This window comes from Capra hircus, chromosome 9, assembly GCF_001704415.2.
Source record: "Capra hircus breed San Clemente chromosome 9, ASM170441v1, whole genome shotgun sequence".
NCBI classification, from domain to species: Eukaryota; Metazoa; Chordata; class Mammalia; order Artiodactyla; family Bovidae; genus Capra; species Capra hircus.
In genome coordinates this window covers 33,338,241-33,410,329 of record NC_030816.1, presented here as the reverse complement: position 1 = coordinate 33,410,329, position 72,089 = coordinate 33,338,241, and the positions used below count along the sequence as shown (strand labels likewise).

The following is a 72,089-nucleotide window of genomic DNA, read 5'->3' as shown; positions in this document are numbered from 1 at the left end:
GAAAAGTTATGACCAACCTAGACAGCTTATTAAAAAGTAGAGACATTATTTTACACACAACGTTCCATCTAGTCAAAGCTATGGTTTTTCCAGTAGTCATGTGTGGGTGTCAGATTTGGACTATAAAGAAATCTGAGTACCGAAGAACTGATGCTTCTGAACAGTGGTGTTGGAGAAGACACTTGAGAGTCCCTTGGACAGCAAGCAGATCCAGCCAGTCCATCCTAAAGGAAATCAGTCCTGAATATTCATTGGAAGGACTGATGCTGAAGATGAAACTTCAATACTTTGGCCATCTGATGCAAACTGACTCATTTGAAAAGACCCTGAAGCTGGGAAAGATTGAAGGCAGTTGGGGAAGGAGACACCAGAGGATGAGATGGTTGGATGGGATCACCAACTCAATGAACATGAGTTTGAGTAAACTCAGGGTGTTGGTGATGGAGAGGGAAGCCTGGCATGCTGCAGTCTATGTGGTGGCAAAGAGTTGGACATGACTGAGCGACTGAACTGAACTGAACTAAGCAACTAAACTGAACTGAAGGGTGACAGGGTAGAGATGCCAAATTGACAGAAAACTGAAAGGATCAGGTTTGGGACTAAGTAGAAACAATGGAGGCTCTAGAAAGCAGAAAAAAAAAAAAAAAGGCGGTAAGACTCACAGAAAAATATCACTGCCTAAAAGTCTTGTCAAGGGGCAGCAGGGAGGGAATAATTTCCATTCATGCTCAGACTTGCATCAATTGCTAGAGATTCAAATTCCTGAGAGAGCACTTCTGATTAATCTTCCATGATAGAAGACTGTCTGTGGAATTGCCAACCTAGAGAGTCTACATATAGTCAGGAAGAATTATTTTCCCGCTAGGAAATGAGATATAGTCAGGAAGGGATAATGGATTCTGTGCAACTAAAAAATGTCAAATTACCTTCACAGTGCTTAATAAATATCTATTCCCTGTATCTCTTTTTGTAAACTCTTAAGAAATCATTTATTTAATAATTTAATAATGTTGAATTTTAACGTAAATGACATTCAAGAAAATTTTTAAAAGTAAATAACCCCTAGGTTCTGCTGACCTGAAACTAATAGACTACCAGATATTTCTCCAGCAAAAAACAGGCTTACTCAGGATCATCCAAGAACTGCAGTCTGGGGTCTGCCACCATGATGAGTTACTTGCAAGTCCTGGCACAGCAACAGAAGGTCAGCACTTGCATTGGAAGGCACGGGAAGGTGGGAGGGCTACAGGCAACAAGGAGTCTGGCTTCTCATGGGCTGAGTCCTTGCTAGAGAAGAGTCTTTGTCCTCCCTAGCTCTGCAATTATCCCAGAGTGTAGGAGTGCCCCCTTCTGGAAGTTGTTGTTTATTTCTTAAGATACAATATATACCTACAATTTCATGAAACTCAAAGTCTAAAGATGTAAAGACTGATTTTATCTCATATAAGGAACTAGCTCAAAAAGTTTCTCCATTCTTGGCTACCTTATTTCTACTTTCTTGGTAAGTTATCCTCTACATGCTTCTGTTACCAGCTGCTTACTATTCATTAACCCTCTTATCAGTGTTGAGCCTTTCCTTTCTGTATTTCATTTGGAGTTGTTTCCACCCCCCCCGCCCCCGCCCCCGCCCCCGCCCCCGCCCCCAGTAAGGGCCGTATATCACTGATTGTTTCTGAGCTTTCAGTCTGTGTCTCCTAATATTCAAGACAAAAAAATTACCTGAATAAAAATAGTAATAACAACAAAAACTGGCTTAGAAAATAACTGAAGAATATCTTTGACAAGTTTCCAAAACAAATAAGAATCCTACTTTTTTTTAAAAAAAAAAGTTTTATTGTAAAATTTTTTTAAAAAGCTCTATTGTACAATTTCAGTACCCCTGGGTTATGACTCATTTTCTCTCTAAAGCCTTTACTCTCATTGCTTTTCTGAAAGACGGAACCTGCCATAGAAAAGTCCCCTGCCCATCAAAATGTTTATTCCAAATAAGTTCTTCGCTCCAAAAAAAAAAAAAAGAAAGAAAGAAATGTACTTTCCCTTTGTTTCACAAAATGCCTATATTTTTTCCAAAGCATTTGTTTCCTTGAGCTTTCAGGCACATATTATACCAGTGCTCAGCAAATACTCTATACAAAAATCTTATCACTATTCTTTGGATTTTCATCTACTTTAGATTCTCCAAAATTGTGCCATCAGCACAGCCTGGGGATTCACAACTTAGTGGCTTCACATCCTTCCTCTTGCAAATTCTTTCAGAATTTCTCGTTAGAATCTTTCACTCCATAAAGGAATTGCAAAATGTTGTCAAATGTTTATTTCTTCTTTCTGAGACAGATATTGACCACATTACGTCTGGCCTCATAAGCAGCTAGCAAAAATCTTAGCTCATGTGGCAGTACCTTTACAGGAAAAGTAAACCATTTATTGGGAAGAGATGATACGGTAGATGTTTAATATTAGTGCTACTATCAGTAGAGAATAGGGATTTGGAAATGAGTCCCAGACAGTATTATTACATCTGTTAAACCTCCTAAGGTTTAAACCAACACAGATACACAAACACACACACACACATTGTCAACTCTATTAGGAATAGACTGAGTCAAACATATGGAGATCAAAATAACACTTGTATTATTTATAAATTTGAGTTGGAGAACAGTGTTTTAAACTAGCCCCCAAATAGACTTAACATGCTGTCTATAACAGAGAAGGCAATGGCAACCCAGTGAAGTACTCTTGCCTGGAAAATCCCATGGACGGAGGAACCTGGTCGGCTGCAGTCCATGGGGTCACGAAGAGTCAGACACAACTGAGTGACTTCACTTTCAATTTTCACTTTCATGACTGGAGAAGGAAATAGCAGCCCACTCCAGTGTTCATGCCTGGAGAATCCCAGGGACTGGAAAGCCTGGTGGGCTGCTGTCTATGGGGTCTCATAGACACGACTGAAGCAACTTAGCAGCAGCAGCAGCTCTCTATAAAGCTAGACCTTAGGACACTATATCCAAGAGTGTTCAATAGACAGACAGATGAGACACATTTCAAAGCTACTCACTGCTTCATACACATGAGCCCTGATTTTCTGACCTTACTGAGCACTGCCTGTGGTTCAGCAGCTTGAGATTGCTGCAGAACTCAGGCCCCAACCGAAGCCTACTAAATCTGAGCCTGCAAGTTAGCAAGATTTCTGGGGAATATGAATACACATTAAAGCTTAAGAACTGCTGCTCTAGACTGTGAGCAAAGGGCTTCTAGTGTTTCTCATATTTCTCTAGTGTTCTCCTTTCAAGATTCTGAATCCATAGGATGGATCTTGGGAATCTATATTTTTAAAACTCACCCTGTATAATTTTATTATCTTGGAAGTTTGGGAAAATATAAATCAGTGCTTCTGAAATGGTAATGGAATATTTACCACCTCAAGGTTTGGTTAAAAAATAGGTTCTGATTCTGTGGGTTTAGGGTGAGGCTCAAGATTCTGGTTTTTGAGAAGATCCCAGGTGATGCTGCTGCTTCTGGTAGTCCACAAACCACAAGTTACATGGGAAGGCTCTAGAATTTCCTCCCTAATAGCAGGAGCCCAGCAAACCTTTTTTGCCCTCAAAAATTGCCTATGGGAAGGCAGAGCTCATGTGAGCTGGGAGGAGGTGGAGTCACACAAACTGAGCAAAATAGCACCTATTATATAAGTGCCTAAGCCTCCTTTGTGGATATGTAGATTAGGAGGACTTGGGAGATGGCAGAAGGTGCCTTCCTGACACTGTTACCTTGAAGGGGTAGAAGAGTCATTTCATTTTGGAAATATCAAGTCTAGGACAACAAGCTTCTCTCAATCCAGGGCCAACACACTGTGGACCAGTCCCCTGATCTCTCAGGGGAGGAGGACGTCAGGGAGAAGGAAATTCCCCCTTACCCTCTTCTAAGTTCCTATGGCTGGAATAACCGACCTAACACAAATTAACAGGAAAAAAAATAAACAAATTTTAATTCATACACATGGAAATCCCACAGAAATTAGACTTAAAAAACTGGCCAAAGATGCAACTTTTATGCTTTTTAAATAAAAAAACAATAAATTTGTGAGGAACTGATATGACAAAAGAAGCTTTTATTTTGGGTGCCTAGTGAGTAAAGGAAACAGAGTTTGGCCATCGGGTAGGCAACTAAGGAAGTAGCAAGGTTTGTTTAGATAGACTTCTAGCTCCAAATTCCCTGTCTTTAGGGATAAGGGTGTCCTTCTACCATTAGGTGCATAAGAAATTTATTTCCTGCTTGCAGGGAAATGGAGAGTCAGCATGTCACTCTTGCACCGGCTGTTTCTTGAGTAACTTTAATTCAGAATAGTTCTATTGAGCCACATTTGGAGGCGGCCTACCCAGGGCACCGACAAGGCCACCAGTGAGCCATGTAATCCCGCTGCCATCTTGCAACTGCCCCTCCACTACCAGTGCCTGCTCTCCTATGGTTCGGGCTCTGCTGTTGAGCACTGGGTTTTACCGCAACACGGCACTGGAATGGACCAGAAAAGTACATAGGTTAAATCAATTCAACTGTGCCTGAGGGTAAGCACCTACTCCCCAATCTATTTCACATCTTAAATTATACTCAGTGAATTTTCAAACACAACTTCGGCCAAGGGAATTTATCAAGTCCATATGTTACCATCATGTCATCATGTGTGCTTGTTCAATTGTGTCCAACTCTCTGTGACTCCAGAGGAGGCTGCTGGGCTTCCCTGTGCATGGAATTTTCCAGGCAAGAATACTGGAGCGGGTTGCCATTTCCTCCTCCAGGGGAATCTTCCTGACTCAGGGATTGAACCAGCATCTCCTGTGTCTCCTGCATTGGCAAGCAGATTATTTACACTGAGCTATCTGTGAAACCCATATATTATCATAAAGATACACGAAGGTACTTGCTTGGTGGTACAGTTTTTAAGAATCAGCCTTGCAATTCAGGGGACTCTGGTTTGATCCCTGGTGGGGAACTAATATCCCACCTGTCTTGTAGCACTAAGCACAACACATATGCTGCAACTACTGAGCCTGAGCACCACAGCTAGAGAGTCTGTGTGCCACAAGGAAGACCTAATGCAGTCAAATAAATAAACAAATATATTTTTAAAGATACAATGATAAGGGTTTTTGAGAAGTAAAATAACAACAGTGAAATTCCCAGATCTCAATGCCACTACACTTTAATTTTCAGGAAGAAACTGAAATTTGAACATTATCTTGCCTTGCCCTCATAAACTAGAGATCAAGGTTATATCAAGATCAGAATTATAAAGTTAACGTTCAAACCAAAATCACATCCCCCCAAATCCTTGAGCTCCTCTCTACACCCACTAAATCAGAATGTCTGGGGACAAAGCTAGAAAATTAGCATCTCAAACAATTCCTGGGTGATACTGATACTCTTGGTCTAGGAATCCCATTCAAAGAAACATTGCATTAGAGGAAGCCAACATGGTTTTTACTGCTCAAAAACACTAAGAACATTTTTCTTTTTTTTTTTTTTAAATGGAAGCTGGGCCTTTATAGATGCAAGTCTTCTCTAGTACTAACAGCCTTTCTTTTCTTGGTGATTTGATTTCTTTCTCAGCTGTACCGCTTAGGTCAAAATCAGCAGCAAAGCCTTGTTTCTGGCACACAGGCCTGTGCCAATTGAAAAATAAATCTGTCACCAGTGAACAATGGATGGCTTCCACCTCTGAAACTGGAAAAACCTGACATAAATCTAATAAGTTAAGCTTGTTAGTTTGTTTCCGAAATGGATGTTTGGGTCCATTTCAAAAGGTTTTCTAGCTCATGTACCTTGTTTGGGGGTCTATTAAGGCTAACAAATCAAACCCTCTCTTCAGATATGATTTAAGATCAAAGTGGAAAATAGATTTAATATTGACAAAGTTGAAATCGAAAATGCAACTGGGACCTATAGGAAAATAGGACTTCTAACATACAAGTCTTCCCAAATCTACTGAAAGGAGAATCTGCTTGTTTCTGTTTAGCTCAAAGAGCAGGGCAAAATATCACATTCCTACCTTGTCTCCTAGATGTCCCTGGACAACTGCCCTAGGCTCACGCTTATGAGATGGGAGCAGGATGAGAAAGCCACTGGCCAGTGCATACCTAAGACCCAGGAGAGAACTGTCCTTCCTCACAGGATCATCGATCAATTCAGCAAGAAGAATGAGAAAGAAAACTGAACAGAAGACTGAGAGAAGTGGTCAAATTATCTTCCCAATAGTCCCTCTCCTATAGCACCATGATTACTTCTCCATGAAAATGGGAGAACAAAGTAGAAGAATCCTAACACTTTTTATGTGCAAAGAGGAAGTTGGAAGAATGTGGGCATTTAAACAAGAGCAACATTTAGTGCCATTGGTTGGAGTCAATTTTTGTGACATATTTTGCTTATTGTTTTAACACTGAAGAAAGACATAAGATTTATTTACCCAGATTTTTTAAAAAAAATAGTCATTCATACCATAATGATAAACAGTATTTTATCTGTATCTCCCAAACACTCAGTTTGTAGTAGGAGTCTCCCTCTCTCTTAGTAGTCCCACATGGTAAGGTGGATGCAGCCATCCTTGAACCAAATGTGACTCACCCATTCTTCACTTCTGGATATAACTGGCCAATAACTGGGTTGTCATCTTGTTCAAGCTGGTCCAAGCTTGATCTCTGAATTTATTTTGAAATTAAAACTTAACAATGCCAGCCTTAATCTGATTTCTTCTTGAATGAGAGGTGCTAGTTGTATATCACAACCAAGAAAACTGATCTGCAGTGTAAAAGAGAACAAACTAGAAATACAAAGATGAACAGAGGTGACAGAAGCAGAAGACATTCCATATCCTTCCTAATTTTTTTGAGACCAGGGCAGATCCTTACTCTTATGTTTCGTGAGACACCTCTAAGTTCTATCTTAAACAAGCAGGGTACAATTAATTGAAATAATAAGATGCCCAATTAATGCACCTACTTTCTCATATTTCCTCCTTTACTCCACCTTAAGTTTCCCCAGCCATGTACACATGGCCCACTTGATACCGGATGTGATTATGACTCTCTCAGTCAATGCCCTTTACTTTCTCTTGGTCTGTGATTTGTTCTCTTTTCAAAGCAATGATAATGTACTTATTTATCAAAGGATTTATTTTTCCCATCATTATCCTTCTTGACATAAGGAATAATGCAGATTAGACAAAAACATGCAACATTTTATTCTGTTTAACTCAGACAGCTCCTAATGATCACATACCACATGACACATCGACTTTGTGCTAGAAAACAGAGAGACAAAGAGGAACTACATAAAATTCATGCTCTCAAGGAAATTGTAAGGATGAGTGGAATAGAGTGGGCAAGCTAACATGCTTTCCACAGTAAAAGTTCACCAACTTCCAACAAGGTTCTATCATAAAGGAGAAGAGAGAATGCTAAGTCTTATTTTGAGAATTTGAGGAAGTTAAATTTCCAGAAGAAGTTAAATCTAAACTGGGGCTTGAAGAAGAGGTAACTGCATAAATACAGGTAGACATTACAGAAAGTGTATACTCATTAAAGAAATGCTGGCCGCACTTAAGGCTAAAGAGTCACACTTAAGCCAACTTGTCAAGGTCCCAGCTAAGGGAAGTGTTCAGAATCCCTGAGACAAGGGGGAGGCATAAAGACTGTAAAGCAAAATAACCTATGTTTTAGAAAAACAACTCTCAGAAGAGTGTGAAGGGTGATAATGTAGGTGTGATACTCAAAGCAGGGAATTGATTTAAAAGGCTACTGCAGTTGTCTTAGTGAGAGTGTATGCATTTCACCAAAGTTTAGAGAAATGAACATAGAGGAGATGGAATCCAGAGATATTTTGGAAGTAGAATGTGATATTTAACTATAAGACTCACCAACCAGAAAGAGACTGGTCTTTAGAATGTGAGGACTCAAAAATACACTGTGGTAGAATCAGAACAAGCAAGAACATATTCCTCCCTATGAAGGCAAAACACTACTAAGTCTTCCATTCGTAGCAAAAAAAAAAAAAAGTTGGTCAGACATAGATGTAGACAGAGATATAGAGACAGAGAATGATATACCTACAAATGTGGATATAAGTATAGACATAGAGAAAGACAAGATATGCCTGATAATGCACAGCTGTTCTTATAAAGCACCAAATTTTTCTGAAAATGGCTTAGGAACCAACATTTTTCACCAGCTACAGAAATTTCTGTCTAAACCTTAGCAATTCACTCCCACAACCAGAATTATATGTACCTGCTTGGAAACTTAGCTATAAAATAAGGTGGCAAATCAAGTACAAAAAAAGTATGCATATATATATGACAAATATCTTGTCAGCAATCTAACAGAAGTACAAGCTTGAATGCTTGGCTGTCAAGAAATAACCCTACCTAAATAAAAAGAAAGGACCTTTGCCTTCTTTTGTGGGCAGTTTAATAGGCATACGTTGGTTCTAGCCGTCTGTGATCACAAAAATGCAATTTCTGAAATTTCCATGAAAATAAGTTATATCTTTGCTCAATACAAAGTGAAAAGTATAGACAAATACATGGAAAATATGTTGTAAAATAAATACAATGTTCATCAGAGCAAATTTACAGACCACTGTTAATCTGCGGAATTTATGCTGATATACCCTTCATTAAAATTAATGGAGCAAACTCTTCTGCATGAGAAACAAATACAAAATAAGTCTTGTTTTCTGACCTTGAATGTGCCAGACAAGTTTGCTAAGTCTCTTAGGAGTATAAGAAGAGATCACATATTTTTCTGCTGCTCAAGATTAATTGTGTTAGGTGATTACCTCAAAGTAACATTATAAAAAGAGAAAATTGTATTTTCACCTTTCTATCTCATACAGAGATGCTGCTGTTTCTGTTTAGTCACACAGTCATGTTCGACTCTTTGCAACCTTATGAACTATAGCCTGCCAGGCTCCTCTGTCCATGGCAAGAATACTGGAGTAGGTTGCCATTTCCTTCTCCAGGGGATCTTACCGACAAAGGGATTGAACCCAGGTCTCCTGCTTGGCAGGCAGATTCTTACCTGCTGAGCCATCAGCAAAGCCCTATACAGGGACAGAAAGGCGAAAAACTATAATATATCCAATACTAAATAACATGTATCTTCTTGAGGGTATTTCTAAGATATAAAAATAATTTGTAACTCAGTTCAGTTCAGTCGCTTAGTCGTGTCCGAGTCTTTGCGACCCCATGAATCGCAGCACGCCAGGACTCCCTGTCCATCACCAACTCTTGGAGTTCACTCAGACTCATGTCCATCGAGTTGGTGATGCCATCCAGCCATCTCATCCTCGGTCGTCCCCTTCTCCTCCTGCCCCCAATCCCTCCCAGCATCAAAGTCTTTTCCAATGAGTCAACTCTTCACATGATGTGGTCAAAGTACTGGAGTTTCAGCTTTAGCATCAGTCCTTCCAAAGAAATCCCAGGGCTGATCTCCTTCAGAATGGACTGGTGGGATCTCCTTGCAGTCCAAGGGACTCTCAAGAGTCTTCTCCAACACCACAGTTCAAAAGCATCAATACTTTGGCACTCAGCCTTCTTCACAGTCCAACTCTCACATCCATACATGACCACAGAAAAAACCATAGCCTTGACTAGACGGAACTTAGTCAGCAAAGTAATGTCTCTGCTTTTGAATATGCTATCTAGGTTGGTCAGAACTTTTCTTCCAAGGAGTAAGCGTCTTTTAATTTCGTGGCTGCAATCACCATCTACAGTGATTTTGGAGCCCCAAAAAATAAAGTCTGACACTGTTTCCACTGCTTCCCCATCTATTTCGCATGAAGTGATGGGACTGGATGCCATGACCTTCATTTTCTGAATGTTGAGCTTTAAGCCAACTTTTCACTCTCCTCTTTTACTTTCATCTAGAGGCTTTTTAGTTTCTCTTCACTTTCTGCCATAAGGGTGGTGTCATCTGTGTATCTGAAATTATTGATATTTCTCCAGGCAATCTTGATTCCAGCTTGTGCTTCTTCCAGCCCAGTGTTTCTCATGATTTACACTGCATAGAAGTTCAATAAGCAGGGTGACAATATACAGCCTTGACGTACTCCTTTTCCTATTTGGAACCAGTCTGTTGTTCCATGTCCAGTTCTAACTGTTGCTTCCTGACCTGGATATAGGTTTCTCAAGAGGCAGGTCAGGTGGTCAGGTACTCCCTTCTCTTTCAGAATTTTCCACAGTTTATTGTGATCCACACAGTCAAAGGCTTTGGCATAGTCAATAAAGCAGAAATAGATGTTTTTTTGGAACTCTCTTGCTTTTTCAATGATCCAGCGGATGTTGGCAATTTGATCTCTGGTTCCTCTGCCTTTTCTCAAACCAGCTTAAACATCAGGAAGTTTATGGTTCACATATTGCTGAGGCCTGGCTTGGAGAATTTTGAGCATTACTTTACTAGCCTGTGAGATGAGTGCAATTGTGTGGTAGTTTGAGCTTTCTTTGGCATTGCCTTTTGTTGGAATTGCAATGAAAACTGACCTTTTCCAGTCCTGTGGCCACTGCTGAGTTTTCCAAATTTGCTGGCATATTGAGTGCAGCACTGTCACAGCATCATCTTTCAGGATTTGAAAGAGTTCAACTGGAATTCCATCACCTCCACTAGCTTTGTTCATAGTGATGCTTTCTAAGGCCCACTTGACTTCACATTTCAGGATGTCTGGCTCTAGGTGAGTGATCATACCATCATGATTATCTGGGTTGTGAAGCTCTGTTTTGTACAATTATTCTGTGTATTCTTGCCACCTCTTCTTAATATCTTCTGCTTCTGTTAGGTCCATACCATTTCTGTCCTTTATTGAGCCCATCTTTGCATAAATTGTTCCCTTGGTATCTCTAGTTTTTTGAAGATATCTCTAGTCTTTCCCATTTGGTTGTTTTCCTCTATTTCTTTGCAATGACCACTGAGGAAGGCTTTCTTATCTCTTCTTGCTATTCTTTGGAACTCTGCATTCAGATGCTTGTATCTTTCCTTTTCTCCTTTGCTTTTCACTTCTCTTCTTTTCACAACTATTTGTTAAGCCTCCTCAGACAGCTGTTTTGTCTTTTTCCATTTTTTTTTCCAAGGGAATGGACTTGATCCCTGTCTCCTGTACAATATCACGAACCTCCATCCATAGTTCATCAGGCACTCTATCTATCACATCTAGTCCCGTAAATCTATTTCTCACTTCCACATAATGATAAGGGATTTGATTTAGGCCATACCTGAATGGTCTAGTGGTTTTCCCTACTTTCTTCAATTAAATCTGAATTTGGCAATAAGGAGTTCATGATCTGAGCCACAGTCAGCTCTGATCTTGTTTTTGCTGACTGTATAGAGCTTCTCCATCTTTGGCTGCATAGAATATAATCAGTCTGATTTCAGTGTTGACCATCTGGTGGTGTCCATGTGTAGAGTCTTCTCTTGTGTTGTTGGAAGAGGGTGTTTGCCATGACCAGTGTGTTCTCTTGGCAAAACTCTATTAGTCTTTGCCCTGCTTCATTCTGCATTCCAAGTCCAAATCTGCCTGTTACTCCATGTGTTTCTTGACTTCCTACTTTTGCATTCCAGTCCCCTATAATGAAAAGGACATCTTTTTTGGGTGTTAGTTCTAAGAGGTCTTGTAGGTCTTCATAGAACCGTTCAACTTCAGCTTCTTCAGCGTTACTGGTTGGGGCATAGACTTGGATTACTGTGACATTGAATTTTTTGCCTTGGAAATGAACAGAGATCATTCTGTAGTTTTTAAGATTGCATCCAAGTACTGCAATTTGGACTCTTTTGTTGACCATGATCGCTACTCTATTTCTTCTAAGGGATTCCTGTCCACAGTGGTAGAAGTAATGGTTATCTGAATTAAATTCACCCATTCCAGTCCACTTTGGTTCACTGATTCCTAGAATATTGACTTTCACTCTTGCCATCTTTTGTTTGACCACTTCCAATTTGCATTGATTCATGGACCTGACATTCCAGGTTCCTATGCAATATTGCTCTTTACAGCATTGGACCTTGCTTCTATCACAAGTCACATCCACAGCTGGGTATTGTTTTTGTTTTGGCTCCATCCCTTCATTCTTTCTGGAGTTATTTCTCTACTGATCTCCAGTAGCATATTGGGCACTTACTGACCTGGGGAGTTCCTCTTTCAGTATCCTATCATTTTGCCTTTTCATACTGTTCATGGGGTTCTCAAGGCAAGAATACTGAGGTGGTTTGCCATTCCCTTCTCCAGTGGACCACATTCTGTCTGACCTCTCCACCATGACCTGCCCATCTTAGGTGGCACCACAGGGCATGGCTTAGTTTCATTGAGTTAGACAAGGCTGTGGTCCTAGTGTGAATAGATTGACTAGTTTTCTGTGATTATGGTTTCAGTGTGTCTGCCCTCTGATGCCCTCTTGCAACACTTACCATCTTACTTGGGTTTCTCTTACCTTGGACATGGGGTAGCTCTTCACGGGGCTCCTCCAGCAAGGTGCAGCTGCTGCTCCTTACCTTGGATGAGGGGTATCTCCTCACCGCCACCCCTCCTGCCCTTGTAACTAGTAAGGGTATAATATATAAGTATTATGAATAGTTACATTGTATTTTGTTAATCAAAAGAACTGAAGATATAATACTGTACTTTAGTTGTTAAAAATGTGTATTGGCATCAGCTATAATTCAGGAATAATGATCCTTTCTAAGGGTTGCTGTGAATATTAGCATGCAAAAGTCCTACTGAAACCATAAAACACTTTGTAGTGTAATTCAGAGACTACCTGTCTCATAGAAAAGTAAATGCATGATGCATAGACCACCCAAGACTATTAGGCCCAGTGATAATTGCATATTCAAACTTCAAGTTTGGGAAATACTTGATGTGAAGTATGAGCATATAGAAAAATATTTTCTCATGTGTATAATACTAAAGAACGTTTAGGAAATTATGAAGAGAGGAATACATATAGGACAAAGATAATCATGATTCTTGTTTCATGTATAATTTTTTAAAATAATGAATATAGGAAAGTTAGAGTTTTATAAATGAAAATGTTCACCTAATACTGAGATAACACCAAAACCAAGCAATAATGAAACACTATAGTTTGCCAATTAAATGCAAAGTCACTGAAGCTGGTCAATCTCAGTCCAGATTTTTGGTTCCATAGCTTCATGAAGTCGATGATGTTGGATCAATAACATAATCTTGTTGATATATTTAACCCTATTTATTGAATGCCAGTTGTGTGCTAGCCATTGTGCTGGGCTAGAAGACACAGTAAGATATCACAGAGCTTCCTGCTGCTGAGGTAGAGTCAATTGAATAGTCAATTCCACTAAAGCTCAATAAGTAACAGAATAAAATAAATAGTGGGTGCTATACAAGGACACCTAACCATTGCTGACAGAGTGAAAGTCAGGAAATGTTTCATAGAGCTGAACACATGTGATGTAGAAGTTAATTTATTGGAGGAGTGACAGAAAGAACTGATACTAGCAGATGAAACAGCTCTTACAAAAGCCAGGAGGTAAGAGAGGGAAGACATGACAGAGGATGGGAGCAGGAGGAAGCATTATTTCGGGAGTGACATCATTATCATTGTAACATACATGCTCCCTTTGTCTTTCCCTTCAATCTACAACTAGTAAAACAAAGCTTCCTCTGTCCAAAACAGGAGGTTGCCAGAGAGCTCCACATAGCAATCCATCTGAAGGTAGGTGGATTGCACCACACCGAGAAGCAAGAACCTGGTGAACAGCAGAGGTGGTGCCCACAATTCCCGACCCACTGCCTACAGCCCCAGAGAACCCCGGAGCAGCAGTAGAGACAACATCCATGACTGACACACCTCCGTGGCTGCAGCGCTCACAAACCTGACAACCATAGGTATGACAGAGGTATCCATTTTCCTGGGGTGCTCAGAGGCAATGCCGGACACAGCATGACACCAGCAGCACCAGAGGCACAAGCATCAGTGATGAGAACACCAGCAACACCTCTGGCAGAGACGGTGGAAGGCAGAAAGTGTCAATTCTCAAATATAGTCAGTGGCAGCACAGATGAGAAAAGCAAGCACAGAATGTGCTCTAGTGTCACCTACTGAAAAACACAAGTCCTCTAAATACCAACCTATTGAATTGTTAGAATGAAAGTAAATGAGTTTTACCAAAATAAGAACAAGGTCCTACTATTAGAAACAGAAAAAGAAAGAAAGAATTAAAAGTAAAAAGAAAAAGTGTTCACTACTTCAAACGTGCTGGCAGAGGAATAGCTCACTCATTAACCACCATGAGAAATCAAGGTAGTATGGTATCACATGACACAAAAATACCAGTTGTCCAGAAACCAAACTTAAAGTCATGGGAGGCTGTGCTCTAACAGACAATTTGAAATAGCTGTCCTGAAGAAACTCAACAAACTATGAGAAAACTTAGAAAGACATTTCAGTAAGCTCAGGAATAAAAATGAACAGAAAGAATACATTACCAAAGAGATTGAGACTGTAAAAAAGAATCAAATAGAAATTCTGAAGCTAAAGACTTCAATAAACGAAATGATGAATTGCAAAGACTTGGATATGAGCAAACCATATGGAAGATGGAATTAGCCACCTCACGTGTAGAAATCTAGATAGGACTCAGGTAGAAGAGGGGAGAGAAATAAATTTATTTTTAAGTTAAGATACTGTGCAAGAACTGTCTGACTCCATTAGAAAAGGCAGTATAAGAATAATGAAGAAGAAGAAAGGAAAAAGGGAACAGAGAGATGACTTAAAGAAATAATCACTGAGAAATATCTGGGATGTAAAGCCAGAAGCTGTATAGGCAAATGAATATAATATGCTTTCAGTAGGAAAAAAACACTATTTTACCTATGAAACACTTATATATACCTCATGGGTTTCCCTGGTAGCTCAGCTGGTCAAGAATCTGCCTTCAATGCAGGTGACCCTGGTTCGATCCTGGGTCAGGAAGATTCCCTGGAGAAGGGATAGGCTACCCACTTCAGTATTCATGGGCTTCCCTGGTGACTCAGATGGTAAAGAATCCACCTGCAATGCAGGAGACTTGGGTTCAATTCCTGGGTTGGGAACATCCCCTGTAGGATGGCATGACAACCCACTGCAGTATTCTTGCCTAGAAAATCCCCATGATCAGAGGAGCCTGGAAGGCTATATCCATGGAATTGCAAAGAGTCAGATACAACTGAGTGACTAAGCACAGCATGGCATGGTAACCACAAAATAAAAATCTAAAGCAGAGACACAAAACATAAAAAAGAGAGAGAACTGACAAAAACATCACAGAAAGTCAACAGACTAAAATGGCAGACAGAAACACAAAGAAAAGAAATAATGAAGCTATAGACCAACCAGGAAAGAGGAAATAGGTTAAATGGCAATAGTAAGTTCTCGCCTATCGATGACCACCCTAAATGTAAATGGATTGAATTCACCAGTCAAAAAACACAAGTGGATTAAAAAGCAAAACTCATCTACATGCTACCCACAGGAGACTCAACCAGCTCTAAACACAAAGACTCAGAATGAATGGATAGAAAAAAGTATTAATACCGATTTCAAATTATAAGATAAATAAGCTATAGGGATGTAAAATGTACATGATAAATATAATATTACTGTATGTTATAAGGCTTCCCTGGTGGCTCAGAGGTAAAGCCTCTGCCTGCTATGTGGGAGACCTAGGTTTGATCCTTGGGTCAGGAAGATCCTCTGGAGAAGGAAATGGCAACCCACTCTAGTACTCTTGCCTGAAAAATTCCATGGCTACAATCCATGGGGTCGCAAAGAGTTGAACACAAATGAGCGACTTCACTTTCACTTTTCCCTGTATGTTATATGTGGAAATTATTAACAGTAATCCAAAGAATTCTGATCACCAGGAAAAAAAAAATCTATTTCTTTAAATTTGTATCTACAGGAGATGATGGATGTTCACTAAACTTATTATGGTAATCATTTCATGATGTATGTATCAGTGGAAATAATCAATAAACAATTTGTAATATAAATATAAAACAATATAAATTGAAGACAAACTGAGTACTACAGCTCTGGAGAAACAGATGGAAGAAGCACTTGAATTTTGTTCTGATGAATTACAAAATGAGTGGGGATTTATAAAGGCAAAAACTGAAAAATTATGTAGTTTGTCAAAAATTATAACTGGGCCTGGCAAGAAGTAAGGGTGCTTATTAAGCAAAGATTGGTTAGGGTCAAAATGATTGCATAGTTACAAGAGGAGACCATAAAGTTGCAGCTAGAAGCTCCTAGCAGACATTGTTTTGAGAATAGATAGTGGTGTCCTTGAGTCTGATACAGTTCAGAAAATTCAAGTTCTCAGCAGTACAGGATGTTTCTGAAACCACATTCACAGTGGTTACCCAGCTCCATTTTGGATGCCTGAACCACAGTTACTCCATTTTGATTTTTAAATGTATTTTTTTTCGTTAACAGGTAAAGCAGATGTAAAAATCATGTTTAATAAGCCACAAGCAGACTATTCTGATTAGCATCAAATTCAAGTTAAATCATGTATAAGCCAGAGTGACTTTCCCATAACTCGATTTGTGAAAACTGCTTCCATTATACATGTCAAATTACATTGTACATGTTTAACTTATACAGTGTTGTTTCATATTTTAATGTATATAATATAATGATTATATCTTAATAAAACTAGAAAAAAAGAGATTATTTGATCTTCCCACAGAAATCTTTTCTCCCCCTTTCATCTCCTCTCTTATTACTAAACTGACTTCAATTGTGGACTGCCATATGCATATGAATAAATTGTTTCTTCTCCTGTTTAAAAGTGAAGGAATAAAGATAATACTCCAAGCAAATAGCAGTCAGAAAAAAAAAGTGAGTAGCCACACTCATATCAGACAAAATAGACTTCAAGCCAAAAAAATGGTGACAAGAGTTAAAGACAGACATTATATAATGAAAAAGTAGATAATCTATCAAAAGGCATAACATTTATTAAAATGCTAGTGCATAACAAAGGAACACCAAAATATATAAAGCAATTATTAATGAGCCAACAGAATGGAGAAATTTATAGCAACACATTAATAGTAGGGGACTTTACCAACTCACTATATCAGTGAATATAATAAGCAGATAGAAAGTCAACAAGGAAACAGCTGTAAGTAAAACATTATACTAGATAGATTTAACAGGTATGCACTGAACACTCCACCTCAAAGCAGTAAAATACGGAGTTTTCTCATATGTTCATGGATGGAACATTCTCAACCATATATTGGGACTGAAAACCAGACTTGATACATTTAAGAAGACAGAAATCATAACAAGCACCTTTTCTGACCACAATAGTATGAAACTAGAAATCAATTAAAAGAAGAAGCTGAAATAAGCACAAATATATGGAGACCAATCACGCTACTAAACAATTATTGAGTCAATGAAAAAATCAAAGGAGTAATAAACAAATATCTGAAGACAAGTGAAAAATAAAATATGACAAAAATATATGAGATGCAACAAAAACAATATTAAGAAAGAAGTTCATAGCAACATAGACCCAGCTCAAGAAACATGAAAAGTCTCAAATACACAATCTAATCTTACACATAAGAAAATAAGAAAAAATGCAAAAAAGGACAAAATCAGTAAAAGAAAGGAAATAATAATGATGAGAGTGGACATTAGTAAAGTAGAAACTAAAAGGACAATAGAAAAGAGCGATGAAACTAAGATTAAAAAAATAGATGAACAAAATTGACAGACTAAGCTAGACTCAGAAAAAAAGAGTGCAGGCTCAAATAAATAAAAAGAGAAAGAAAGAAATAAAAGAAAACAAGTTACCATGGATATCACAGAAATATAAAGGATTATGAGAGACTATTATGATCAGTTATACACCAACAAATTGGACAAACCAACAAATTGGAAGAAATGGATACATTCTTAGAATACAGTCTTTCAAAACAGAATCATGAAGAAATAGAAAATCCAAATAGATGGATCACTAGTAAAAAGATTGAAACAGTAATCAAATACTTCTCAGAAAACAAAAATCTACCACCGGACACTACATTGCTACAATGGTGAATTCCACCAAAATTTCGAAAAGATTTAATGTCTATCCTTTTCAAACTCCTTCAAAATTTGAAAAGGAGGAAATGCTTCATTTCATGAGGCCAACATTTCCCTGATAACAGGCTTGTTGAAATGATAGGCTATGCTGGATCTGAATGAAACACATGAAGACAGAATGCAAACACTGAGATAAAAAGAAAGATTTAAGGATGGATGATTTGATGGGGTAAAAGACTGACCCAGACTTGCCCATGAGGTCCAAGAGTGTCTGGCAGAGGCTTGGGTCAGTGGTGGCCTGCTGCAGGGTTGGGGGCACTGAGAGTAGTAGTGTGTGCATGGGACCTTTTGAAGGAGGTTGGCATTATCTTCATTATCTCCACCATAGGCTCAGACGGTAAAGGGTCAGCCTACAATGTGGGAGACCCGGGTTCAATCCCTGGGTCGGGATGATCTCCTGGAGAAGGAAATGGAAACCCACTCCAGTATTCTTGCCTGGAAAATCCCATGGATGGAAGAACCTGGTAGGCTATAGTCCACGGGGTCGCAAAGAGTTGGACAGGACACTTCACTCACTCAAATAACCAGGAGGGAACACAGCCCCGCCCTTCGACAGAAAATTGGATTAAAGATTTACTGAGCATGGCCCCTTACATCAGAACAAGAACCAGTTTCCCCCTCAGTCAGTCTGTCACATCAGGAAACTTCCATAAGCCTCTCATCCTTCTCCATCGGAAGTCAGACAGACTGAAACCCATAATCACAGAAAACAAACCAATCTAATCACATGGACCAGAGCCTTGCCAATTCAATGAAACTATGAGACATACCATGTAGGGCCACCCAAGACGGACTGATCATGGTGGAGAGTTCTGACAAAATGTGGTCCACTGGAGAAGGGAATGGCAAACCACTTCAGTATTCTTGCCTTGAGAGCTGTATGAATAGTACGAAAAGGCAAAAAGAAAGGAAACTGAAAAATGAAATCCGCATGTCAGTAGGTGCCCAATATGCTACTGGAGATCAGTGGAGAAATAACTCCAGAAAGATTGAAGAGACAGAGCCAATGCAAAAACAACTCCCAGTTGTGGATGAGACTGGTGATGGAAGCAAGATCTGATGCTGTATTGCAATACATCATAGGAAAGAGCAATATTGCATAGGAACCTGGAATGTTAGGTCCATGAATCAAGGCAAATTGGAATTGGTCAAATAGGAGATGGCAAGAGTAAATGTCGACAATGTAGGAATCAGTGAAATAAAATGAACTGGAATGGGTGAATTTAACTCAAGTGAACGTTATATCTACTACTGTGGGAAAGAATCCCTTAGAAGAAATGGAATACCTGTCATAGTCAACAAAAAAGTCAAAAATGAGTATTTGGATGCAATCTTAAAAGCAACAGAATGATCTCTGTTTGTTTCCAAGGCAAACCATTCAATATCACAGTAATCCAAGTCTATGCCCTGACCAGGAATGCTGAAGAAGCTGAAGTGGAATGGCTTTATGAAGACCTACAAGACCTTCTAGAAAAAACACCACAAAAGAGATGTCCTTTTCATTATACGGGACTGAAATGCAAACGTAGGAAGTCAACAAATACCTGGAGTAACAGGCAAATTTGGCCTTGGAGTACAGAATGAAGCAGGGCAAAGGCTAAATAGAGTTTTGCCAAGAGAACACACTGGTCATTGAAAATACCCTCTTCCAACAACACAAGAGAAGACTCTACATGTGGACATCATCAGATGGTCAATACTGAAATCAGACTGATTATATTCTATGCAGCCAAAGATGGAGAAGCTCTATACAGTCAGCAAAAACAAGACCGGGAGCTGACCTGGGAGTGGCTCAGATCATGACCTTCTTTTTACCAAATTCAGACTTAAATTGGAAACAGTAGGGAAAAGCACTAGACCATTCAGCTATGACCTAAATCAATCTCTTAGGACTATACAGTGGAAGTGAGAAATAGATTCAAGGGATTAGATCTGATAGACAGAGTGCCTGAAGAACTATGGACGGAGGTTTGTGACACTGAACAGGAGGCAGGGATCAAGACTATCCCCAGGAAATAGAAATGCAAAAAGGCAAAATGGTTGTCTGAGGAGGCATTACAAACAGCTATGAAAGAAAGAGAAGTGAAAGGCAAAAGAGAAAAGGAAAGATATACCCATTTGAATACAGAATTCCAAAGAATAGCAAGGAGAGATGAGAAAGCCTTCCTCAGTGATCAGTGCAAAGAAATAGAGGAAAACAATAGAATGGGAAATTCTAGAGATCTTTACAAGAAGATTAGAGATACCAAGGGAATCTTTCATGCCAAAATGAGAGGACAGAAATGGTATGGACCTAACAGAAGCAGAAGATATTAAGAAGAGGTGGCAAGAATACACAGGAGAACTATTCAAAAAAGATTTTCATGACCCACATAATCACAATGGTGTGATCACGCACCTAGAGCCAGACATACTGGAATGTGAAGTGAAGCGGGCCTTAGGAAGCATCACCATGAACCAAGAGAGTGGAGGTGATAGAATTGCAGTCGAGCTATTCCAAATCCTGAAAGATGATGCTCTGAAAGTATTGCACTCAATATGCCAGCCAATTTGGAAAACTCAGCAGTGGCCACAGGACTGAAAAAGTCAGTTTCCATTCCAATCCCAAAGAAAGGCAATGCCAAAGAATGCTCAAACTACCACACAATTGCACTCATTTAACACGCTAGCAAAGTAACGCTCAAAATTCTCCAAACCAGGCTTCAACAGTACATGAACTGTAAACTTCCAGATGTTCAAGCTGGACTTAGAAAAGGCAGAGGAACCAGAGATCAAATTGCCAGCATCTGTTGGATCATAGAAAAAGCAAGAGAGTTCCAGAAAAAACATCTACTTCTGCTTTATCGAATATGCCAAAGTCTTTGATTGTGTGGATCACAACAAACTGTGGAAAATTCTTCTAGATTTGGGAATACCAGACCACCTGACCTGCCTCCTGAGAAATCTGTAATACAGGTCTGTAAGCAATATTTAGAACTGGACATAGACTGATTCCAAATAGGAAAAGGAGTACATCAAGGCTGTATATTGTCACCCTGCTTATTTAGCTTATATGCAGTGTATATCATGAGGAATACTGGACTGGCTGAAGCATAAGGTGGAATCAAGATTTCTGGGAGATATATCAATAACCTCAGATATGCAGATGACACTACTCTTATGGCAGAAAGTAAAGAAACACTAAAGAGCCTCTTGATGAATGTGAAAGAGGGGCATGAAAAAGTTGGCTTAAAACTCAACATTCAGAAAACTAAGATCATGGCATCTAGTCCCATTACTTAATGGCAAACAAATGAGGAAACAGTGGAAATAGTGACAGACTTTTCTTTGAGGGGGGCTCCAAAATCACTGCAGATGGTGACTGCAGCCATGAAATTAAAAGATGCTTGCTCCTTGGAAAAAAAGTTATTACCATCCTAGATAACACATTAAAAAGCAGAGATATTACTTTGCAACAATAGTCCAAATAGTCATATGGTTTTTCCAGTAGTCATGTATGGATCTGAGAGTTGGACCGCAAACAAAGCTGAGTGCTGAAGAATTGATGCTTTTGAACTGTGGTGTTGGAGAAGACTCTTGAGTCCCTTGGACTGCAAGATCAAACCAGTCAATCCTAAAGGAAATCAGTCCTGAATATTCATTGAAAGGACTGATGCTGGCCTAAGATCCAATACTTTGGCCACCTAACGTGAAGAACTGACTCATTTGAAAAGACCCTGATGCTGGGAAAGATTGAAGGCAGTAGAAGAAGGGGACGATAGGGGATGAGATGTTTGGATGGCATCAGCAACTCAATGGACATGAGTTTTAGTAAACTTCGGAAGTTGGTGATGGACAGGCAGGCCTGGCGTGATGCAGTTCCATGGGGTTCAAAGAGTTGGACATGACTAAGTAACTGAACTGAACTCCTGTATTTAGGCAGATTCTTTACCACCGTCTGAGCTACCAGGGAAGCACATGTATTTATATGTTTGGCTGATCAATTCTGCAGTATAGTAGAAACTAATACAACATTGCAAATCAAGTATACTACAATAAAAATTAATGTTTCAAGAAAGGTGAGTAAAGAGTAAAACAGAGAGTAAAAAGGTGTACAGAGTAAAACAGAGAAACAGAATAAAAAGGTGCACAGAGTAAAACAGAGAAACAATGGATGTAGCAGGAAGTTGTCTTCATAGAGTAGTTCCATGAAAACTACATTTTGGTGAAGTTATTTCCAATACTTAGAGGCTCTGGGTTATAGTCCATGAGAGCAAATAGATGAAAAACTGAGGTAATCATAACAAAATTACCTGTAGTTATTGAAGCATCTTCATATCATTTCTCATGGGGACTATTTTCCCCGTGCAGAAGTTCTGGTTTTGTTTTTGTTTGTTGGTTAGTTTTTAGTTCTTTATCATGCTAAGCTCTCAAATTCAGATCTGTAAATAAAAAGAAGAAAGTGCTTAGCCACTTACCCTAAAAAATAAGCTTTTCATGTGGTCTATCTGACTTACGGGAGTTCTGTGCAGTAATTTGAGGTCAGAACCCTAATTTTAAAAAAAGTATTATCGTTCTTGTATTATGTCTTTTCCTTGAGAATTTTGGGAGGAAGAGACAGATGTTCCTGCAGAAAGCAGAATCAGGATATGACTTGGATCCCCTTCCTCATTTTATCATTTTATTTTAAAAGCTTCCCATTTCTAGAATTCTAAACAGAGGACTAAAACCAAACTTTTGCCAATTAAGTGTTTTTCAGACAATGAAAGCAGTCAGTGGACCCAGAGAGTGAAGGCATTATGAATAAGGAAAGATTCTCTTGAATTAGAATTTGAGATCATGCTAATATCTTAGGGGTTCTATATTTTATGCATGTAATATAATATAGCTGGTGGGTTGATTTCTCATTGACTCAATCCAAATATGCTTTATATTGCTATATAGAAGAGGCTTATTTAAAATCCAAAACAAAAACCTAGTGCAATCTTTTTTCCTTTTCAAGAGAAAAATAAATTGTAAATACAAATGACTTGATAAATTAGGAGGTTGGGATTAATATATACACAATACTGTATATAACATAGATAATCAACAAAGACCTCCTATATAGCACAGGGAACTCTACTCACTACTCTGTAATAACCTACATGGGAAAAAGTATTTGAAAAAGTATAAAAAACTATTATAACTCCAGATTATATATATATATATATATATCAGTTCAGTTCAGTCGCTCAGTCATGTCCGACTCTTTGCGACCCCATGAATTGCAGCACGCCAGGTCTCCCTGTCCATCACCAACTCCCAGAGTTCACTCAGACTCATGTCCATAGAGGCAGTGATGCCATCCAGCCATCTCATCCTCTGTTGTCCCCTTCTCCTCCTGCCCCCAATCCCTCCCAGCATCAGAGTCTTTTCCAATGAGTCAACTCTTCACATGAGGTGGCCAAAGTACTGGAGTTTCAGCTGTAGCATCATTCCTTCCAAAGAAATCCCAGGGCTGATCTCCTTCAGAATGGACTGGTTGGATCTCCTTGCAGTCCAAGGGACTCTCAAGAGTCTTCTCCAACACCACAGTTCAAAAGCATCAATTCTTCAGTGCTCAGCTTTCTTCACAGTCCAATTCTCACATCCATACATGACCACTGGAAAAACCATACCCTTGACTAGACAGTCCTTTGTCAGCAAAGTAATGTCTTTGCTTTTCAATATGCTGTCTAGGTTGGTCATAACTTTTCTTCCAAGGAGTAAGCATCTTTTAATTTCATATATATATAACCCTGGTGTTATCTATGTGTATATGCTGCTGCTGCTGCTGCTGCTGCTAAGTCGCTTCAGTTGTGTCTGACTCTGTGCGATCCCTTAGACGGCAGCCCACAAGGCTCCCCCGTCCCTGGGATTCTCCAGGCAAGAACACTGGGGTGGGTTGCCATTTCCTTCTCCAATGCATGAAAGTGAAAAGTGAAAGTGAAGTCGCTCAGTCACGCCCAACTCTTAGCGATCCCATGGATTGCAGCCCACCAGGCTCCTCCATCCATGGGATTTTCCAGGCAAGAGTACTGGAGTGGGGTGCCATTGCCTTCTCCAATATGTGTGTGTGTGTATGTATATATATATATATATATAAAACTGCACTTTGCAATCGAGCTGAAACTACCACATTATAAATCAACTAAACTTCAATATAAAATAAGATTTTAAATATATATATAATAAAATAGTATACAGATCATAAAAATCAATATTATCCAATTTACAAAGATTAATTATAATAATTAGAGGAAGTCTTGAGAAAGTTACAAATTAAAGAAAATCTGGAACTTCTGCTAGAAAAGAGCAAAGAGCAAAAGTGACCATAATATATAAATTCTAGCTAAAATGACTACCCTATAGCTTTGCTCCATGATGTGTAGCTATATTTTGATGTGGAATATCTTGAAGAGTATACAGGTTAGGAAGTTATCTTACTTCTTCAGTGGAACAAAAGAAGAAATACAGGGGAACACAATTATGTGTTGGACTTAAAAGATCATATTTTTGTTACATATATTTCTCTTTTATAAAGAAATCTTCATCTAATCAGTAAATATTTTCGATGATATGCACTGTGATAGGTTCTGTTCTAGAAACTGGCCATGGCATTGGAAAACAGTATTGGTACAACTCTAAATGCAATTCCAGATGAAATAACCAGTGTAATTGATTATTTGTTTCAGAGGAAAAACAATACTAGACATGGTACCTAAATTGATCTTAGCCAAGTAAGGAGGCTAGGGCTTCCCAGGTGACTCAGCGATAAAAAATCCAAGCAGGGGATACGGGTTTGATTCCTGGGTTGGGAAGATCCCCTGGAGAAAAAGATGGAAACCCACTCCAGTATTCTTGCCTGGGAAAGCCCATGGACAGAAGAGCCTGGTAGGCTACAGTACATGGGGTCATAAAGAGTCAGACATGACTTAGCAATTAAACAACAAGAAATAAGGAGGCTAAGCAAAGCAGACCCACAAAATTTAAAACAAGGCAAAATCCCAAGAGCTGCACCCAGCAGGAATCTGGCCATACAGCAGTGATTATTGGCATTTAACTAAAAACTGTACCAATCACGATGAATCAAAGTCAGTGGGAAATTGCCAACTTAACTCTCTCCTAAATTTAAAAGGTAATGGCTGTTTATTCTAGAATTAGAGAGGTACCATTAATCATAACATCTTCCATTGCTTTTCTCCCTGAGGATCTTGGCACTGAGAAGTCTGGTCACACAAGGGAAACCAGCGCAGTACCTTTGTGTTCTCAGCTCCCCTAGTGGGGAACTGGAAAAACACTTTACTTAAGTAAGCTGCTCACGCAAGGCAGCATCCAGGCCATGAAGATTAGATTATTGTTAAGTCCCTGTTGCCTGACTAGCTCCATAAGGCCTTACATAAACTCCAGCTGGTGAAGGACAAAGCTGCCAGACTCCTTCAGAAAAGGGCAAAATTAATCAAAATATATCTTTCCCTATCTGAAATCCCTATGTTAACTATTGGTTAAAAAACAATGTCCTGATTTTTAAATTACTCTTTTAATTCAGGGGGTAATATCTGGCTCAACTCCAACATGCTTTTACACTTTCTTAGCAATTTATGTTTCCTGGCCAGCTTCTGAAACAAATCCGCTTCATATCCCAAGACCATTTCAGGAATGCATGAAACAAAGGCATTTCTATAATCTTTACCATGTAGAATTCTGCTCTGATTACAATGCATTAGCTTTGGAATATATTAACTTGGATAAAACTTTGTAGAAAATATTCTTTAAAATAATATAAAGTAAAATAACTTTATATCTTGTTACCCAAAGATAATTAGACAGTTCCTTTACAGTTAGGAACTTAAGAGCTGAAACCGAGGACTCAGGATGTATAGGAAATATTCTTTTAAAAAGTTATTAGCTAGCATACATGCATATAGACACAAGCACATGTACACCCACTAATTATTCATATTGCTAAGCTTTAAATGGAACATAGATTATATATAGGGACGTTTACGATAGAACATGAGCCTTTGTTAAGTGGCCAATTCAATCTTACTTTATTGAATAAAAGCGGGAAAAAAAAAGCATAAATCTTTTAGGTACACAAAAAATACATCCAAGTATGTAATGTTTATTAATCAAATCTGGAGGTTCAAGTTTAGCACTCAGAAATATGAAAGGTCAATGAAAACCTTCCTTTATCTGCTCTGAGAATTCTAGTAAAATTCAAAGTATATGCTAGAACTAGAGACCTGCTGAGACTCTTAAGCAGCATGATTTCAGCTCAATATTCCCTCCAGGAGGCCCTCATTCCAGAAGAAATTTAAACAGACTTTCCCTAATAGTCAGTCATTCCTTTATAGTCCAATGTTAATAGATCCAACTATATTTTTTTTGCCTTGGATTTATGAAACAAGATGAATAAGTAGTGACGTTGGCATTAACTTATGGCCAAAGGTAAAGCTCTACCACCTGTTGAACGCCTATTTTGCATCTGAGATTCTACTAAGTATTCCATATACATTATCTTATTAATGCTTTATAGCAGTCTTACAAGGTACATATTATTCTGCTACTCTATTTTCCTGCTTTACTAACTCAAATATAATACAATATATGTGGGAAAATCTGCTTAATTATTTTTGTAATACATAAAAATCAATCTTGTATTTTTAATATAATTAGCTAAGATACCAATTCTAAATACAGCAGGCAGATTTGGCAACAAGTCAAAACTTGAAGGAAGAAATCAGCAAAATGTTTTAAGTTTTTGCTTTTCTCTGAGGAGAGCAACAGTTGCAAGGTTGGGCAGGGTGGCTAAAATCTCGTTAGAAAAATCAGCCATTTCTCTGGGTAAACAAACCTGGGGGAGAAGACTGAAGCACTTAGGGATGCCAGAGAATAGAGTAGGAGCTGGGGGAATCTCAGAAAGGAAAAAGCCAATGAAAGGAAAACATTATATTCTAGGTATAAAACTTGATTCACGTCTTTGGCTGACCCTTCAGCTACACATTCAAAGGTCAGAGTGCACAGTCTGAAGTGAAAATTTAATTACCACTCATCCTAGGCTGAGGGAAAATTTACAATTTGTGTCTAACCAGGTTGATTGAATGCTAAGCCAAAAATATCAGTACTCCTCAATAATGTAACAGAATCCAAGGTTTCTACAGCAAAATATTCACAATGTACAAGATATAGTCCAAAATCACTCAACCCATGAAGAACTACAAAAATTAACCCATTATCAGGAGGAAGCAAATTAAGAGGAGCTAATCCCAAAATGATAATTGATATTGAAGTTTTCAGAGAAAGACTTTAGGTTGGCTATTACAATCAGGCTAATTAGGCAAAGGAAACTATGCCAATAATGAAAGATGAAAGAGTAAATTTCAGCAGAGAAATAGAAAATACTAAAAAGAACCAAGTGTAAATTTAGAACTGAAAAATACATTCCTCCTCATGAATAAACAGACAAAACCCAAAACACTGAATGGGTGTAATAGCAAAATAATGGAATGACAATGCCAGAAAAAATACAAATGAACTTGATAATAGATTAGTGGAATTCACCCACCTGAACGAGACAGGAAAAAATTGTAAAGAAAATGGACAGAGGCTTAGAAAACTGTGGAATAGAATCAAAAGACCTAACATCTGTGTAATTTGAACTCTCATAAGAAAAGAAAGAGAAAATGAAAAAGAAAAATATTTGAAGATCTAAAAAAGGATTATTATCCACAATACACAATTCTTATTAATAAAAAGTAATAAATAAATAAATAAAAAGTAATAATAAACAATTAAACAATGGGCCAAACACCTGAACAGATACCTCATCAAAGATGATATAGAGATGGTAAATAAGCAATAAACATATGAAAAGATACCACTTAATGTCATCAGGGAAATGCAAATTCAATGAGTTACCACTACACACTTATGAGAATGGCCAACATCTATAACACTGGTAACACCAAATGCTGACAAGCGTGTGGAACAACATAAAGTCTCATTCATTTCTGGTAGAAATGCAAAATAGTGAAGATACTTTGGAAAACAGTTTGCAATTTCTTACAGATATAAACATGCTCTTTTATATGAACCAGAATCATGCTCCTTGGTACTTATCCAAAAAAGCTGAAATGTCCATACAAAAATCTGAACACAATGTTCATAGCAGCTTTCATAATTGTCAGAACTTGGAAACAACTTACATGTCATTTGGTAGGTGAGTGGATAAACTGTGGTATATCAAGACAATGGAATATTATTATTTAGTGCCTAAAAGAAATGAGCTGTAAAGTCATGGAAAGACATGGAGGAATCTTAAATGCATATTAAAAAGTGAAAGAAGCCAACTGGAAAAGGCTACATATGATTCCAATTATATGACATTCTGGAAAAGACAAATTATGGGGAGAATTTTAAATATCAATGGTGGTTAGTGGTTACGATGGTGGAGAGGAGCAATGATGACAGGCAGAGCACAGAGAATTTTTATGGTGGTGAAAATACATTGCATGGTACTATAATGGATCACTTCCCTAGTGGCTCAGATGGTAAAGTATCTGCCTGCAATTTGGGAGACCTGGGTTCGAACCCTGGATTTGGAAGATCCCCTGGAGAAGGAAATGGCAACCCACTCCAGTACTCTTGTCTGGAAAATCCCATGGACAGAGGAGCCTGGTAGGCTACAGCCAATGGGGTCACAAAAACCTCAAAGAGTCAGACATGACTAAGCAACTTCACAAAATGGATTACAGTTGGATATGTGTCATTATACATTTGTTCACATCCATAGACTACAAGACCAAGACAGAATTTTGTCACCACTGCAATATGCTACAGTAAATGCTAAAGAAAAGGGAAAAAAAAAAGTGTTCAGTCTGAAAATGATAAAGTCAGAATTAATGAAGGACATTAGAAAACGTTTACATCTGAGTAAGGGATGCAGAGTACATCATGAGAAACGCTGGGCTGGAGGAAGCACAAGCTGAAATCAAGATTGCCGGGAGAAATATCAATCACCTCAGATATGCAGATAATATCACCCTTATGGCAGAAAGTGAAGAATTAAAGAGCCTCTTGATGAAAGTGAAAGAGGAGAATGAAAAAGTTGGCTTAAAGCTCAACATTCAGAAAAGTAAGATCATGGCATCTGGTCCCATAACTTCATGGCAAATAGATGGGGAAACAGTGGCTGACTTTATTTTTCTGGGCTCCAAAATCACTGCAGATGGTGATTGTAGCCATGAAATTAAAAGATGCTTACTTCTTGGAAGGGAAGTTATGACCAACCTAGATAGAATATTAAAAAGCAGAGACATTACTTTGCCAACAAAGGTCTGTCTAGTCAATGCTGTGGTTTTTCCAATGGTCATATATGGATGTGAAAGTTGGACTGTGAAGAAAGCTGAGTGCCAAAGAATTAATGCTTTTGAACTGTGGTGTTGAAGAAGACTCTTGAGAGTCCCTTGGACTGCAAGGCAATCCAACCAGTCCATCCTAAAGGAGATCAGTCCTGGGTGTTCATTGGAAGGACTGATGTTGAAGCTGAAACTCCAATACTTTGGCCACCTGACACAAAGAGCTGACTCATTTGAAAAGACCCTGATGCTGGAAATGATTGAGGGCAGGAGGAGAAGGGGATGACAGAGGATGAGATGGTTGGATGGCAACACCGACTCAATAGACATGGGTTTGGGAGAACTCCAGGAGTTGATGATAGACACGGAGGCCTGGGGTACTGTGGTTCATGGGGTCACAAAGAGTTGGACACGACTGAGCAATAGGACTGAGGGATAGAACTCAACTGAAGCAAATTGATCATTTTCTTTTTAATTTACTTAAAGGAAAAGTGTTCAAGTTAAAAAATACTGAGCTATCTGATGGGATTTATAATATATAATGATGTAGTATACATGCTTTTTACAGCATCAGCAATTATGAAGGAAAGTGCTAAATGAATCTTAACAGAACAACATTTCTTCATTTTTTGTGAAGCAAATATTAATATAAGAGGTAAATTAAATTATTAACCATAGAGGTAAGGCAATTACTTTCAAATTAAAATATCAACTGATATAGTATTAAAATAAATTAAAGTTGAATTTTAAAAATTACTCAACAGTCCAGAAGAAGGAAAATGGAAAAACAAAAAACAGAAAACAGATATTAAATACACATCTTTCCAGTTGATAATGAATAACAACAACACAGTGAATATTAGCAAGGATATAACAATCTAAACAACATCAACAAACATTTTGACTTAGTTTATATCCACGGAAGGCTATACCAGATAAGTGAAGAATACAAAAATAATTTTTTCATAAATATAAGGTATAGGTACCAAAGTAGACAATATGTTGACTATAAAACAAGTCTTAATTTTAATTGATTAAAATATTTTTAATCAAGATAATTAAATGAAAATTTAATAATGATGACATAACTAAGCAGATCAGTGTGTAAATGCTTAAAAGTCTCAATTATCAATATGTCAACAAAAATATGATTTCTAGTGAAATTATAAAATATTTAGAACTAAAAATGAAAGCGTTAGTTGCTCAGTCATGTCTGACTCTGTGATTCCATGGACTGTAGCCTACCAGGCTCCTCTGTCCATGGGATTTTCCAGGAAAGAATACTGGAGTGAGTTGTCTGGGGATCTTCGAGACCCAGGGATTGAACCCAGGTCTTTTATGTCTCTTGCATTGGCAGGCAGGTTCTTTACCATCTGAGCCATAAAATATAGTACACATACAACAGTCTAAACATTCTGAGGTAAAACAGTGCTTAAAGATAAAATTATATCTATAGGCATTAAACTTAATGACCTAATGTTTCATCTCAACAATAAAACAGAAAGGGAATTTAAAAAATAATGATAATAATAGAAAGAAGTTGAAGATTTGGAGGAAAGGAAATAAGAAATAAAAGTGCTGAAATCAATGAAATACATAACAAAGAGTACAGAGAGATGGTGCCTTGAGATTATTTACAAATCAATTAACCCCTAGACTAATCAAAATAAAAACTGAGAGCATGAAGAGCCATATTGAATTAGAGACAATAAAATAATAATGAGAATATTATGAACAATTTTCTGCCAAGAAATTTTGCAACCTAAATGAAGAGGAAAAAGTATTGAAACATATAATTTTCTAAGATTAACCTAAAATGAAACAAAAATATAGATAACATTATCTCTACTAACACACTAAATACTTCATACAAACATGTCAACCAGAAAAATCCAGATCCACATGGACTCATTAGGGAATAGTATTAAAGTTTAAAGAAACATCATGGAATCTATAAACTTTCTTCTGAAAATAGAGAAGGTGGAGATACCAATGCATTTATGAAGCCAGTATTACATTTAGTTCAAACACAAGCATCACAAGAAAAAACAACTTTAAACTAATATAGCCATAATAATTTTACTCTATATACCAATACTACCCACAAAAATATTAACAAAATCTAGCAAATCAAATCCAACAACATATAAAAATGGTAATAAATCATGAGTGGGATTTTTCTAGGATGAAAGATTGTTTCAATGTCAGACAACCACTCAGTATAATTGACCTTATGTATTAATTTCCTATTGCTCCATAAGCAATTACAACAAATTCAGCACCTTTAAACAACATCCATTATTAGTTCACAGTTCTGTGTGTCAGCAGTCTACGAAGGGCCTAGCTGGGTTTTCTTTCCTTTTTCTCTTATTTTTCAACTTGGAGGTTTCTAATTTGGACAACCAAGTGGACAGCACAGCACAATTCCCAGCATGTGGTGATCAGACAGTAAAGCATCTGCCTGAAACACAGGAGACCAGAGTTTGATTCCTGAGTCGGGAAGACCCCCTGGAGAAGGAAATGGCAACCCACTCCAGTACTCTTATCTGGGAAAATCCCATGGATGGAGGAGCCTGGTAGGCTACAGACCATGGGTTGCAAAGAGTCAGAAACAACTGAGTGACTTCACTTTCTTTCTTTTAAGCCTTCAGTGAATATTCATTGGATAAATGCATAAACAGTAGAACCATAATTAAATTAAAGACTGTAAAAGTTTATTAGTATATTAGATGTAAAATGACTTCAAGGAGATTTTAACAAATACTGGTGGGGTTGGAAGTGTACCCAGTCCCCTTTCCCCCAACCTTTTTGGATTATTTCATCTAGAAAAAAATTTAAACACGCGTTAAAAATAGAGACACTGGTATAATGACATTGACAAATTACAGTGATGAAGTTAATGTGGCAACACTGCTAACATTTGCTAAATTCAGTTATCCAGTTAATAAGTACATGAGTGTTCATTATACAAGTGTCTCTATTTTCAATGTGTATTTAAATTTTTTTCTAGATGAAATAATCCAAAAAGGTTGGGGGAAAGGGGCCTGGACACACTTCCAACCCCACCAGTATTTGTTAAAATCTCCTTGAAGTCATTTTACATCTACTATACTACTAAACTTTTACAGTCTTTAATTTAATTATGGTTCTACTGTTAATGCATTTATCCAATGAATATTCACTGAAGGCTTAATAGAAAGAAAGTGAAGTCACTTAAATAGAGGAAAACAACAGAATGGGAAAGACTAGAGATCTCTTCAAGAAAATTAGAGATACCAAGGAAATATTTCATGCAAAGATGGACTCAATAAAGGACAGAAAAGGTGTGGACCTAACAGAATCAAAAGATATTAAGAAGAGGTGGCAAGAATACACAGAAGAACTGTACAAAAAGGATCTTCATGACCCAGATAATCACGATGATGTGATCACTCATCTAGAACCAGACATCTTGGAATGCGAAGTCAAGTGGCCTTAGAAAGCATCACTACGAACAAAGCTAGTGGAGGTGATGGAATGATGCTGTGAAAGTGCTGCACTCAATATGCCAGCACATTTGGAAAACTCAGCAGTGGCCACAGAACTGGAAAAGGTCAGTTTTCATTCCAATCCCAAAGAAAGGCAAGGCCAAAGAATGCTCAAACTACCGCGCAATTGCACTCATCTCACAGGCTAGTAAAGTAATGCTCAAAATTCTCCAAGCCAGGCTTCAGCAATATGTGAACCTTGAACTTCCTGATGTTCAAGCAGGCTTTAGAAAAGGCAGAGGAACCAGAGATCAAATTGCCAACATCCGCTGGATCATGGAAAAATCAAGAGAGTTCCAGAAAAACATCTATTTCTGCTTTATTGACTATGCCAAAGCGTTTGACTGTGTGGATCACAATAAACTATGGAAAATTCTGAAAGACATGGGAATATCAGACCACCTGACCTGCCTCTTGAGAAATCTGTATGCAGGCCAGGAAGCAACAGTTAGAACTGGACATAGAACAACAGACTGGTTCCAAATAGGAAAAGGAGTACATCAAGGCTGTATATTGTCACCCTGCTTATTTAACTTATATGCAGAGTACATCATGAGAAATCCTGGGCTGGAAGAAACACAAGCTGGAATCAAGATTGCCGGGAGAAAGATCAATAACCTCAGATATGCAGATGACACCACCCTTATGGCAGAAAGTGAAGAGGAGCTAAAAAGCCTCTTGATGAAAGTGAAAGAGGAGAGTAAAAAAGTTGGCTTAAAGCTCAACATTCAGAAAATGAAGATCATGGCATCCCGTCCCATCACTTCATGGGAGATAGATGGGGAAACAGTGGAAACAGTGTCAGACTTTATTTTGGGGCTCCAAAATCACTGCAGATGGTGATTACAGCCATGAAATTAAAAGACGCTTACTCTTTGGAAGAAAAGTTATGACCAACCTATATAGCATATTCAAAAGCAGAGACATTACTTTGCCGATTAAGGTCCGTCTAGTCAAGGCTATGGTTTTCCCAGTAGTCATGTATAGATGTGAGAGTTGGACTGTGAAGAAGGCTGAGTGCTGAAGAATTGATGCTTTTGAACTGTGGTGTTGGAGAAGACTCTTGAGAGTCTCTTGGACTGCAAGGAGATCCCACCAGTCCATTCTGAAGGAGATCAGCCCTGGGATTTCTTTGGAAGGAATGATGCTAAAGCTGAAACTCCACTACTTTGGCCATCTCATGCGAAGAGTTGACTCATTGGAAAAGACTGATGCTGGGAGGGATTGGGGGCAGGAGGAGAAAGGGACGACCAAAGATGAGATGGCTGGATGGCATCACGGACTCGATGGACATGAGTCTGAGTGAACTCCGGGAGTTGGTGATGGACAGGGAGTCCTGGCGTGCTGCGATTCATGGGGTCGCAAAGAGTCGGACAGGACTGAGCGACTGAACCGAATTGAACTGAACTGATGAGAGAATTCACCTATAAATATTCAAAGTGCACCTCTAGAAGATAAGGACATTTCTTAAGTTACAATCCTAAAAAACATTATTAAAATTAATATATCAAAAATACTTCTTTATGAATAATTTCTTTGATTTTACCTCATACATTTTTATGCATGGCTTGTTCAAACGAGGAGCTATCTTATTATGGCTTTGAGTTACATTTTCCTCATGATACTGAGCGTCTTTTCTTGTATCTGTTGGCCACTTGATTATCTTCACTGGATAAATATCTATTCAAGTAATTTGCCCACTTTTAAATTGGATTTTATTTTGACTATTGAGTTGTAAAAATTTGGTATATAGTCTAGGTACATATCCTTTATCAGAGATATGATTTGCAAATCTTTCCCTCTCATCCTATGGATTGTCTTTTCACAATATATATTTGGTCATCTTCATTTTATATGGCTTTAAGATACAAAAAATATATGTTTCAGCTAGCGTACTGTAAAGATGCTGACTGGTACTATTTTTTGCAGTCCCAACTTAACCAGGCATCTCCTGCTAGGGAATAATTTTCTTCAAATATACTCTCAAGTTTTCACATTTATTTCATTAAAGGAAAACGTGAATAACAGTTTAGTTTTCCTTAATTTATGAAAGTAGAAAGTTTTGGCATCTCACCTGAAAACATGCTATCCTTAGCAATCGACCAAACAGATTTGTAGTCATCTATTCCTTAAAGGTTAGATAAAACTGCTGTGAACTCATGAATGATTTATCTCTAATTTCCTGTTACTCTTATTTGGAAATTCTTCTGTTCAAATATTCTTTCTTTTTATTTAGCTAAGGAATTTTCCATTTCCAATATAATTGACACATAACATTATGGTTGACCCTTGAACAACACAGGTTTGGAGTGTGCAGGCCCACTACAACGCAATTTTTTTCCTACAATAAACATAGAGTTGGCCCTTGGTATCCACAGAAGCATAAAACACAGATACTTAATGCTAAGTACGGGATTTGGGCATCCACGTATTTTTGGTATCTGCCACAGTTTCTGTAAATAATGCCTGACAGATACCAGAGGACAAACATAGTTTCAGATGTACAACATAGTAATTCACTATGTATATACTTCAAAATGATCACCATGGTAATTCCAATTATCTAATACTCTGTGTGTGTGTTATTCGCTCAGTTGTGTCTGACTTTTTGCTATACCATGGACTATAGCCTTCCAGGCTCCTTTGTCTATTGGATTCTCCAGGCAGGAATACTGGAGTGGGGTGCCATTCCCTTCTCCAAGGGAACTTCCCAGCCCAGGGATCAAACCCACATCTCCTGCATTGGCAAACAGATTCTTTACCATCTAAGCCACCAGGAAAGCTTTTATCTAATGCTGATCACCATATATAATTACATATTTTTTTCCTTGTGATGAGAACTTTTAAGATCTAGCTACTCTCCTAACAATGTTCAAAAATACAATGCTGAGCAGAGGATCTGAACATTTTTCCAAAGAAAACATACAGAGGGCCAAAAGATAGATGAAAAGCTGCTCAACATCACTAATCAAACGAAATGAAAATCAAAACCACAGAGAGATATCACCTCACACCAGTTGGAATGGCTCTTATCAACAAGAAAAGAGATAACAAGTGCAGGCCAGACTGTGGGAAAAACGGAAACCCTGGTGCACGGTAACTGGGGATGTAAATTGGTGAAGCCACTATGGAAATTAGTATGGAGCCTGGCAAGAAATTACAAACATAACTACCTACCATAAGATGCAGCAATTCCATTTCTGGGTATTTATCCAAAGGAAATAAAATCACTACCCCAAAGAGATACCAGCATCCCCATGGTCACTGCAGTATTATTTTACAGTAACCAAGACATGGAATTAATATGTGTCTATCAACAGATGAACAGTATCCACAAAAGGAGGAGCATGTTACTGGATGGAGGGGTTTGAACAAAGAAGCCAGTTCCCCCAGTGCAAGTTTGGCACCTGGTTTGACTCAGAAACAGAGAAATGCCCTGAGGCTGTTCTTCAGGCCGAAAGGCTAGAGAACAGGCTGCCATGGTCTCCTGGGATGAATTTTAAGACACCTTACAACTGCCCCTAGGATGAACAGGCATGTTCTGGACCTTGGCAGAGGTAGGACTAGAGACCCAGGATTAGAAATCAGAAGCCCAACTTGCTGCTCTGGCGCTTCCCTTTCTGGAAAGGCTGTGTCTAACTGCGGCAATTTGCAGCTGTGCAGGAGCAGTTTACTTCCCAGGGCTGGTCTCCCAGGGTTCCAGCTGTACATCTTTGGGCAGGAGCTTAATAGAAGCCCCCCCACCCCCATCCCTTACTGTGACTGAGTCTGGAATGAGGTACTGCTGGCACCCATGGGACTCGGATATTCCCCATCCCAGGATTCCCCTGCTGGCTCCAATAAAATGTTTTAAATCCCCCAGTTTGAACTTCCTGCTGGGTGCAGTAGTGCCACTTCTGCTATGATCAGAACCACTTGATTCTCACCATATCCCAGCCCCTTGCCTTCCTGGGCCTCCACTGGGACCAGCACTCACTCCCCTGACACACCCAATGCCTGGGAGCAATAAATAAGTAAATAAATGAATAAGTAAATATTTAAATTCAAAAGGATATTAATTGAGACCTTTTATAGATTGAAACCTAGAAGTCAACTGATCACACATATGCACAGCTAGAGGCTTGTGAAAACAGGCCCAACTGAAAGATACCTTGGGTCTCCAGTTAGATCCAGTTATTCTGCATCTGTGGATTTAAAACGATCATCATCCAGAGGATGAGGTGGCTGGATGGCATCACCGATGCAAGGGACATGGCCTTGAACAATGGACATGACCTTGGGCAAACTTCGGGAAATGGTAAGGGACAGGGAGGCCTAGCATGCTGCAGTCCATGGGATCACAAAGTGTCAGACACAACTGGATGACTGTGCAACAACAACAACATTCAAGGTGGAGTACATGTATTGATCCGTGCTAAGAAAATCCACAGCTGGCTTGCCTGATGCTTCCAGTCATGCATTCAACTCTGGGTCTTGAGATCCTGAAAGATCAATCCTTCACGTCTTGGGTAAGCCTTAACCAAACACAATGCCTGGTTTGGGGCCACAGCGAGGCCGTTTGCTGGCATGAAGCCATTGCCTACTAAAGTACCCTGCTTCACCCACCTCTGGATTGCTGATGGGTTGATGGAGTTCTACTCAGCCTCAAAATCTGAAATCAAGGTGGTGGCTGGACTGAGTTCTCATTTGGAGGTTCTGGGGAAGGATTTGCTTCCAAGCTCACTAAGGTTGTCCACAGCATTCAGTTCCTTTTAGTTATAGGGCTGAGGTCATCTTTCCTTGCTGGCTGGCAGCTATAAGCTGCTTTCAGTTCCCATGTTCCTTACTGCATGCCCCCCTCAACCCCTTCCCTCATACCAGCACTCAGAATTTCTCTCTTGTCAAATCTCATTCATACTTAGATTTGCTCTGACTTTCTCTGTCTTTGACTTTGAGATCCAGATTTGAGGGGCTCATTTGATCAGGTCTGGCCCACCCAAATAATCTCCCTCTTTTAAGGTCAGTTGATTAAGAACCTCAGTTACATTTGCAGAAACCCTTCATGACAACACCTACAGTAGTGTTTAATTGAATATTTGGTGGAAGGGGTGTACACACTAAGGCCCAGGAATTGTGGGGGCCATTTTAGAATTCTATCTAACAAATTTTTTTTTTTTTTTTTGGTAGTGACTATTACTTTATTTTTTTATTTTTTTTTTTACGTTTATTTTATGTTTATTTTTTTTTTTTTTCTTACATGCGTTCCCAAACATGAACCCCCCTCCCACCTCCCTCCCCACAACATCTCTCTGGGTCATCCCCATGCACCTGCCCCAAGCAAGCTGCACCCTACGTCAGACATGGACTTTTAATAATAGAATAAAGTGGGCTATTTCAGTAGATGCATAAAAGCATTTCAGCACCAATTCACAATTAAAATATGTTAAAATAAGAATTTGATTTCAATTCAAAATCTATTGACTATGAAAACATCTCAGAACAGACAGAATAAGAGGAAATTTCCCATATGTGGTAAAGTACATCTATTTAAAAAACCCAATAGCTAATGCTCTAATTAATGATGAAAAACCAACCATATTCCTTTCTTTGTCTTTGATTTTTGAAAGGAATATATAATGTGATCATTTCTATAAATGTTACAGTAGAGGTTCTAATGATTGCAGGAAAGCAGAAAAGAAGAAAAAAGGAAGTAAAACTATCACCATTTTTAGGGGACTTAATTATGATTATGCATTAAAAAAAGAAAAATGAATTTACCAATTTTTAAAAGTATAACATAGCAAGGTCACAAATGACAAAAGTAATACATATGAAATTTATTCTTATAAACAGTAGCAAATAATTGGGAAATGTAGTTTTAAGAGAGCCAATTTATAACAGCATGAAAGAAACATAAAATATCAGTTCAGTTCAGTTTAGTCGCTCAGTCGTGTCCGACTCTTTGCAACCCTATGGACTGCAGCACACCAGGCCTCCCTGTCCATCACCAACTCCAGGAGTTTATCCAAACTCATGTCCATTGAGTTGGTGATGCCATTTAACCATCTAATCCTCTGTCGTCCCCTTCTCCTTCTAATTGCACATATTAGATCTCTAGAAAATCAGGAAAAACAATATTCTTATCCTCAGAATCTCAGGAGTATGAGTATTACATCTCTGAAAATGTATTTGTTTCATCTGGAACAGCATTTATTAGTTCATTTTTCCAGATACGAATCAATGCTGATATCTTATTGGAGACTATTTTCCTAGTGTCTTAGAGGAAGCCATACACCTGTCATAGTTTTTTACATCTTGGTCTTCATTTACTCTCTTTAAGCATTTTCAGCATAGTACAACCATGAGAAAATGTGTAAATCAGTAAGAATGAGTAAACTAGTCATACGAAAGTTCAGACAGACAGGGGACAAATTTAGATCTAGACAGACCATAACTCATTCCCAACTTTTCTATCCACAAATTGAACTCTGCTGACACTAGTCTCTGGGCACCAGGAGAGGGCTCTAGGCCATGACAAAACTTAACTTCATGAAACTTTATAGACCAGAATTATGCAACCTGAGTTACTATGCTTAAGCAGACAAAAGATAGCGCTTGAGTCCACTGATAGCAGACATTCACCCTCCATGGTGGCCATCCATGAATTCTATAAGGTAAGAATGGTAATAGGCTGATAGAACTTAACCCTGACTTCTGAACATCTTATACAGTGGTGTGTCGTCATGAACTATCAACAGCTGATCCTTGTAGAAATAGTTGTTTTCTCTGATATCGCCTTAAGTATTATTCATGACATGACAAGGAGAGCCATGGGAGAAAATTAGTCTATAGCTACAAAAAATTAATGTCTTTCTTGATGATGTCAGTCCTGCCAAGGCATGTGTGTGTGTGTCTGTGTGTGTGTGTGCGTGTGTGTGTTCATTCAATATCCTGACAGCTGGGAACCTATTTCTTCCCTAGCATGTATATTAAAGTTGACATGACCTTCAAAGTAGGAATTTTTCTAATATACTTGTGGCCTTTGAATTGCTCCCAAGATTAAAAAAAATAGAGAATGACCTGACCCTAAACTTGCACTTCAAGTTGCTTTTGGTATTTTTTGTTATTGTTTGTTTGCTTTTCACTTACAGAATTGATGTTCTTTATGATTAAACAAATAGTTTGTATTTTGGAAATAATTAAAATCATGGGAAAAATCACTATTCACTACACAGAAAAAAATTCCAGGGATGCCACATTTTGCATATTGAAACATAACAGAATACCTTTAAAGACTGGGCTAACATGCATAAAGATACAAATTAATACTGTACATGGCAAGATTATCCTAAATTGAGGATAGGAAGAGTAAGTTAATTAAACTTTATTAAGCATCTACTGAGTTCCAGGAATTGATAAAATTTCCCATTATATTTTAATAAGGTGTTTTATCTGCAATTGCAACACATTTATAAATGTGGTAAATGTAGGTTATTAACAAATCTAAATGTTTTGTTCAATGTAATGGATTTCTTGTACAGCCAGTTTTGCCCCAACATCTTTAGGGGAAAGACTCTGATATGTATTGTGAAAAGTAAGTAATTATCAAAAGAAAAGATACAGGACAACCTGCTGGGTAGAAGGGGCTTTTGAGACTTTGGGAGAAGGAGAGAAGACTTAAATCTCTTTTTTTAATTTGGTAAAGAATGCATTTTTTTAAACGAATATTTACTGACCAGTTACTCTGCACTCAGTTCCATTTTAGGGCTGCAGGTATAGCAGTGAATAAGACAATGTATAGGATTTCAGTTGGTCCTAATCTCTGAAGAAGAACGTAGAAGGACCTGGAGTAGAAAACCTAACTGAAGCTAAAAAACAAGTGCTCTTTTAGCTAAAATACAACCTGTCACATATATAAGGAACCTGCCATTAATACTGCAGTAATTTCATTGACTAATGAGAATGAGAGAAGAGATGGGATTAACTCATGCAGAAAGGAAAAATCCAAGACACAAATTCTCATATGGACTGAGTTCTATGCCTTTGAATAAGTCACTTCATTGTGCTAAACTTCTTTTTCATGTGTAATGTGGGAAAAATAATATTAACTCATTTACCTCCCTAATAAGAGCACCTTGAGACTTAGTATACAGTTCTGGATTCAGTGGAATAAAATAATAATGATGATCAGAAAGGTTATGAGACCCAGAAGTCAAAGTTACTCACAAAACAGCTGTATTTAGCCAAGTTCTATAATTGCATATTCCCCAAACATAAACATATATGTTTGGGAAAGATCCTATGCCTTTATATAACAATAAATGGAAACCTGTGATATAAAATATTGCTTCAAGAAGAACTGCTGTTATTTATTTATGTGTAGAAATTATTTTAAATATATTTCAAAGAAAATGTGTGGTTTTGAAAATCTATGTCATTTCCATGTAAGCAAGGAAAGTATAATTGTGAATAATTATACAGTGAATTAAATCATTAAGCTATTTTAAAAATATGACTCTTCTCAAGAGGACTGTGGAATTATTGAGAGACTTAAATAAGGGTATATTATGCTATTCAACCTGCTTAATATCATTCCATAGAGACCTTCTTTTTGCTTTGTGATAAGCAGAGAGACCTTCTCTTTGTCTTTAAACACAAGCATCAAAATATTAGCTATATTTTATCACCTTGAAACTGTTCTCTAGAATTACTTCATTTAACAAATGTCTTAAATTGAGGGCCACAGCTTCTTGCTGAATGTTGGCTAGAGACTTGTCCACAGCTTCTTGCCACACGAGTCTGCTAACATATCAGTTTACTTCTTCAAAACCAGCAAAGGAGAAAGCATTTAGGACAAGTTAATTTTGCTAGCAATTCAGAGTCCTCGATAATGTTACATGATGTACAAAGGAAAACATTAGTTTCGCCTTATCTGTGATGGAATGACAGATGGGTAGAAAAATGCAATTCCATTTTGAACATAATAAACAAATCCCCAAACTAATTCTGCACATTAATATGCACATATATATATATGATAATCAAATTAGATGTTGCCAATACGTAATTATTAGACTTAAGCTAAAATCTTAGTTTATCCCATGCATGAAGCTAAACCACTATGTGTAAATTATTTATTATGTAATTAAAAGAAGTTTCCATATAAAATTCATGTTAATTTTTACAAATCTTATTTTAATAGCTAAGTATAAAGTGCTTATATGTAATGTTTAGTAATATTACTACAAGTTATACAAATTGGAATATAAATAAAATGTGCATATGTACAACTTATTATATGATAAAGAACATGTGAATGACAGTCCCAATGTCAAATGTTTGAATACCTTGGCCTCCTTACATTTTAACTTAAAACAGAAATATGGAGGCTTTTGTTTGCAATAAAAAAATAACTTAGTTATGTGTCTGTGTTTATTGTATGTGACAGAATATGTATTCATAGCATAAATCAAATTTCTCCCTTATCTACTAATGTAGATATATTGTTTATACTCATACATTTTTCTAGTTATAAATTGGAGAAACACATTAACCATAATTATTATGTTCTTATAACTAGCAATCCTTCCCCCTCTTTTATCTCCTACCAGTAAATTTCTTACCTTTCAAGAGGAGAAAATTTTGAAATTTTTTAGTCTCCTAAATTGTTTAAATATGATTATAGATCTTTTTTGATTTATGATAGTTATATCCTGATAAACTCATTGCAAGTTGAAAATATCAGAAGCCAAAAATATATCTAATATGCCTAACTCATCAAACACCATAGCTTAGCCTAGCCTATCTTAAATGTACATTTACATTAGCCTACAAGTCAGGCAAAATCATCTAACACAAAGTCCATTTTATGATAATGTATCAAATATCTGGCTACTGCACTAAAAGTGAAGACAGAATGGTGGTAAGGGGACAGAAGTGTTGTAAATCTATCTGTTGCTTACCCCTCGTCTCACATAGCTGACTGGCAGCTGTGGCTCACTGCCACTGCCCAGCATGGGGAGAAAGTATCCTACCTCACATCGTTAGCCCAGGAAAAGATCAAAATTCAAAACTCAAAGTACAGTTTCTACCTACAGCATATAGCTTTTGAAACATCATAAAGTCAAAAAAATCTTAAGTCGAACTATCCTAAATTGGGGACCCTCTGTAGTAGGATGACTACTATTACTTTTAATGGTAGAGTTCACCTTATGCATTTACTATGATAATTTGCAAGTTCACTAGACAGCCCAATCAAGTAATTATTAGGAAAAAAGTAACAGTGCCCCTTGAGATATAATGCAAGACAAAATAAAAGAGTTTTTTCCGGATTGAAGAAGGGACAACTCTTACCTCCTTCTTCCTAACTGACTGTAACTTTTGTTAGAAAATAGAACAAAGGGAAGTTAAAACTTGATGAATGGAAAACAAAATATAGAGGTCATTATATATTTTATAAAAATAAGTGTAAGTTTCAAACAATGAATAATCATGCATTATGAGAACTGATTCAAGACAAGGGAAACAAATGATAACTGAAAAAAGCATATACACTTATCAAGTACTAACTATACTTTAAAGAGTATGTTTCCATGGATTGTGATGTAAACATGATTCACAAGACTGTTTTTCTTGACTCACTTATTTTTAAACACATTTTTTTTTTACTATTTTTCCTTCTAAATAAGAAACCTTACTCTAGATTTCATTAAAATGTCATGCTTTTGGTGATATATCTCACATTCTGTTTACTCCTGAAATACATATAGTGTTTTCAGAGGCAGTTTCTCTAGCTAAACAAAAAAAGAGTATAATCTTACAAAATTTTCAAGGTCTAAAATTTATGAAGAAGGGTAATAAAACCATATACAAGCTTATAGAGGATAATATTTTATAAAAATTAGAAATTAAATATATTCAAGCATTATAGTTTGAAAATCACTTTAATTTCTATTATACTTAGAATGGATAAATTAAGGTCCATGGGTTAAAAAAAATGGCCCACTGTATGTTCTTGGAAATGCAGTATTTTTGTAACAAAGCTATGCTCTTCATTTCTGTATTATCTGTGGTTGCTCTTATCTGTAACTGCAGAGTTGAGTAGTTGTGACAGAGACCATTTGACCTGCAAAGCCTAACATTGTTGGATAGGCTACAACAAAACAATGTGCTGATTCCTGTTTTAGACACTTATCACTTGACTTTTATGTTGCTGAATTCAAATGGATTGTAAATACAATACAACAAATTCTGGTATAACATCCACAGAATTTTGGATTTATATTTTGCTGATGTTCTGCAATTCTCTCTACTTTTTCTAGTATTTTCAAAGAAATTCAAAATATTGATTCTACTAATCTCAAAATCACTCAAGTCCTCTGTGTGTGTTTGTGTATATATATGGTGGTGGTGCTGTTTTCACTAAGTTGTGTCCGGCTCTTGTGACCCCCTGGCCTGTAATCTACCAGGCTCCTGTGTCCAAGGGATTTCCCAGGCAAGCATACTGGAGTGGGTTGCCATTTCCTTCTCAAGTGGATTGTCCCATCCTAGGGATTGAACCCAAATTAAATTTTTTATTGAATATATATTTTATATTCAATATATCTGCAATCTGCATTGCAGGCAGATTCTTTACTGACTGAGCCACCAGGGAATCCCATTTCATATATGGAGAAGGCAATGGCACCCCACTCCAGTACTCTTGCCTGGAAAATCCCATGGATGGAGGAGCCTGGTAGGTTGCAGTCCATGGGGTCGCTAAGTCAGACATGACAGAGTGACTTCACTTTCACCTTTCGCTTTCATGCATTGGAGAAAGAAATGGCAACCCACTCCAGTGTTCTTGCCTGGAGAATCCCAGGGACGGGTGAGCCTGGTGGGCTGCTGTCTACGGGGTTGCACAGAGTTGGACACAACTGAAGTGACTTAGCAATAGCAATATATATATATATGCATATGTATATATTATGCATAAATGTGTATATACACGTCTGAATAGTTCAGCTCCATCTCTGTGAAATATGCTTTTAATATTAAGTGAAATGTTAATATTCTTTAACATTTAATTAGGCAGATACCTAAGTTATGTAATGGCAGGTATTGCTTTGAAAAACTCCCTCTCTTCTGTAGTACAGTTATTCTTTATTTATATTCGAATCATAATCTAAAGCTCATCATTCTAGTTTGGCATTCCCCTAAAGACAAGTCTCCTCAATGTGTCTTTATAGGGATTTTGCTTCCAGGATTAAATTTGAATCCCAAACAGAGCATGTGTGATGTAAAAACAATGTTATGTTTAAACATATTACAATTTTAAATATAAAATAATCAGCTATTAATATATATTTAATGAATGTATTTTTAAATAATATTAACGTATACATTTAAAAGTAATGCAAGTTATAAATTAGAAGGGTTATTTTGTTGTTTCTAAAGTCCACTTTTGGGGCTGCCTAAGTTTCTTAGGCCTCCAGTAAACTTTGAAAATTTTCTTTCAAATCTGTGGAAAGCAAAGAGATGAAAAGGAAACTCCATACCAGCTTATGAGAATGTACTTCTCTGATGATATAATCAGAGCAAATCTATAGACTCTTTCCCTTAATAATTTAAGAGCATTTTAAAATAGGTGTGAAAATACACCCAGAAGAACACAGCCTAAATAGACAAGGATTTAGTACTCAAAACAACATATAAAGTACTACCTGAGAATATTGTTGCAAGTGTTCATCTAACTTTAAGGATGTCCATAAATAAATCTAGAATGGTAACACATCAGAATCATTTTCATGACTTTCAGAGCTAACAGTCATATACTCATGTCATTCGGTCATCAATTCTCATGTTTCTAACATCAGTGCCGCAGTCTCTGAGGAAGAAGTAATAAGTAGCATTCCTTCTGTTCAAGGGCCTTGCCTCCTAATTAAGAGATAAATCTAAATGAGCATTTGCACAAAACCCCAAAGCATTAGCAAGAAATTTCTTAAATAGCCTTTTAGAGAAATATGCCGTGGCAATGGTTTTAAAATATTTTCCTACTATAACCTAAATACATTTTATTTTATACCCAGGCATACGTACACAGACACACAATCACTCAAATGTCAAGAAACATCTATTTTTAGCTCTAGCAATACACTCTATTCTGTTCAAGTTGATGTCATTTTTGGTACAATTATCAAAAACCTTAAGCTGATAACATGAGTTGTCAGTGGGTCATAACCTGCTGTTTGAAGAACAGTGCACTGAGATTTTATTAAGGACCTAAATATTTTCAGATAAAGAATTGGCCAATAGGGTATAAAAGAAACATAACTGAGCTCAAAGCTGCAAGGTCTTGATGAGCCTTGCAGTTCTGCAATGTACTGATTTTATGAGCCATTTTAAGTCAGTCAACTTTGGAACCTTAGTTTCTCATCTGTAAAAACAAAATAAAATTTTTTCTATTCCACTGAATATAGAATTTTGGAAATAAACAATGATAACAGATATGGAAGCATTTTGTCAACTGTAATGTAACAAAATTTACATTTTATTTTGAATGTTTAAGAACCAGGAATAAACCAGATCACAATATTCAGTTTTTAGAGACTTGAAGGTAGTCTTAGAAGAATTTTAACTTCTCAATTTTTATCATTAAAGGAGATATTCTGAAGCAACTAGAGGAAAGCAGTGGTTTCTCCAGTGAATACATGTGAGAGTGTAGAAGCGTGGCACAGAAGCAGGGGCCATGCTGTCATCAGAGGGGCAGTAAAATTTCCCATCTCTAGCAGTGTTAGGGCTGCCATAACAAAGTTCTACAGACTGAGAAGCCTGAACAGCAGGTTGTTTTTTTTTTTTTTCTTTTTGCAGTTCTGGACCCTAGAAGCCTGAGATCAAGGTGTCAGGCATGGTTGGTTCCTCCACGCTCTCCCTCATTGACTTGTAAATAGCTGTCTTCACCCTGTGTCTTCACGTGGTTTTACCCCTGTGTGTGTGTGTGTGTTTGTTTCCTAATCTCCCTTCTTATAAGGACATGAGTAATACTGGATTAGGACTCATCTTAATGACCTTATTTTAACTTTATTACCTCTTAAGGCCATGTTTCCAAATATACTAAAATTCTGAGTTATTGGTGGTTAAGACTTCAACATATGAACTTAGGAGAACACAACTTAGCCTGTAACACCATTTACTTTCTCTTTTGTTACTATTACTTATACTTTGTCATTTAATACCAAGGAAAACATGCTGTTTATTTATACATAATGCTTTGTGTACAACTGAACATCTCATTCATTTTTTTCAAGGGTTAAAAACGTAATTATTTCTGTATTAGAATAATGGTCATATCTCATTTATAATTTATTATACTATTTAATATTGACTGGTTTGCCTTGGAAATGAACAGAGATCATTCTGTTGTTTTTGAGATCGCATCCAAGTACTGCACTTCAGAATCTTTAGCTGACCATGATGGCTACTCCATTTCTTCTAATGGATTCCTGCCCACAGTAGTAGATAAATGGTCATCTGAGTTAAATTCACCCATTCCAGTCTATTTTAGTTCACTGATTCCTAGAATGTCAACGTTCACTCTTGCCATCTCCCATTTCACCACTTCGAATTTGCCTTGATTTATGGACCTAACATTCCAGGTTCCTACGCAATATTGCTCTTTACAGCATCGGACCTTGCTTCTATCACCAGTCACATCCACAACTGGGTATTGTTTTTGCTTTGGCTCCATCCCTTCATTCTTTCTGGAGTTATTTCTCCACTGATATCCAGTAGCATATTGGGTACCTACTGACCTGAGGAGTTCCTCTTTCAGTATCCTATCATTTTGCCTTTTCATACTGTTCATGGGGTTCTCAAGACAAGAATGCTGAAGTGGTTTGCCATTCCCTTCTCCAGTGGACCACATTCTGTCAGACCTCTCCACCATGAACTGCCCAGAGTACATCATGAGAAATGCTGGGCTGAAAGAAGCACAAGCTGGAATCAAGATTGCTGGGAGAAATATCAATAACCTCAGATATGCAGATGACACCACCCTTATGGCAGAAATTGAAGAGGAACTAAAGAGCCTCTTGATGAAAGTGAAAGAGGAGAGTGAAAATGTTGGCTTAAAGCTCAACATTCAGAAAACAAAGATCATGGCATCTGGTCCCATTATTTCATGAGAAATAGATGCAGAAGCAGTGGAAACAGTGTCAGACTGTTTTTTGGGGCTCCAAAATCACTGCAGATGGTGATTGCAGCCATGAAATTAAAAGACACTTACTCCTTGGAAGGAAAGCTATGACCAACACAGATAGCATATTCAAAAGCAGAGACATTACTTTGCCAACAAAGGTCTGTCTAGTCAAGGCTATGGTTTTTCCAGTAGTCATGTGTGGATGTGAGAGTTGGACTGTGAAGAAAGCTGAGTGCCAAAGAATTGATTCTTTTGAACTGTGGTGTTGAAGAAAACTCTTGAGAGTCCCTTGGACTGCAAGGAGATACAATCAGTCCGTTCTAAAGGAAATCAACCCTGGGTGTTCTTTGGAAGGACTGATGCTAAAGCTGAAACTCCAGTACTTGGATACCTCATGCGAAGAGTTGACTCATTGGAAAAGACTCTGATGCTGGCAGGGATTGGGGGCAGGAGGAAAGGGGGACGACAGAGGATGAGATGGCTGGATGGCATCACTGACTCGATGGACGCGAGTTTGAGTGAACTCCGGGAGTTGATGATGGACAGGGAGGCCTGGCATGCTGCAATGCACGGGGTCGCAAAGAGTCGGACACAACTGAGCAACTGAACTGACTGACTGACTATTTAATAAATAAAATCAATTATTTAACAAAAATCATTTTTTAATGCTTCCTCTTAACAAAAGAAAACATATTTTTAAAAAGGCACAGCAACTTGATTAGTTCAATCTTAAGATGGAGGCAGTAATTGTTTCTTTGGAGATAGAGATTTTTTAAAGGAAATTAACATATTCAAAAAGTCAAATGAGGATCTGAGATAAAATATTAATACATTCACATATTTAGAAGTAAATGAAAGATTTCGAATGCTACTAAATTTTGTTTCAAGTTACTTAGTTCCCCAGCTAAGTAAGTAAAAACATTTGTTTTCTTTTTTGAAACATCCTAAGACTAATAAAAATTCATTTTAATTAGAAAGAATACATTGCTGCATTTTCAGCTACAGACACAAATGCATTCCCACAGTTTGAGACCGTATAAAATTGTTATATTCTTATTTATAACTTGCATATTTATAGTAATACAAAACTGCTTTCCTGAGTACTGCTGGATTCTCTGCCACCTCACAGCAGCCACTGGGATTCACCTGAGCTGCACATCAGCTTGTGTGGCCATCCATAACGGTAGCTGGGCTGGCGTGGTTGCAAATGATGCAGGCGACAGAGTTACTCCAGCTATCGTTGCTTACTCAAAAAATGAAGAGGTTGTTGGACTGGCAGCAAAACAAAGTAGAATAAGGAATATTTCAAACTCAGTAATGAAAGTCAAGCAGATCCTTGGCAGAAATTACACAGTGTTTCCAGGTCTCAGCTTTGGAAGCATCCTGCTTTTTGTGAAGAAACCAGTCCCCTTGTTACCAAGCCAGTAAGGCCCTTTGTAGCCCTTGGCCCAGTCCCCATCCTAAGTGACCTCCCAAAGTTAGGCTTTTCTCAGCCCTGGTGTCCTGCCTCTTTGCAACCTACTTACAGGTAGCTCCGCCTAACTTACTGCCACAATTATCTTTATACTGCTCCTGTAACTTTGATTCCCCTGTGGCCTTCCAGCCAGAAATGCAGTCCTCGGACCTGGCTTCTCAGCAATTAGCATCAGAGAGGGAAGAAGCGGCTGGCTTGTGGAGATAGACTGGGGTGCCCAGAAATTCCTCACACCTTCAGGTCGGCACTCTCCTGCCCGGGAGCCTCCTCCAGCTAGCCTCTCTTCCCAGTCTGCCATGGTGACTTCCAATAGACATGCAGGCATCTGGTGGTACAGACAGGAGATATGGAGGCTTCTCTCCACACTAGGCAAGGCGGAGTACGTTCAGTGCCTGCAGACCGCGCATCACAACGCAGTCTATCAGGCCGTGTCCAAGTGGATGTAGCAGGACTTCTGCCGTACCATGCTGCAGTGCAGCTGCAAGTTCAAAGTCAGTTCAGTTCAGTCGCTCAGTTTTGCCTGACTCTTGATGACCCCATTAACTGCAACACACCAGGCTTCCCTGTCCATCACCATTTCCTGGAGCTTACTCAAATTCATGTCCACTAAGTCGGTGATGCTATCCAACCGCCTCATCCTCTACTGTCCCTTTCTCCTTCTGCCTTCAATCTTCCCAGCATCAGGGTCTTTTCAAATGGGTCAATTCTTTGCATCAGGTGGCCAAAGTATTGGACATTCAGCTTTGGCATCAGTCCTTCCAATGAATATTTAGGACTGATTTCCTTTTCAATGGACTGGTTGGATCGCCTTGCAGTCCAAGGGACTCTCAAGAGTCTTCTCCAACACCACAATTCAAAAGCATCAATTCTTTGGCGCTCAGCTTTCTTTATAGTCCAACTCTCATATCCATACTTGACTACTGGGAAAACTATAGCTTTGACTAGATGGACCTTTGTTGGCAAAGTAATATCTCTGCTTTTTAATATGCTGTCTAGGTTGGTCAAAGATTTTCTTCCAAGGAGTAAGAGTCTTTTAATTTCATGACTGCAGTCACCATCTGCAGTGACTTTGGAGCCCCCCAAAATAAAATCTGTCACCATTTCCATTATTTTCCCATCTATTTGCCATAAAGTGATGAGACCAAATGCTGTGATCTTAGTTTTCTGAATGTTGAGTTTTAAGCCAACTTTTTCTCGCTCCTCTTTCACTTTCATCAAGAGGCTTTTTAGTTCTTTGCTTTCTGCCGTAAGGGTGGTGTCATCTGCATATCTGAGATTATTGATATTTCTCCTGGAAATCTTGATTCCAGCTGGTGCTTCATTCAGCCAAGCATTTCTCATGATGTACTGTGCATATGAGTTAAATAAGCAGGGTGACAATATACAGCCTTGACATCCTCCTTTCCCTATTTGGAACCAGTCTGTTGCTCCATGTCCAGTTTTAATTGTTGCTTGACCTGCCTACAGATTTCTCAGGAGGCAAGTCAGGTGGTCTGGTATTCCCATCTCTTAAAGAACTTTCCACAGTTTGTTGTGATCCACACAGTCAAAGGCTCTGGCATAGTCAATAAAGTGGAAGTAGATGTTTTTCTGGAACTCTCTTGCTTTTCCAATGATCCAGCAGATGTTGTAAATCTGATCTCCTTTGCCTTTCCTAAATCCACCTTGAGCATCTGGAAGTTCACGGTTCATGTACTGTTGTAGCTTGTAATGGAGAATTTGAGCTTTACTTTGCTAGTGTGAGATGAGTGCAATTGTGTGGTAGTTTGAACATTCTTTGTTATTGCCGTTCTTTGGGATTGGAATGAAAACTGACCTTTTCCAGTCCTGTGGCCACTGCTAAGTTTTCCACATTTGCTGGCATATTGAGTGCAGCACTTTCACAGTATCTATTAGGGTTTGAAATAGCTCAACTGGAATTCCATCATCTCCACTAGCTTTGTTCATAGTGATGCTTGCTAGGGCCCACTTGTCTTCGTATTCCAGGATGTCTGGCTCTAGTCCAGTGATCCCACCATCATGGTTATCTGGGTCATGATGACCTTTTTTTAATATAGCTCTTCTGTGTATTCTTGCCACCTCTTCTTAATATCTTCTGCTTCTATTAGGTCTATTCCATTTCTCTCCTTTATTGTGCCCATTTTTCCATGAAATATTCTCTTCGTATCTCTACTTTTCTTGAAGAGATCTCTAGTCTTTTCCATTCTATTGTTTTCCTCTATTCCTTTGCATTGATCACTGAGGAAGGCTTTCTTATCTCCTTGCTATTCAAAGTCCTGAAGAACTTATATTTAAAACCTATGTGGCCCACACCACAAGTATGGGTAACTCACCACACTGTCCCTTTTATGATGTGTTGAATCAGCTTCTCTGAAATCAGATAGTGACTGATGCAGACAAGTTAATGGAGGATGCTGCTTGGACCAAGAACAGTGACCTGAATTTAGCATCCCCTGACACCACGAGGGAGGAGGGAACCAGCATTCTAGGAGCAAAAAGGACTCAGGGAGCAGAGCATCAGCCTATTTTGAAAACAGTGAAGCAATCAGATGAGGATTGTCCTCTGAGGGTCAGTGACCAGATGCCAGAAACCAGTGACCTAGAGGACTCCAGGGATAACTCCTTGGGTGCAGGGTACGCTCAAGGGACCCCCAGCTACAGCAGCTCCCACCACCTTTACAGTGGTGTAGCTGCCCCTTTTCAGAGCAACCCCATGACCAGACTGGCTCTGTCTGGTGAGCCCAGCTCCTGCTCCAGCTCTAGCTGAAACACTCATGAGTTGGCCTCCGTACAGCAGCCTCCAGCCTCCTCCTCCAGGGCTCCTTTTGTTTCTGGTGGGGATAGGCCTTTGACCAGTGAGCCCCCTCCCACATGGCCCCAGTGAAGAAGGTGGTCAGTGGCCAGGACTATTGCAGCTGAGCTGGCAGAAAACAGGAGGTTGACACGAGAATTTTCAAAGCAGGAGCAAGAAAAATTGGACCAGCTGATTGCCATTGGCAAGGAGGCCAGCAGTCAGCAGGACATTGCCAGTGAGCTCCTAAAGGGTGCAGTGGTCGTGGTCAGACGCTTGGCCACAGCAGTGGAAGGGGCAACCAGGGCTTTCCAGCTGGGACTTGAAAAGTTGCTTCAGAGGTTAATTTCAAACACCAAAAGTTAGGAGCCGATCATGCGAGGGTGTATTTCCTACACTGGCAGAGCCTGGGTCCAACCAACGCCTCCTGATACCCTGGATCCTTTTCTGTGTCCTCAGACAAAACAGAGTGGATGGACAGTTAATGTGTGGAGTGATAGGAACCTGTATGCTAGTGGCTGCTCCCGGGCATCTCCACTAGTTGAAAGACCTTTTAGAAATGCAAGGGGTGGCCCAGTAGAAGAAGGATGCAGCCAAGTGCGCAGAGCTAGCTAGCCCTGGCTTTGTCACTGATAGGAGACACTTTAGTTTACCTCTCTACATCAGCTTTCTCAGCTGCTAAACCTGCTTACCTCACAGGTTGTTGTGAGGATCAGATGGCTGAAATAGATATGAAAGGGTTTAAAAGCACTATATGCATGTAAGTTATTAAAGCATATGACTTTGGCCAAGAGAAGGCTGGTGTGTGGCACAATAGTTGACAAGACACAGAATTAGGGTTGTATACCGTGACCTCATTGCTTAGATCTCTACTAGTTTAACTGGACTGCTTTCTGGAATTTACAATCTTCATTTCTTAAAATCTCTCTGAGTTCATTAGGCTAATGTAGACACAACATGTATTGGTCCCTTTTTGTGTTTGCTGTTTCTGTGACATACCTACAGCAACCACTTAATAATCAAACCATCTTTCCCTCCATTTTACTTGTCCTTAGTCACTTATCTCTATGGATATAACTTAGAACTGATAGGAAGCCACAATTGTGTGTTTTGGTTCATGTTGATAATCTTTGATATAATGAGAAACCCTCTGAGCCATCAGGGACATCTCCAGTATAAAATACTACCTATAAGTAAATTCTTTGCATTCCATGTTTCGTTTTTTTTTATGTTCATAATTATATAACTTTAGGTTTGGTTTGTCATTTGGACATCACGGAAACAATTTGGATTATATCAGCTTCCCAAATACTTTAAGCTAAACAAACAAACAAACATAACCCTTTCCTCCTAGTGAATATCACAACATCCATGTAATAAGATTGATCAGATGGGATTTCCACCAACCATCCTGGAAATAGTGAAAAATCATATTCCTTCACATTAAAAAGCAGTACGTGCTAAGGAAAAAGTGTTGCAGATACTGGGGATTTTTAAAACATTCTCAGCCCAACGACAGATTCGATTTTCTTGGAGAAAGGGAAGACCAGTGAGATTAAACTAGGATCATTTAAAAAACACTGCCATCTTCTGACTATCCAGATAGGTCATTGTATAGAGATGTATAGAACACCTTTGCCCAGAAATCCACGGAAGGAAGTGGAGGAGGATCCATCATGCAAAAATCTGGATCCTTCTCCTGTCAGGCCAACTAGTTTGGAAGCCTATCTCCAACTCTCTATTAAGGATGAAAAAAATCTCTAATATTAAGCTATATATGTTAGAAAAAAAATGTCATTGTGGATAATGTATAATAATGAGAATTTCACTATGCTCAGATTGAAATCATTTAACAAATATTTATATATTTACTCATTCAACTTTTTTGGGTGCACTATATTTTGCAAGTAGTACCTTTGGAGTGGAAATGCAACATGAATGGAGCAGACGTGACTCTGTTCCCATACAATCTTTTATTCCACTAGGGAGAGGCACACAGTAAATGATAAAAAGAAAGCACCAAAAATGCAAATTCTAGTGTTTCTCACATAAATAGTGGAGATCTGCTAGTTTCCTAGTTTACGTAGAATGGTCAGAGAAGTCTTTTATGAATAGGGTGACTCGTAATTTTGACCAGTAATTTATCTTTCCAACCACATCACATTTCAAAGTGACAGGTTTCACATCAGTAATTACACCAGGACTACAGATATAAATCAGGGTTTTTGTAGGTAGATCAGAATGTCACCCTATCTTTGAGCCTCGTTTCGTTTAAGTGCAGATCAGAAGGAAGAAAAGAAGTCAAGAGTGTGGAAAAGCAGGGACAAGAATGTCCAAAGTGGTGGAGCAGCACCAGAAGTAGGGAGGCCATTTTCCTTGTGTTGCGTTAGTTGTCCAGTCATGTCCAACTCTTTGCAGCCCCAGGGACTGTAGCCTGCCAGGCTCCACTGTTAATGGAATTCCCCAGTCAAGAATACTGGAGTGGGTTGCCATTTCCTTCTCCAGGGGATCTTCCTGACCCAAGGATCGAACCCAGGTCTCCCGCATTGGCAGGTAGACTTTTTACTGTCTGGGCCACCAGGGAAGCCTGGAGCTTTCCCTGTTCAGTGTGTAATGACCTAGAGCAAAGTTGGCAAATGAGGACCCTCAGGCTAACTCTCATTTATGCTTTTTAGATGGTTTTATTAGGACACGGACGCACATGTTTGTTTACTACCTTCTATGGTTCTTTGACCAGAGAAGGCAATGTCACCCCACTCCAGTACTCTTGCCTGGAAAATCTCATGGACAAAGGAGCCTGGTAGGTGCAGTCCATGGGGTCGCTAAGAGACAGACACGACTGAGCAATTTCACTTTCACTTTTCACTTTCATGCATTGGAGAAGGAAATGGCAACCCAATCCAGTGTTCTTGCCTGGAGAATCCCTGGTGGGCTGCTGTCTCTGGGGTCACACAGAGTCGACACGACTGAAGCAACTTAGCAGCGGCAGCAGTATGTTTCTTTGACATTACAAAGCAGAGAAATGCCAATAGAAAAGACTAGCAGACCTGAATCTGTCTGCAGATGTTAGATGTTGTTGCCATCATCCTCTACTACATCCCGCAAAGAAACCACAATGAATTGAGTTTAGTGACCTAAGCTTAGTGATCTGAGCTCACTTAGGAGGTACCTAGCATGCCATAGTCCCTGAACAGTGATTTAGACAGCTCAGAATCATTGCCAAGGGGACAGCCTTTCACTTTCTCTGAAGCCCATTCCCCCTTCCTACCCCCAGAGACATTTTATACTCCTCTAGATGACTGCCAGGTCCCAGGGGTGCCTTGCAGCCAAATCATCTCACCATTGAATTGATTCATTTTTTCCAGATGTTAGATCTCTTCAGAATTTGGAGTATTTTCTCAGTCCTTCATCTGTTGGTCAACAGAAGAACTCCTGTACTCTACCCAACTCCTCAACACTACCTGGACAAATTTTAGTTCTTATTTTCAATAAATGTCAGATACCATTAAAAAAGACTACTTGAATAGTTGCAACAGAGACTATATGACTTGCAAAACTTAAAATCATTAGCTATTTGGCCATTTACAGAAAAGTTTGCTAATTACTGATCTAGGGAAAGATTAGCATGAAATGCAGTTAGAGAGGTAGGTGCCCTGCTCTTAAGATACACATATCTTAGCATGCTCAAAGCAATCATTATTGCACTGTTCTTATTTGAATATCCATAATTATAGAACAATAGAAGCAGAGGGTACCACCAGGAACAAATCTGCCATCATTACATAAATGGATTATGCAGGTTGGTAGGACACTTTCCACATCATCCACCAGTTGTTTTTTCCATCAGCAATTTCCTTAGATTAAATAGAAACTTTTTCAAATAGACCCATACTTATTTCAGCTAAACAATAAAGTACATCTTGATAACTTACAAAGTCCTCAGCTATAGAATATATAAAAGAAAAACAATACATGAATAATTTCTACCCATTTATAATCTGTTGGCAGGATAGAAAAAATAAAGAATGATACATGAAAAGAAAAAGAAGAGGAATATAAAGACTCCATATAATTATGTACTAATATAAACCACATCTTATGAAGAATGAAGCTTAATTTATAAATCATGACTCTGAGCTACCAAAGTCATGGGACTTTGATAATGTACACAGGAAATGACATCATGTAATACAATCAAATACTCTTACATTTAAGAGTATTTTTTTCCTTAATTTTTCCTTAATTTTTCTTCCTTGACTCAAAAAAAGGGGAGGAGGGGGTAAAGTAACACAACAGAAGAAAATACAGTAAATATTAGAAACATGATTTTACCTAAAGGTTATTTCTTTTGAAAAATCAAGTGGGGAAAAGGTCAGATACTCAATTCTGGATATAAACTTTGAAAGCTTTTAGCTGCAAACATTAAACATTTTCTGAAATTACTATCTAGAGAACTTATCACTGAAGGAGATCACAGTTGTGATAGATCAGTATGAAGTAATGATCACATAGAGCCCACAATTGAGAATGAATAGAGCAGGCCAGGGGTGAGTATCTTTGAGCCCTACTAAGCAAAAGTCCAGATAATCACAATGGTGTGATCACCAACCTAGAGCCAGCCGTCCTGGAATGCGAAGTCAAGTGGGCCTTAGGAAGCATCCCTATGAGCAAAGCTAGTGGAGGTGATGGAATTCCCATTGAGCTATTTCAAATCCAAAAGATGATGCTGTGAAAGTGTTGCACTCAATATACCAGCAAATTTGGAAAACTCAGCAGTGGCCACAGGACTGGAAAATGTCAGTTTTCATTCCAACCCCAAAGAAAGGCAATGCCAAAGAATGCTCAAACTACTAGACAATTGCACTTGTCTCACATGCTAGTAAAGTAACGCTAAAAATTCTCTAAGCTAGGCTGCAATAGTACGTGAATCGTGAACTTCCAGAAGTTCAAGGTAGATTTAGAAAAGGCAGAGGAACCAGATATCAAATTGCCAACATCTGCTGGGTCATCAAAACAGCAAGAGAGTTCCAGAAAAATATCTACTTCTGCTTTATTGACTATGCCAAAGTCTTGGACTGTGTGGATCATCACAAACTCTGGAAAATTCTTCAAGAGGGGGGAATACCAGACCAACTGAACTGCCTCCTGAGAAATCTGTATGCAGGTCAGGAAGCAACAGTTTGAACTGGACATGGAACATCTCATTCCAAATAGGAAAAGGAGTGCATCAAGGCTGTATATTGTCACCCTGCTTATTTAACCTGTATGCAGAGTACATCATGAGAAATGCTGGACTGGATGAAGCACAAGCTGAAATCAAGATCGCCAGGAGAAATATTAATAATGGCAGAGATGCAGATGACACCACCCTTATGGCAGAAAGTGATGAAGAGCTAAAAAGCCTCTTGATGAAAGTGAAAGAGGAGAGTGAAAAAGTTGGCTTAAAGCTCAACATTCAGAAAATTAACATCATGGCATCTGGTTCCATCACTTCATGGGAAATATATGGAGAAAGAGTGGCAGACTTTGTTTTCTGGGCTCCAAAACCACTGCAGATGGTGACTGCAGCCGTGACATTAAAGGACTCTCACTCTTTGGAAGAAAATCTTTGACCAACCTAGTTCAGTTCAGTTCAGTTCAGTTCAGTAGCTCAGTCGTGTCCGACTCTTTGCGACCCCATGAATCGCAGCACACCAGGCCTCCCTGTCCATCGCCAACTCCCAGAGTTCACTCAGACTCACGTCCATCGAGTCCATGATGTCATCCAGCCATGTCATCTGTCCTCCACTTCTTCTCCTGCCCCCAATCCCTCCCAGCATCAGAGTCTTTCCCAATGAGTCAACTCTTCGCATGAGGTGGCCAAAGTACTGGAGTTTCAGCTTAACAGCATATTAAAAAGCAGAGACATTACTTTGCCAACAAAGATCCATCTAGTCAAGGCTATGGTTTTTCCAGTAGTCATGTATGGATTTGAGACTTGGAGTATAAAGAAAGCTGAGCGCCAAAGAATTGATGCTTTTCTTGAGTGTCCCTTGGACTGCAAGGAGATCCAACCAGTCCATCATAAAAGAAATCAGTCCTGAATGTACATTGGAAGGACTGATGCTGAAGTTGAAACTCCAGTACTTTGGCCACCTGGAAAAGACTCTGATGCTGAAAAGATTGAAGGCAGGAGGAGAAGGGGACAACAGAGGATGAGATGGTTGGATGGCATCACTGGCTCAATGGACATGAGTTTGAGTAAACTCCAGGAATCGGCAATGGACAGGGAGGCCTGGCCTGCTGCAGTCCATGGGGTCGCAAAGAGTCAGATACAACTGAGCGTCTGAACTGAAAGCAGCAGCTCTGATGAAGTGAGCTTTAACCCTACCACAAGCATTGGATACACAGATGATACCTAGATTTAAGTCTTTTCTTGTTTTTTTTTTTTTTTTTTTTTTTTTTTGGACAGGAAGAATCACCTTGCAACTTCCTAAAGACTGCATATTCTTCTGCTATATTTTTGCTTAACAATTTTCTCAGCCTCCTATATTGCATAGGATCTGAGATGAATCTATAGGAATAGGGCAATTTTGGATATTCCTGGAAAGATTTAGACTGTGAAATAGGGTCCATACATGCTAAACTGGTAAAATAAATTCATCAGTGTTCTTAAATATATTTCAGCCTCATTAAACTTAAGCTGCAAAGAGAGAAAATGTACCCTCCATTACAAGGAGTCCTCAAGAAAAACTATCAGATTATTTAGCTGTGGTTTTGCTGGAGTCATTACAATGTTCTAGAATCCATTGCATCTTTTCTACATATCTCATAATGCTGACCTTTACTTCAGAAACAAGATTTTTTTCAAGGTATACAATTTGGCTAAATTTTATACCTGAATTTGATATATTTTTGTGTTATATTAATTTTACTAAGAAAAATTATGTATAACAATGTAAATGCATAGTGTATTTTATTGGAAGATTTCACACTCACAGACTCTAAAAAATATAAAAATAAGTGAAATTTTCACTTGTGGTAGGGTTAAAGTTCACTTCATCAGAGCTTCTGCTTTCAGTTCAGTTCAGTTGTTCAGTTGTACCTGACTCTTTGCGACCCCATGGACTGCAGCAGGCCAGGCCTCCCTGTCCATTGACGACTCCTGGAGTTTACTCCTGTTAAAAGGAGAAATGAGGACTTGATTTTAAATGTTAAGTTGTGCAATTTTAGCTCAATTTTTTTCTTATATTGATATATTTGAATATTCGACCAATTATTATGTATGAAGAGTTAACTAAGTATTAAGACTTATGGGGAAAATGGGGCTTTATTCTGCTTTTAAAAAGCTTACAATATTTTGGGAGGATAAACAATTAAGAATAGACAACTAACAGAAGCAACAAAAATAAGTTTCAAGTGAGTTGGAGTTACATCTGTGAAAATTTTGCAAACAAACTGTAGGTATTACTTTAAGGTATAGTATCATTTAAATAGTTATTATAAAACCCATTGAGACTTTAGTTTTGGATGATTACACTGGCTAGACTGTTTATATGTAAAAATAGAAAATTTTTATAGAACTTTCAAGAAAACCTGCCAATTTTTCTCTGTTGGGAGTTGAGTACAAGAGACCCTATGTGAGCAAAGCCCATTTAGGAAACTGTTTCTTACCAGGTCTGACTTTAATTCTCAGGAAGCTGTGAGGTAGTTTGTTAAGGCATACATTTTGTAAATAGAATTTTCAAAGAATGTTCATGATTGGGCCTCCTGATGTTTTTTATTGGTTCAAAGAGGGCATTCACAGCTGCAGAAAGCAGCTTGTAATTATCAAATTGGCTTTTTTCTACAAGGTAAGATAATACACATGCAGTTTCTGGTATTTTTCACGAGAACAGCAAGCCAATCATTTGCATTTTCATATTAGATGTGGAAATTCTTCTCTGGATCTAATTGACCTTATCCAAGTTAAAGAGAAGGAAAGCTGAAGAATTAAGAGAAAAATACATACTCAAAATGTAACCCCTGAACTGGAACCAGATCAAGGGCATCAAAATTAAACTGCCATTGGGTAGATTTGCTCTTCTCTGCACAGTTGGTTTCACTTTGCAAATATCCCTTCGTCAAAAATATCAAAGGAACTGGAATGCTGTCAAATCCTGGCCATTCTTTCTCCAGGGGATCTTCCCCACCTGGGGATCGAACCCGGGTCTCCTGCATCGCAGACAGATTCTTTATCATGCACCACCAGGGACGCTCACTAAGGAAGATACACTTGACTAAATCCAAACAAGAAATAGAAGATCTTATAGGATCTTACAATAAAATTATATTTAAATAACACAAAACATCAAGATTAACATTATGATAATGAATATGAAATGACTAGAGTAAATGAGAACTGATTTTCAAATGCATCTCAGTATTTGAATGCCATTATATTGACAGGTTTCTTTAAAATTAGCATAAGGAAAAGCAATGCAAATGATCTCACACTTGTTGTCACAAAGTAATGACACAGAGTATTGGGGATCAAATTGAATCTTAATCATAACACACAAACTACCACTCTGGAAATAAATATGAAAGCTGATCACAATTTATTAAAAGACAGCATGGCCAAGTAGATGTTTATGTTTTAATTACAAGTGAAAGAATGTGTCAAATGGGTGGTTCTCACAGCTTGTGAAGATTGGTTCCTTACAGAGAAGAGATGGCCCCAACAGTTTGATAAGAAGACTATTTCTGCTGGACACACATCATTAACTTGATTTTATCTCTTCTGTAAGATATTTATTAAGCACAACTAAATATATTCATTAAACTTCAAGTAAACTGCATTTTAGTAGTTTAGAAAGTGGAAAACGAAGAGCTTACATTTATCTTGTAAGATGTTAATATCTTAAACTAGGATCCATATTTAAATATCACTTCTAGCCTAAAACCCAATAATGATTAGGCTTTGCCATCACTTATGGTACAGTATGTCTTTGTTCTTTACAAATTTAATATTTACTATTTCAAGGATATTCTACTGGTGGTGATTATTCATGACACAGATTAATCTAGTATTATTTCAAGTGTAAATCTGAATCCTGTGTGTTAGAAAACTGACTGTTTAAGAAAGTCACTTAAATAGGACATGCGCTCATTCTCCATACATTTGTATCCAGCATTGTACACCACAATAATTCTATTGTAGTGATAAAAAGAACTTTCTTAGTTTAAACTGGCATGGGGTTAACTTTTGTTTGACATATGAAATATGTGACTTTCATCCCAAGTATGATTAAAAGGAAACCATTTGCCTATATTAAATGTCTGTTTTCATGAATTTAGGAATCAGATAGAATATCTGAAAGCTATCCAGACATAACTGACGAGTCTATTGTATATTCTAAATAGAACAGAACAGATATTTGACATTTGTTAATATTCATGAGCTTTACAAATAAATTTATGCATATCACTGGAGCATATAATTTCCAACATTATAAAAAAACTCCACCCCACCCTTGTAAGTGCAGTAAATTACATATGGGACAAACAGTGGAGAACTGGTTGAGATGCATATATTGAGAGGTTCAGCTAGGTTCACATACTAAAAATGGGCTAGGTTTACTACACAAGTAAGACAATTTTAACACTAAGGTTCCAATTGAAAATTACTGAATGTGTGTTGCAATGAACTGCATAGAGTTGGTACTGTAAACCCTAAGGCTATGAATGTCAAGAAACCATTTTAGCAAAAGATAATACTGAACATATGCTATTTAAACCCAAGGACAGGTTCTTATTCAACTTAGGATGTATAAATCCACAAGAGACCATCACTTCTACCCTAACAACAAAAGTAAAAAAAAAAAAAAAAAAAGAAGAAGAAGAAGAAAACTACAAAATCATAACATTTTAAGCCCATCTGAGAACTGAGGTGAAGGGTGAAGAAAATTCTAAAGGATAAAAAAGCCTTTTAAGGACAGAAGGGACACACAAACTTTTTTACCTTTACAGAGCGCAAGAGTAAGAAGTGACCAGTATAAAAATAAAGTGGGAGAAAATAAAAGAAAACAACCAAGACACTAAAGTGTTCTTAAAGATCAAGAGATGATCAAGTTTAGAATACCTGGGACAAGATGACTCTGTAAGCACCCTATTCTTCACAATGAGCCTCCATCTTGTGTTCATGAGAGTTTGGGGGCAGAGCAGGAGACCCAAAAGAATTTTCCCTTCATGGTGCACAGGCATGAATACACTCACTTCTTGAACTTTTTCTTATGTGAATCAAAAGCTGTAAGTCAATGCATAAAGGACAGGAAACCTGGCTTCTTCCAACAAAGGCAAATGGTAGAAGCAAAAATTTTCTTACCCTAGGAAAAGATTAGGAAACCTTCCCTTGTATCTTAAGCCTTACCTCAAAGAACAAGCTCCAAGAATCTACTGGAACAAAGCAAGAAAATCACCTGCCACTAGTCCCAGGTCAAGGCACACTTCTCATGGAGATACAGAAGCACATTTGTTTGCCTAGTTTTAAAGGTCTGCTTCTGTTGCTGGAAAGGTAGGAGAATCTCTCCAAATTGAGAATCTCACACATATAAGACAGAATGTGACTCTCATGGAAGAGAACAGGAACTTTGAGAAAGACTAATTATTATAACTCAGGTTCAAAAGACTCATCTAAGACTACATCTGAATCAAAAAATCTTAAGAGATAACCCTTGTTTGTATCACATGCCTCATACCGAGTAATAAGCAGTACCATTACAGAAGGGAAATAGCATGGAAATGATTCCTTCCATTGTTCAGTTGCGCAGTCTGTTGAAAGCTTAGCATGGAATCAGAATGTATAAAAATGTTCCCAACACCCTAGGCTCCACACTCAACCAAATATAGCAGCATCCCACTATTGGGGAATTTGAAGCCTGTGAAGCACTAAAGGCATAGTAGTCAAACTCAGATCAAGTACTCTCTAGTTTGACTCAACTCTCCACTATAGTAACCCAACAAAAGAAGAGGCGTACGCTTTTCTAGCCATAGGTGTTATTTGCTTCAGTCTTTTGTTCTTTTACTGTTCTTTTACTGAAAAGTCTACTGTTCTTTTACACATAATTCCAGAACTTGGTAAAAAAAAAATATCACACACACATATACAAAATAAAGTAGAGGAATAAAATGAATATTTGTCAAGTGATAAAGCAGACAACAGAAATGGATGGTGAGATGATTTAGATACTGGAACTATCAAAGATTTAATTGCCATTAACATATTAAAGGACATAGTGCAAAGGACAACATGCAAGAATAGTCACCACAGAATTTCAGCAGCAAGACTGAAACTATAGAAGGTGGTAAAATTGAGATGAATAGTTCTTTATCAGTGCATAGGACATACAAGAAGACAAAATTGGTGAACTGAAAAACAGGTCAACAGAAAATTTCCAAAGTAAAATAAATAGAGGAAATAATGAGTGGAAACAAAAACAAAATAGAAGTGTCTACCCAGGGGTTGTAGGGTAATATCAAAGGATCTAAACCCCAGGCAGATACTGCTAGTTTCCTTTCTCTTCTGAAATGATCATGGAAATAATAATGAGACTGTAGATGCTTGGTAGAGACTGAATTATCAGCCTGTGCTAAGTCTAACAGTATCATGCGGCCAAAGAGAGTCAGTGGGATTTGAGAAAATGCACCTGTGATTTTCAGGTCATGCTTTTAAGAGGGAGAGTTCTCTTTTCTTTACCCTATTTACTGGCTGAATGGAGGCATTACACTAAGGATCATGTAGCAAACAATTTATAAAAACCTGGGTCCTTGGCACCAGTGACTTCTCATCTCAGCCCTGGACTAATTACATTCAGTCTATCACCTAACAGATAAAAAAAAAAAAAAAGACATATTTTTTCAAGAAGTGCTATTTGTGGTGTTATTATAGTAACCAAGCATATGCATTTTTATAACATAAGCACTCATAGTAAAAGTTTAGAATGAAATTTAAATTAGTTTATGGTTTCTGAATATAAAGCTAACAAGATTAGTTTTACCTCTCACTTATCAGAAAATACCAAAAGAAAGGCAGGTATTATTAGTTGTGAGAAAATCTTTTCAAATTTAGATAAATATAGACTGTTGCTGCTGCTGCTGCTGCTACTGCTGCTGCTAAGTTGCTTCAGTCGTGTCCGACTCTGTGCGACCCCACAGATGGCAGCCCACCAGGCTCTGCTGTCCCTAGGATTCTCCAGGCAAGAATACTGGAGTGGGTTGCCATTTCCTTCTCCAGCACATGAAAGTGAAAACTGAAGTCGCTCATTCATGTCTGAATCTTAGCGACCCCATGGACTGCAGCCTACCAGGCTTCTCCGTCCATGGGATTTTCCAGGCAAGAGTACAGGAGTGGGTTGCCATTGACTTCTCCGAAATACAAACTAATTAATAGAAAAAGTTTGATTTCTAAACACCAGAGAAAAATCAGAAACTAATTACATAGCAGAAATAAATATTGGTTCATCAGAATGCATAATTAAGTTAGGGGAAATGTCACTTTTCAGAATTTTATGTCTGAAACCAAAACTTGAATACTATAAAAAATGTCATGATTAGATACAGGAAAATGGTGCCTCTATAAAGTGCAAGACACAAACAGCTGGAGAAAAGACTAACATGTCCAAATATGCTGTTTGGCAGCAAACAAATTTCATTAAAAAGGTGGTCCTCTGAAGTAATGAACAATTCTGAAATAATTTCAGTCTGTGCAAGTAATACTGTCTAAAATGTATAAAAACCACTGTGAAACACAAAAGCTACTATTCCAAATATCACCCCTTGCAATATTCTTAAGTTTCCTTTCAAGATAAACTATTATAACAAACTGCCAAGAAATCTGGTAATCTAATTTACAATTTAATCCTAGTTTTCTTCATTCAGCTGTCCACTCACTCAAAAACATCATTATTGACTGTTTATGATATGCAAAGCTCTATATTGTTCAAGTCATATTGCTTTTCCAAATGTTCTCATAGAGCTGAATTGGGATGATTTAAATATGAATTAGGAATATATTAAAGGAGCTATACAACAGAAATTTAGAAATAAAACCTTTTCCTCTTCTTAAGAAATCAGTAGCATTTCTTCTGTAGTTAGATTCCATGAGCAAAGGTATTATCACTGGGTGAAACTTCATTTTCAAAGACTCTTAAGAATCAAAAAGAATGTTGGAATGAAAAGATCAAACCATGAAAACTTGGAATGTGGCAATAATTTTGTAAGAGAAACAAGTATGTTGTAAACATTAAAAAAGCACTTATTTGGGTATTGGGAACTTGAGTTCTATTTCTTAGTTTTCCACTAATTCTTTATGAACTTAGTGTAAAATTTTGTGCCTTGGATTTCTCATTCATGAGAGAAAGATAAATTCTAATGATTTCTAAATTTTCTTCCACTTATTTAATAACATAAGGATAAGCAATCTGTACATATGCATCACACACATGGTTACATTCCTGCTCTAAACCATTTATTCTGAGGGTCCTCTCCACCCTATGTTTTCACCAATAAATTGAGACTATCAGTTGACTGCTCTTGGAGTTTTTAAGCCACTGGAGGTATTGAAAATGGGCTCCTCTGGAATACCAATAATAAGGATCCAACAGGCAGCTGGCCAAGGTCAAGAGCAACATAAAAACACTTTGCAGAGTAAACCTAGTGGGACTGCAGTCTGTACAATTGCCACGCTCTAATACACTGGCCTAACCAAATTCAGATCCCACGAGCTGTTCCTCACACAGATGCTCTAGTAACTTTAAAGAGCTATGGTTATAGACAGTCACAGTCATAACATGTCCATTGATTGAATTATGAACATCTTAACTTTTTCTTGGTGCATTCTCAGAATGCCACCCCAGGGACACTCAAGTTAGTATGCAGGAGGCAAACAATATGAAGTGGGATTAATGATTCTGTTTCAAGATTCTTAAATCTTTTATATATAAAGTCACCCTCCTTAAGAGGAAGGGAGTCGGCATATTTTATTACTCTACTTTCAGACACAGAGCAACACAGGTACAAAGGGATTTGGCAACCTGTCAAAAGCAGACCAGCATCAGAGTTAGGAATAAAAACAATCTAAATTCTATTATAGAGATGTTTTATGATTCCAAAATAAAGTTGCACAAGGAAATGTCAATCTGACTGTAACATCCTAGTATAAAGATATTTACTTCTGAGAAACTTAAAACCTGAGAAAGGCTGAAAAATTCCCTTATGACACTCACATTCCTTGGAAATTACACAAACATTGATGACTTGAATATTTCAAAAAAGGTATGTATCTCTTTATTTTACATGTGAATTTACACCACATTTCATTCCACAAAGGATTTGAGGTATCATACATAAATAGAATCATATCATAAAAAGGGATGGGAGGAGAGGAAAGTAATAAAAAGTACATCTCCCACAATGTCCCTGTCCACAGATACAGGCCTACTTAGAGAAGGAGATTTAACAGGAAGATAATCAACTGTCCCACCTCTTCATAATTTACCACTGCACCAACAGGGCTTCAAAAGAATAATAGTGGATCACTGTCAAAACATGTACAAAACACAACTCTCTCTGAGGAAGAAGACTTACAAAGCCCCAGTGAGCATGGGAAACAAAAACAAGAACATCAGAGGCACAGAAAGTACCTCTAGGCACAGAGCTACCTAGAGCTATAGAAAACATTAGATTAATATACATTCTCAAAGAAATACAATATCATGTTATCACTCATATATAGACTTTAGTTTTTAAAAAATGACAGATTTATTTACAAAACAGAAACAGACTTACAGATATCAAAAACAAACATACAGTTATCAAAAGGGAAATGTGGGGGAGAGGAATAAATCAGGAATTTGGGATTAACATACACACATTAAGATATGAGTTAGATAACAAACAAGAACTCCCTGTAGAGCACAGGGGACCCTTCACAGTATTCTGTGGTAACCTATATGGGGAAACAATCTGAAAACAATACATTATGTATATGTATAACTGAATCACTTTATTGTACACTGAAACTAATAACATAGAAAATCAACTATATTCCAATAAAATTTTTTAAAACTCTTGATCCTGATGGCATGAAAAAAAAAAATTCTCACAGAAGAGTCTCAGTTATCTCTAGTGTATCCTATCTTGTTCACATTTCAACAAAAAAAAGTATAGGACACGTTAAAGGCAAGAAAGATTATCTAGGGAAACAAAGTAATCACCAGAACCTGATTTAGATAGATAGAATCAACAAATGGAATTTAAAATCACTAATATATTAAGGAATCTAATGAAAAACTTGGATAATCTGCAAAGACAAGTGGCTACATAAACAGAGAGATAAGAAAGAATTACAATGAAATGCTACAAATAAAAACACTGTAACAGAAAAAATGTCTCTGAGTGTCTCACTAGTAAACACAACGCAGCAGAGAAAAGATCAATGAACTTGAAGATGAGTTAATAGAAACATGCCAAACTGAAAGCCGAAGAAAAGACCCAGTACCTATTAGAAGTGTCAAAGGTGTAACATATGGTTAAGTGGACTATCAGTAGAAGAAAAAGACAGCAGAGAAGAGGAAATAAGAAAAAAACTAAAACAATTATTTAAAGAAATGCAATTAAAATACTAAAGGAGGGGATAAGATGAAGTTTCATAAAAGACTCAACTAAAAAGAAACAGTAAAATAAGCCCTGTTAACAAACAGAAAGCAGTTGCAAACATGGTAGATGTTAATCCAAGTATATCAAAAATCCCTTTAAAAGTGAATGGTCTAAGTATAAAATTAAAAGACAGAGACTGTCAGAGTGAATAAAACAAACAAGGAAAAAGTTCACTATATGTTAGCTAAAGGAAACTCACTTTAAAAATAAAGGCTTAGATATGTTAAAAATAAAGGAGTCAAGAAAGTTATACTGTATAACACAAATCAAAATAAATATGGAGTTCCCATATTAATTTTAGACAAAAAGACTTCAAAACAAAGAAAACTATCAGAAATAAATTCAAGTACTACATAATGGTGATTGGGTCAATTCTCTAAGAAGCCATAACAATCCTAAACATGTATGAACTTAAAACCAGAGTGTCAAAATATGTGAGGCAAATACTGATACAACAGAGAGGAGATCTAGACATATATACTATTATAATTGAAGGATTGAAAACATCTCTATTAGTACAGTGTATAGTTCATCAAAAGAGTACCAATCAACTTGATTTAACTGATATTTATAGGCTAGTCCATCCAAAAGCAGCTGAGCACATGTTCCTCTCAAACTTTTATTGAACTTTCACCATGATACTCCACATCCTGATCCACAAATAATACTTTAACAAATTTAAAATAGTATAAATCACACAAAGTATGTTCTGAGACTATCTGGAATTAAACTAGAAAACAACTGAACTAAGGGGGAACTAATGGAACAATAGTTTCAAAAATTAGAAACAAAACATTCCTCTTCTAAACAACATACAGGCCGAAAGAAAAACTCAAGAAATAAAAATATATTTTGAAATAAAGAGAAATGAAAATATAATGCTTCTCTTTTAAGCAGTGCTTTAAGACAAATTTATTTCATGAGATGCTTATATTAGAAAAGAAGAAAGATCTAAAAGAGCAGTAATTTAGGCCTCAAGGAAATAGAACAAAAGCTGTAATAAAAATCAGGGCAGAAATCAAAGAAATTATAAACAAAAAGACACTAGAAAAATAACAAAACCAAAAACTTAAAAAAAAATCAGTAAAACTGAAAAATCTTTAGTCAGGCTAGCAAAGAAAAAAAGAGAAAATACACATTTCAAGTGTTAGAAATGAGAGAGAGGTCCGTGGAATTTGATGGACAAGAATAAACTACTATAAACAACTCTTTTCCTACAAATTTAATCATTTCATAAAATGGACCGATTCCCTGAAAGACAGAAAGTACTGAAATTCAATTAAGGAGAAATAGGTAATCTGAATAGTCCCAAATCTATTAAAGAATTTGAATCCACAATTAATAACCATTCAGAAAAGAAACCCTTAGGCCTAAATGGTTTAAGCAGTGAATTTTACACATTTTAATGAAAGTAATTTAAAAGACAAAAATAAGTGAAATATCAAGTCGCAAAACAAATGGGTGAATCCTAATTGCATATCATTAAGTGAAAGAAGCTGATCTGAAAAGAATATATATATTATATCATTCCAATTACATGACATTATAGAAAAGGCAAAAGTATAGAAATAGTAAAAAAAGATAAGTGGTTGCTAGGAGAGAGAAGTGGAGGAAGTTTTAAATATGTGAATCATAGATGACTATTTTAGAGTGGTGAAACTATTTGATATAATGCTATAATTAAGGACATATGACAATAAAAATTTCAAAAGCCTCTGGACTTTATAGCACAGAGTAAATCTTAATGTACATTACAAACAACGAAAGAAAGAAAACCAACAGGTCAGATGGGATGTAAAATATGACCAATCTTACTGTATTACAAACATAAGACAGAACTTCACTGAACCTCTTCAAAGAATTTGGGTGGTGGAGGGGAGCTACTGATTTACATAAATGGAAGTGAGTCTGTAAAACTAATGACAAAAGAAAGTATACTTAAAACTGTAGTCTAGTTGATGAAGTTGCTTCTCACTAGGGAAAACTATGATAACATTATACACGTATATTGAATTTTAAGATTTAGGTAAATATTGGATGGTGGAAGTTAGGTTTCTCTAGAACGGGAGTTTGCAGATCGGCAAGGAGAGGAGGCTGGAATGGCCAAATGATATTGCAATAGAGATGAACACGTCAATATGAATTCATGTTTAGTTTATAGGAATGGTTACACATATAAATATTTATAGATATACATACAAATATGGGTTAGTATTTACACATACAATTTTTCCTGTCAGTTGAGAGGGCCTGGAATCAATAAAACTCAGTAACAATGAGCATACCTAGCATCCAGATCTTAATTTCTAATATTTCTTCAATATAAGGAAGCAGGGCTCCTTGAAAAAATAAATGATGCTAGGATTGAGTGTATCATATTTCCCCAGAGCAAGAAATATACAAAATGAGCCCAGAGAATCACATAGAACAAAGAGATGAGGAAATGTTCAAAACACACTCACACTCAGTAATAATGGGGGAAGGGTAGACAATGAAGAGACATAGAAGCCAGTTATGACCAACCTAGACAGCATATTAAAAAGCAGAGACATTACTTTGCCAACAAAGGCCCATCTTGTCAAGGCTATGGTTTTTCCAGTAGTCATGTATGGATGTAAGAGCTGGACTGTGAAGAAAGCTGAACACTGAAGAATTGATGCTTTTGAACTGTGGTGTTGGAGAAGACTCTTGAGAGTCCCTTGGACTGCAAGCAGATCCAACCAGTCCATTCTGAAGGAGATCAGCCCTGGGTGTTAGTTGAAAGGACTGATGCTAAAGCTGAAATTCCAATATTTTGGCCACCTCATGTGAAGAGGTGACTCATTGGGAAAGACCCTGATGCTGGGAAAGATTGAAGGCGGAAGGAGAAGGGGATGACAGCGGATGAGATGGTTGGATGGCATCACCAACTTGATGGACATGGGTTTGGGTAGACTACTGGAGTTGGTGATGGACAGGGAGGCCTGGCATGCTGAGGTTCATGGGGTCACAAAGAGTTGCACACGACTGAGCGACTGAAGTGAACTGAACTGAACACAAAGAGGCCAAGGACAAATGTAAAAAGACCATTTACAAAATTAAAGAAATTGTCATGACTTGACCACTAAAAGTGCATAAAGTTATTTAGATTCATGTGATATTTTCAAGATAGAGCCAGTAGGATTAGCAACCAGGAAGACTGAGCTGTCATTAGCTAACTTGAAGCAGAGTACAAGGCCATACAATGGAATTAATACAATACAGCCATAAAAAAGAATAACGAACTGATGCAACATGGATGAACCTTGGAAACTTTCTGCTAAGTCAAAGAAGTCAGAAATAGAAGGCCACACACTGTGTAATCACGTTTATGTGAAATGTGCAGAACAGGTGAATCCATAGAGACAATTAGATCAGCAGCTGCCAGGAGCAAGTGAAGAATGATTGCTAAAGAGTATACAGCTTATTTTGGGGGTGATAACAGTTTTAAAGTAGATAGTAATGATACAGTTGATGATGTCAAGAGTTTAGCTTTGGATACAAGCTTGATATGTGGGTTATAAATAAGGGAGTTGAGAATATAAATTGAGATGCCATGAAGATAATCAAATATATGATTCTTAAATTTGTGTTTGGCTTGAACTGGAGATATAAATTTAGCAGTGATCCATGTACACATGATACTTAAAATATTGAAATAAGCAGTGGAGTAAATGAAAATAGAAAAGAGACGAGATCCAGTGACTGAGCCCTTGAGCATGTTAAAAGGTCAGGAAGAGGAAGCAGAACTAAAAGAGAATGTGAAAAAGCACACAGTGAACTGAACTGAGTGGACTGAACTGTCCTAGAAACCAAGGTGGAATGGAATGATCACCCATATCAAATAGTGCAGCTGTTTCACATAAGATGAGATCTAAGAATTCATAAGTAGATATCGGGACTTTGGTGAACTTGATTAGAACAGTT

The 72,089-nt window shown here is 37.8% G+C and overlaps 1 pseudogene; it reads left to right on the top strand.

The window, feature by feature from the left end:
• LOC102182307 lies at positions 28,611-52,522 on the top strand (annotated as a pseudogene).